General features: G+C 42.2%; 1 protein-coding gene across 2 annotated transcripts; it reads right to left on the minus strand.

Annotated features, from left to right (window-relative positions):
* Window positions 1-1,009: 1,009 nt before the first annotated feature.
* On the minus strand, window positions 1,010-50,036 carry CCAR1 (cell division cycle and apoptosis regulator 1). Of its 2 annotated transcripts, none has more exons than XM_073685624.1 (25): window positions 49,885-50,036; window positions 43,664-43,778; window positions 28,020-28,198; window positions 27,208-27,249; window positions 26,374-26,406; window positions 26,095-26,288; window positions 25,659-25,773; window positions 25,368-25,566; window positions 23,413-23,542; window positions 22,475-22,636; window positions 20,240-20,465; window positions 19,943-20,056; window positions 19,210-19,376; window positions 18,417-18,627; window positions 17,661-17,744; window positions 15,427-15,612; window positions 15,147-15,338; window positions 14,418-14,642; window positions 13,753-13,849; window positions 12,883-12,974; window positions 11,770-11,916; window positions 8,889-9,009; window positions 8,525-8,710; window positions 7,084-7,289; window positions 1,010-1,402 (listed from the first exon to the last, which is right to left on the minus strand). In XM_073685624.1, the coding sequence occupies exons 2-25, from the start codon at window positions 43,737-43,739 to the stop codon at window positions 1,349-1,351; spliced, it is 3,438 nt and encodes a 1,145-aa protein (XP_073541725.1). In that variant the 5' UTR covers window positions 43,740-43,778; window positions 49,885-50,036; the 3' UTR covers window positions 1,010-1,348. The 2 variants fall into 2 exon arrangements, with proteins under 2 accessions (XP_073541725.1, XP_073541724.1); XM_073685623.1 differs by having other exon boundaries at window positions 13,741-13,849.
* Window positions 50,037-72,089: the final 22,053 nt, after the last annotated feature.

Consider the following 72,089-nt stretch of genomic DNA (forward strand, 5'->3'; position numbering starts at 1 on the left):
TGTCATCAAATTCTGTGTCGTACCTCTGGGTTCAAAATGTTCACTATACCCCTTGATAAAATCCTTGAGGGGTGTAGTTTCCAAAATGGGGTCACTTGTTGGGGGTTTACACTGTTTAGGCACACAGGGGCTCTCCAAAAGCAACATGGCGTCCGTTAATTATTCAAACAAATTTTACATTCAACAAGTCAAATGGCGCTTCTTCCCGTCCGAACCCTGCTGTGCGCCCAAACAGTGGTTTTCCCCCACATATGGGGTATCAGTGTGCTCAGGAGGAATTGCACAACAAATCTTGGGGTTAATTTTTAATGATACCCTTGCAAAAAATTGGGGTCTAAAGTAACATTTTTGTGAAAAAAAGTTAAATGTTTCTTTTTTTCTTCCACATTCAAAACATTCATGTGAAGCACCTGAAGTGTTAATAAACTTCTTGAATGTGATTTTGAGCACCTTGAGGGGTGCAGTTTTTAGATTGGTGTCACTTTTGGGTATTTTCTGTCATAAAGGCCCCTCAAAGTCACTTGAAATGTGAAGTGGTCCCTAAAAAATGGTTTTGTAAATTTTGTTGTAAAAATGAGAAATCGCTGGTCAACTTTTAACCCTTATAGCTCCCTAACAAAAAAAATTTTGGTTCCAAAATTGTGCTGATGTAAAGTAGACATGTGGGAAATTTTATTTATTAACTATTTTGTGTGACATATCTCTCTGATTTAAGGGGATGGAAATTCAAAGTTTGCAAATTGTGAAATTGTAAAAATGTTCGCCAAATTTCCATTTTTTTTTCACAAATAAATGCAAGTGATGTCGAAGAAATTTTACCACAATCATGAAGTACAATATGTCATGAAAAAAACAATCTCAGAATCAGGGGGATAGGTTGAAGCGTTCCAGAGTAATTATCTCATAAAGAGACAGTGGTCAGAATTGTAAAAATTGGCCTGGTCATTAAAGTGCAAACCACCCTCGGGGGTAAAGGGGTTAAAAGACCAGATAAAAATAAATTGAAATCTTTCCCAATTAGATTCTTTTTAATATGTACATAAAAAGCAGAAGGGATAACAAAAAGGAAAATATATATAGAGGATCCATTTTATTACAATCTAATTTGTTGTTATTTTGCTATTATTTAACTTATCCTAAACATTTCCAAAATATGTATATTCTGCTTGATCGGGTCAATGATGTAAATAGAGGCGGCACATCACACATTCATAAAACTATATACAACTTTCTTCCATTAAATATTAAGTAAAACTACATCCCCCGCCTCTCTCCACCTCAACAACATAATTTGTATTACATTATTTAACATTATTCTTCTTCCTCCAAAACAGGAGTGAAAGATGCATCAAAAGGTGGCTCCATTCTCCTTCGCCTTGTGATCTGCAGATGTTGCTGGATTCTGGGAACACAAGAAATAATCAGTAAGAGGAGAACAATATGGTCATCCACAAAAGAAAGTAGTCTATTTCAACCGCAAACGATAACATCCTGAAGATGGGCACATATGTGACAGTGGTCGGGCTGATCCTGGCAGCGCTGGTCACCTTTTGTATAAAGCCCTAGTTGGTAGCCTGTGATGGCTCATATAGTAACCATATACTGATCAGCCATAAGAGCCACTCAACAGGGTTGAATGACTAGTGACAATGGCACAGGTCAAGTGATCAAAACAAGTTGAAGAGTTGAAAGCAAGACTTTGAGCAAGTGTAAGGATCTGAGCAAGTTTAACCCTTCCCGAACTGGCCATTTTTCATTTTTAAGATTACGTTTTTTTTCTTTTCTTCCAAAAGCTGTAATTTATTTCCCCCATTGACATAGGTGAAAGATGGCTTGTTTTGTTGTAGGATGAGTTGTAATTTTTAATGACAACGTACATACGTTTTTATTTACAGTAATTTTTTTTTTGTGAGGGGTCAGTTATGGAGGTTTGATTTTTTTTCTTTACGTGGTTTACAGTTTGTGATAATTTTATAGTTTTATGGTATGAACTCTGGTATGACCGCATCCGTTAAATATATTTATTTTTTTACATTTCTTTATGTTTGTATTAGGAAAAGGACAAGATTTAAACATATATAAATAAAAAAAACACTTAATTTTGACTTTGTTTTTAAAGGGAACCTGTCATGTCATTTGTCCTATCTAAACTGGCCCCATTGCGTTAGTGATGCAATGTGCATCACTAATACGCTTTTTTCAATACACATTGCGCAAGCGTGGGATTTAAACAACAAAAATAGCGATGTCGGCGCAAACCCAGTGAAAAAAATTCAAATGGTGTGGGTGGCGACAAGCCTAACTGAACGCCATGAAGCACACCCCATATGACTAAACAAACAGGTAAGATATAACTATATAAAATGCTTTTTACAAAAGGATAGAAGTGCAGATTTTAATGAAAAAAGCGTGTTAGTGATGCACATTGCATCACTAACAACGCAATGGGGCCAGTTTAGATAGGACAAATGACGTGACAGGTTCCCTTTACGTTCCCCTATGGGAACCTGTGATCCCTTGAATTACAGTGGGTACGGAAAGTATTCAGACCCCTTTAAATTTTTCACTCTTTGTTTCATTGCAGCCATTTCGTAAATTCTAAAAAGTTCATTTTTTTCTCATTAACCCCTTTACAGCCTGTGGCGTATTAGTACGCACCAGGCTGTCACTCCCTGTTCAGTGAGGGCTCCAGCGCTGAGCCCACACTGAACCGGGCACATGTCAGCTGATTCTTACAGCTGACATGTGCCTGCAACAGCCGCGGGTGGAATCGCGATCCACCTGAGGCTGTTAACATGTTAAATGCCGTTGTCAATCTCTGACAGCAGCATTTAACAGCGCCACGCCGGAAGCGCGCCACTTACCCCGCCCATCGGTGACCCCGTCACGTGATCTCAGGTCACCGATGCATGGGCATGACAACCCTGGGTCTGCAGCAGACCCCAGTAGTTGTCATGTGCTGATCGCTATGAGCGCCACCTAGTGGTTGGCGCTCATAGCGCAGGAGCATTTCTGCTACATAGGAGGTGATCTGCTCATCACCTTTATGTAGCAGAGGCGATCAGACAAGTTCTGCTTCTAGTCTCCTATGGAGACTATAGAAGCATGCAAAAAGTGAAAAAAAAAGTTTTTAAAAAAATATAATTAAACCGATTGGTAAACGGCGTAACGAGAAAAAAATTCTAAACGCCAGAATTACGTTTTTTGGTCGCCGCAACATTGCAATAAAATGCAACAACAGGCGATCAAAAATTCGGATCTACCCCAAAATGGTATCAATAAAAACTTCAGCTCGGCGTGCAAAAAATAAGCCCTCACCCAGCCCCAGATCCTGAAAAATGGAGACGCTATGGGTCTTGGAAAATGGCGCCATTTTTTTTTTTTTTTTTTTAGCAAACTTTGGAATTTTTTTTCACCACTTAAATAAAAAAGAACCTATACATGATGTTTGGTGTCTACGGACTCGTAATGACCTGGAGAATAATAATGGCAGGTCAGTTTTAGCATTCCATGAATGTGGTTAAAAAAAAACAAAAAAACACACATCTGTGGCATTGCACTTTTTTTTGCAATTTCACCGCACTTGGAATTTCCGCCCCGTTTTCCCGTAGACGATATGGTAAAACCAGTAATGTCGTTCAAAAGTACAATTCATCCCGCAAAAAATAAGCCCTCACACAGCCATATTGACCAAAAAATAAAAACGCTTTGGCTCTGGGAACAAGGGAGCAAAAAAAAAAAAAAAAAAAAGCAAAAACGAAGGGTTGCGAAGGGGTTAAAGTACACTCTGCACCCCATCTTGACTGAAAAAAACCCCCCAGAAATGTAGAAATTTTTGCAAATTTATTAAAAAAGAAAAACAGAAATATCACATAGTCATAAGTATTCAGACCCTTTGCTCAGACACTCATATTTAAGTCACATGCTGTCCATTTCCTTGTGATCCTCCTTGAGATGGTTCTACTCCTTCATTGGAGTCCAGCTGTATTTAATTAAACTGATAGGACTTGATTTGGAAAGACACACACCTGTCTATATAAGACCTCACAGCTCACAGTGCATGTCAGACCAAATGAGAATCATGAGCTCAAAGGAACTGCCCAAGGAGCTCAGAGACAGAATTGTGCATTACAAACACCTTCTTCGAGGCTGTCTCTCTAGGACCCAGTGGCTACCTTGCTCTGGCTAATTAACACCCTGGCCTGGGTGTATAAATACCTGCTGTCTGCTAGAGGGAGGTGCCGGCGATACTCACATTATCCTTTGTGAAGGCTTGGAGCAAGTGCATTACTTCATCCTCGCTGGCGCTTTGAGGATGGGTGTTCATCTCTCTGAAGTCGAATAAAAGCTAAGCTATCTTCCCTTGTTTGTTCCCCCTTGTTGTCTTTAGTGGTCAGTGGGGATCGACTAGCACTCATCTCCCTCCCTTCCCTAGCCAGGGCTTAATGCCAGGGAATGACAGGGCGAGGTTCGCGTCCGGCGATTGGTGAAGAGCCAATATAGGGACGTTAGTAGAGACAGGGTGATACTAGATCAGGTTAGGAGGTCTCCACTCCCCTCTTTCCCTCGAGTCTGGGCTCCCTTTCCCTCTTCCCTTTGTGTTGCACTAAGTCTTTCCCACACCTTGCGTGACAATGCCATAGCTGGGTAGAAATGTAAAATGAGATCTTTCTGCAAGAGCAATGCCACACATGTGGACTGCTCTTAAAGGGAACCGGTCACCAGAAAAAACGCTATTAACCTGCAGATATGGGGATAATCTGCAGGTTAATAGTGTTAGTAACCTGCCTGGCGCCTGCACTTAGCCGAAAACTGCAGGGAGAAAATTAACTTTACTTTCCCCAGCAGTGTTCTGATTTCAGTCATGGGGGTGGTGCAGACGCTGGTTCAGTCAAAACTCTGAGTATAGAGAATGACGGCTGTAACCACTCCCCCAGCTCTGACTGACAGCTGAGCCCCAATGCAGACCCAGTGTCAGTCAGTGCCGGGGGCGCAGTTACAGTCACTGCTCTATACACAGACTGTGTAATCTTACAACATTTTTTTTTTTTTTTTCATTAAAAAAGAGATGCTACATTGATTGTTAAAATGGACACACAGACCAAAAATGGCTGAAAATTGGAGAAATAATAATCAAAACTGATCAGTTTGGCTACAAGAAATAATGGATGAGTGTGTGAGGCCTAAGGGCTCGCTCGCATAAGACATGCCATGGACAGCTTGTGGCTCCATTATAGTCAATGCACATGGCTGATATTCAATGCACGATCTGCGTGGAAATGCCACTTTGGTCCGTTTTGACGGCCAGAATAATGCATGCAATGAAAGGCAGCTCCAGAACCCATCGATCACACGGAGGAGCACATGGAGCCATTCATGGCCACAATTTGAGGTTGCTACTGCCCTGATTTTCAATATGGCCGTCTGAATCTGGTCTCACACCAATGAACTGTAGTGACTGGATATTGGTTACCAAGTATTTATTCAGGCTGCGCATTAAGATTTCATTGTTCTATATCATAAGTCAAGGATAAGGGTCAGGGTACAGACAGGAAAGCCGATCCATGCAGGTTAAGACACATGTAGACACTTACTCATAGTGACAGGTCAGCTAGTCACAAAATACTGCTGGGAGGTCTCATTAAATCATGAGGGGTATGCAGGATTAGAGGTTGTAATTTTTGTGACAGTAGGGTCAATTAACATGCAAGTACATGCACCATTGTGATGCGAGTGATGGGATGTATTAATCACAGCTTCAGGCAAGTAATAATAGACACTCCATAGTGGTGATGACAGTGTGCATCCGGCGAGGGTCTCAGATTAGGACATTCGCTGTACTGTGGTCACAACTTGCTGCTTTCTTTTAGAAATAAGACTTAAAATGAATAGCAGCAAGAAAGCTGTTAAAACAGCGACACCTGCAGGTTATAAATAGGAGACACCCAGTATCAGCAGAATACAGGGGGGCTTTACAGCTGTCCGAGCTCTGGATCACTTGTACACACCATCGTGCTAATAATTCTAGATTTGGATCCTGCCATTAACGCAATTCCTTAATACATTCTGTAAAGTAATTCTTTTAAAATGCACAAAATAAGAATTCATGTATCCAAAGGAAACATTTGTTTTTTTTATTCACCTCAATAGTTCTCCACTTTACGAGAATCTTGACATTTTTGTTATTATTAAAGGGGATGTCCATGTTAAATTAAAAAATACCCCAACACGCAGATAATGGTCTAAAAAAAGAAAGAAAGCTACAACCACGCTAAACCCCCGTGGTCCCGCGGATGCCTGTGTCTGCCTGCAGCGAGCGGTCTGGTGTTTGGAACGCAACATCATCAGGAGCACAGCTGATTATTAAGGCCTGTGATTGGCTGCACCAGTCAGGTGACTGGAACGTGATACAGTCAGGTGACCAAAGAGTGACACATCATCACTGATGATTCTGGCCCAGAGCTCCAGAGTTCCTGTGTATTAATCAATAGATCTTGGAATAATAATAATTTCCACAACTGGATGAGTTTAAATACAATGTTCCTGTGCTGAGATAATCTTATAAATGTGCCCCTGCTGTGTACTGTGTAATGGTTGTGTCTGACCGTGCAGGGACATGGTCTGATCATACCACATCTCCTGGGCAGGAGGGGAAGCAAAAGAGTATACAGACATTACAGCAGGGAATCACAGCTGATTCTTTGAAGTAAAACATTGTTTAAAAAAAGGCAGTGACATTTTTTACCTCACAAAAAGAATCAACTGCGATCCCATACTGTAATGTCTGTATACTCTTTTGCATCCTCCCCTGCCCAGGAAATGTGGTATGATCAGACCATGTCCCTGCACGGTCAGACACAGCCATTACACAGTACACAGCAGGGGCACATTTATAAGATTATCTCAGCACAGGAACATTTTATTTTAAATACATCCAATTGTGGAACTTATTATTATTCCAAAATCTATTGATTAAAATCAACTTTTGTTTGTGGTAAAGCCCTTTAATCCAATAATGTCTGCCACCGTGATACATTATATTGAAGCAAAATGTAAATGCTATACAGCAGTACATTTCCATACCTTGTTGAGAACACTCTGGATCCCCTCCATGCTCACAGACAGTTCTCTCATGGTCTTGTTTAGTTGGTCCTCATATTGGCAGTTTGTATCTTCCAAGGCTTTCAGGCTCTCACGCAAGTGGCTCAGATCACATTTTGTATCTTTCAACTCTCCAGACAAGCTTTTATTAGAGGATTCTAATTGGGACATTGACTTCTCATCTTCCTCTGTAACAAATGAAGTATAGATTTTTTTTTTCTGTTAACATTGTTTTTATTAGTTTTAAAATGAATCTGTCAGCAGGTTGTTATATAGTCTGAGAGCAACACACTGAAGGGGCAGAGACCCCGATTCCAGCGATGTGTCACTTATGGAAACTGCAACAAGCAGCCCAGCAAAATCACTGTTTTATCAATAAATTATGACTAGAGGACTAGCTGCCTGGTGCCATGTAGTCCACCTGCTGGGTAACCCTGCACCTGCCACTGATTGGCAGCTTTCTGCCTATGCACAGTGTACACATAAAGCTGCCAATCAGTGGTGGGGACAGGGGGTTATACAGAGCTCAGCATTCAGAGAACTAGTAGATCTGCAGCAGATAATACTGATTTCATTAAAATAACCACAAGAAGCCCAAAAAGTGATACATCGCTGCAATCAGTATCTCTGCCCCTACATCATGCTGCTCTCAGATTACACAGCAAAAATCCTGGAGACAGATTCCCTTTAAATGCTGCAAAGTGAATCCTGCTTATTATGTTCAACATTTCAATATCACAAATAAGAAACACGATATTTCCAGACTTACAAATGAGTCTTCTGCACACAACATTTTTATGCTCTTGAAAGGGTTGTCCTATTTTAGGCTATGTGCACACAGAGCTTTGGAGCAGAAATGGAGCGTAAACTCTCAAAAATTCTCCTAAAAGTTTTTTCAGTTCCCTCTCCAAAGACTTGGCAAAAAGAGTCTGTGTACACATACCCTAAGAAAATATGCGACTCCGGGTGCGCAGCTACGGCTCTCCGGCGCGGCCCCAGCCTCTGTTTGGCTGCGGCGGTGGCATCACGTTGACTGTGCTGCAACCAAACACTGAGCTAAGAAACTCTGCCTGTGTAGACATCACAAGCCACTGAGTTCAGCGACTGTCTACAGCACGGTCGACTGGACATCACCGCTGCATCCAAACAACAGAGACCAGGACAGCGTTGAAGAGCCGATGATAGACACAGAAATGGCAAGTAGTGCTCGGCGGGAGGGGGGTTATAACTGTCACAGCTAATGGCAAATGTTTTCTGAAAGAGGTCAACAGGTATAAAACCAAAAGCTTATTGCTATACAGAGCAGAGTCTGCAAGGTTCTGGCCAGGCTAGATCTCATTGCTCAGTACTATTCCTAATTTAGGGGCCAATGGTTCTTATACAGTATATAGTAACATGGGTAGATAGAAACTCTCACTAGTACCTGTTTTAGACTGAAGAGTCTGTAGCCTCTGTTCTAGCTCGGCCCGGGCCTTTTCACTCTTTTCTAATTTCTGTAGGAGACTTCCAATATCGACCATTGCACCATTATAGACTATAAGGCCACTTTTTTCTTCTACTGCCGATACGCCAGATCTTGCAATTTTTGATGGCAAAAGCAATCGATTTCCTAGATAGAAAGTAATGTAGTCTTAGACTGAGCTTGTAAGGATTACATGAAAATATAAAACAGAAAAACAAAAAAAACCGCAGCAGACATTGACATTGCATGAAAATATAAAATGAAAAAAACAAAAAAAAAAAAACGCAGCAGACATTGACATTGCAGTGCATTGCATTACAGGTACCTAGAATGTCTTCCTGGTTGGAATCCAGCTCCTCGTGGCTTCCGTCATCAGTACAAGTGTCCGTTAATTTGCGGTAGTAACAGGATTCCTTCAGCATTACTTTACTGAAGAGCTTTTTTACCTGTAGGAAAAAAATATTTGAGATTCACTTCTGTTTCTTCTCTTCGGTTTCTTGTGTGCAGTTTCCCTCTGCTCTGGAAACACACCATATGGTAGCGGTATCTATATGTACTTCAATTCAGTATGGCATCTGTGTATTACACAGACAAATGACTCAAAGAGATTTTATAAATGTGGCGTCAGACAATATACAAGCTGATCCGAATACCGTATATACTCGAGTATAAGCCGAGGTACCTAATTTTACCACAAAAAACTGGGAAAACGCATTGACTCGAGTATAAGCCTAGGGTGGAAAATGCAGCAGCTACTGGTAAATTTCCCCATCCCCAATCCTGGTATGTATGGCCTCCTCATTCCCCAATCCTGGTATGCATGGCCTCCTCATCCCCCAATCCTGGTATGTATGGCCTCCTCATTCCCCAATCCTGGTATGCATGGCCTCCTCATCCCCCAATCCTGGTATGCATGGCCCCCTCTCCCCCAATCCTGGTATGCATGGCCCCCTCATCCACCAATCCTGGTATGCATGGCCTAGCTATTCCCTAATCCTGGTATGTATGGCCTCCTCATCCCCCAATCCTGGTATGCATGGCCTCTTCATCCCCCAATCCTCGTATGCATGGCCTCCTCATCCCCCAATCCTGGTATGCATGGCCCCCTCTCCCCCAATCCTGGTATGCATGGCCCCCTCTCCCCTAATCCTGGTATGCATGGCCCCCTCTCCCCTAATCCTGGTATGTATGGCCCCTTCATCCCCTAATCCTAGTATGTATGGCCCCTTCATCCCCCAATCCTAGTATGCATGGCCCACTCATCCCTCAATCCTGGTATGGATGGCCTAGTCATCCCCTAATCCTGGTATGTATGGCCCCTTCATCCACCAATCCTGGTATGCATGGCCCCCTCATCTCCTAATCCTGGTATGCGGGGCCTCTTCATCCCCTAATCCTGGTATGCATGGCACCCTCATCCCCTAATCCTGGTATGTGTGGCCCCCTCATCCCCTAATCCTGGTATGCATGGCCCCCTCATCTCCTAATCCTGGTATGCGGGGCCTCTTCATCCCCTAATCCTGGTATGCATGGCACCCTCATCCCCTAATCCTGGTATGTGTGGCCCCCTCATCCCCTAATCCTGGTATGCATGGCCCCCTCATCCCCTAATCCTGGTATGCATGGCCCCCTCATCCCCTAATCCTGGTATGCATGGCCCCCCCTCATCCCCTAATCCTGGTATGCGTGGCCCCATCACAGCACAGTTAAAAAAAATAAACACTTATACTCACCTTCCTTCCTCACCTCTGCTCCAGCGCTGAGTCCTGTCTGCAGCAGCTCATGTCAGCATCTGAGGCGCAGCGCGCGCTCTCAAACACCCCTGTGAGCTGCTGCCGGCACAATCGCTCCTCTCCATGCCGGGACTATGTGTGTGGAGAGGAGCAAATATGCAGTTTTTTTATGGAAGAGGAGAAGAGATAATATTAATTTCCCTTTAGCAGCTCCTACGCCGCCGCAAACACATCCTCCGCCGTCGCAACCCTCCCCCAGCTATCCACCAACAGAATCTATATATACTCGGGTATATACCCGAGTATAAGCCGAGGGGGGGCTTTTTCAGCACAAAAAATGTGCTGAAAAACTCAGCTTATACTCGAGGATTCGAGTGGTGTTCGCTGATGTTTTCTTCCGCCAAATTCATAAAAATGGCGCACGTGGTCCATTTTTTTTTTCTTCTCTGTTTTTAACAAAAAAAAGGGGCATTTTTTTTTGCAAAATTTTCAGCATACATAAGAACACTCTAAAAGGGAGGACTTGAGGACTTAAAGGGGTTTTCCCACGAACTAAAGTTCATTTTAAAAATTGTCTGTGTCTGACCGTGTACGGAGCATACCGCAGCTCCTGGGCAGGGGAGGAAGCAAAAGAGTATACAGACATTACAGCAGGGGATCGCAGAGGATTCATTTTGTGAGGTAAAAAATTTCACTGCCTGTTTTTAAACAATATTTTACCTCACAAAATGAATCCTCTGTGATCCCCTGCTGTAATGTCTGTATTGTCTTTTGCTTCCCCCCCCTGCCCAGAAGCTGTGGTATGATCTGTACACGGTCAGACACAGACAATTATTAGAATGAACTTTCGTTCGTGGGAAAACCCCTTTAAGTACATTTGCAACACAATTTGTGACTTTTTGAAAAGTCGCCAATGATGGCTTCGGGTAAAACATCTGGAAACCCATAACCTTGCCCACAGTGGCAAAATAAGAAAATAAAAAACACACACAACCCCAAAAAACTAGAACTCAAAAACGTTGCAAATGGAAAGTTGAATTGTGTGAAAACAAAAAATAGGTGCAAATGCAATGAATGAATGTGCCCAAAATTCCAAAAAGACACACAAGACTTGGTAATTTGTAACAAGTTCATGAGTTAATGAATATGGATTCTGAGTACAGATTATATACTGGAAAATACTATTAAAAGTGGACGCTCTCTCTATCCCATGTGCTCTTTTAGCTCGTTGGGACAGTACACTGATGTTTCCAGATAAAGTCCCCGAACTGCTGCAAACAGCATATTTAACTCCCAAAATTATTTTGCACATCTGAGCAATGCTACAATGCTGCAGGAAAAATCATGGACTCCGTGTCCTAGTCAATAACTCACTAATGGCAGGATCTCCCACAGTCAGCTGAACCTCGGTGCCAACCACATGAACACCACCTATGTGCTTAATGTAGACAGAGTATAGCAGAGATCAGGTACCTGAGCCCTAGAGAGGTGCAGCCCAAGCGTATATATTATTTCTTCCAAATCCTTCTCCAACAAGTAGCCACAATGACTTTGATCAAAATATACAAAAGCCATTAGCAGATCTTTATTCATTGTAACCATCAGTTTCTTCTCCTTCTCCTGAGAAAAAAATGACAAGTCAGGTGAAAGTTATAAAAGTTCCCGAGGACAGAGAACATTTGTACGTCCTGGTGAAAAGACTTGAGAGATCGAAAAAATAAATAGTGTGATCCTCTACATAGATATACAGATGGATCTAGGTCTAGCTAGCTGTCAGAAAATGGCGTCCCTCTATATATATATATATATATATATATATATATATATATATATATATATATATATATATATATATATATATATATATATATATATATATATATATATATATATATTAACATGCTTTGTATGAATATTATACACCCGCTCTGACAACCAGTGCCTCTACAGTGCTCATATGAAGAAAACAGGCAGCAGGGAAATAAGGGAAGGTTCACACATTGCGTTCACTGTGTTATTTTTGCAGCAGACTCCCAAAAACGACATGTCACTGGAATCAGGGTATCTGTCTCTACATTATGCTGCTTACATATTAGGTGGAAAAACCCAGATGACAAATGCCCTTTAATCAGCTGCTGCTGGTGAACACAGATCTGCATACTGTGTACACAAAATGGTAGAGTGCCTTTTCATTACTATTCATTATTTTCGGTTATTAAGATCAAATTGGGACACAAAACCTAAACAGGTCATAAATGACCTAAAACTGGGTGTCACTGTTTTAGGCAATGCCAATGTAGAGCTGCTGTAAGGCGCCACACCCGATCCTTTAATGGATGGCTTTCACTTAAAAAAAAAAAAGAGGTCATTCAGAACAACCCCTGTAGAGAGAATGTCACCCAAGTAGTACAATTGCCATATATTGGTAAATCAGAAATTGCACTAAAATGTCCCATTACAATACAGCATTTCAGAGCTCGCTGCTGGGACAGGTGAGGGTCCCTATGGTGATGACCCCCAGCAATCAGCAAGTTATCACCCTTTCAAAAGGCCATTAGAAAAATGTCCCTTGTCTGTGAGAAGTACCTTATCCTTCGCCCATTCTTTGCTGCATTTGCTGTCTTTTTTGTCGTCACGTTTATCTTTGGTGCTAGAATCATCGTCGTCATCATCTCGGTCTAGGGGAAAAATAAAAACCATCTTCGACTTTTGTCGTTAATCGCATGTAAACATTATATGTGCAAGCCCTTAATTACAGTAGCACCAGACATGTATTTTAGGAGGTCCTGTTCTGCTATACAGACATACCCATATTCATAAATTCAGTAAAACCTGCATGAGACAACCATCTAAAACAGCACTGGTCTGGTGTGAAATAATAATGCTAGAGCATGGATTATTAGAATGGTGCCTCTTTTTCCTCCTGGAAATACATTGCCCATGGTACATGTCCATTATATTGTCAATAAGGTGTATCTGCACAATCTGATATGGTCATAAAGGATTAGATATCAGTAGTATGTGGGGAAACATCCACAACTAGTAACACCCAGCTGCCAACTTAGTCATACATTTCCAGGGGGAATAATGGAGGAACAACCACTAAGAAAAGATCCTACATTTTTTTGTAATGGAGATTGCAAACCTTTAAATAAAAGAGACACGACACGAGCTGGCTGATGGAAGGGAATACTAGAATATATTTTACATTATGTTTAAGAAGGATAATTATGGAGAAGATGATCACTTCTGCTGCTCATGTATGATAAATTAGTGCTAAAAATCCTAGAGGTATTGTCCATAGTAACTAGCCAGATCATGGGAGCAGCTGGACAATAGAAGTGACACATGGAAACTGCAATGATCAACACCTCAGTCTCACCCGGCACTAGTCCCAATAACCCAGCAGTAAAATGACCTTAGCCATCATCATTTCAATCTGACCCTCATAGTCACCATCATCCTCTTCTGCTCCGATGGGTTCATAATCTTCTTGGTTATCATCATCTATTTCTTCATCATCACGGTAATCTTCTCTTTTTCGGTCCTCCTTCTGTAAAATAACCATTGTTACTATATGCGGTGAGCAAGCAAAATGACACAGCTAAGCCTGAATATTAAATATACAAAAGCGAAGATGCACCTCAATAATTAAGAGGGCACTGGTATGGAGGATGGGTTCTAATACAGTGCACATATCTTTTTAGGCTGCAAGGTTTTTAGCAGAATTAAACTGTTCTGATTAGCACAGGCTCGGTTGCAGTTTAGGGTAACAAGGTGCCCACTTAAAGGGTTATTCACATCTTCTCAGACGGACTTTGTCAGATAGTGATTGGAATAAAGAGCACGTTTGCAATTTACTGCTTATTAAAATTTGAAGCCATTCTTGAGGTATTAACATTTCTCTTATTTCCAGATTGTCGTCTAGGAGACCGACCTCCTCTGCTGTCTAGCTTGTAAGCGAAGTGCTGAAGCTGGCCAGGATGAAGAAGTAACAGCTAAGTCCAGCAATTGCAATGAGCTTCAAAGCAGTACGTACAAGCTAAATAGTAAAGAGCTTGTAAGCACTGCACATGTCCTGCTGTCTAGTTTCCATTTAAACAAACAATGTAGGTTTATACCTTTCTTTCGTCTCTTTCCTCTGATCTAACTTTCTCATCGGAAGATTTTCGTCGTTTGGTTTTTGGTTCATCGTCTTCATCATCTTTCTTTTCTTTTTTCTCTTCCTTCTTAATCTTCTTCTCCTTTTTCTCATCCCGTTCAGGCAGAGCTAAAAGCTCCTTGTATATGCGGACTCCAAAGTCTCTCTGAAGCATTTCGTTGAACAGTTCAGCAAACAGCGACACCTACAAGATGTAGGAAATATGAAAGTGAAAATCCGTTATACAGAGACGACATATTGCCAGAATATCCCATTACTTTGACTGCTGAGGATCCAAACTGTAAGACCCCCATCAATCCAAAGCCAGTTAAGTGCTGCAGCTCCTTCACTGATTTTCTATGTAACGCAGCACCCTGGCCTCTCAGACTCACACAAGCGTATTTTCCATCCAAGGGCTGTCCGTGAAAACTGGACAGCCCTCAAATCAATGTTATTCAATGGGACAGTGCAGGTGTTGGATGAGACTTTCCCATTCAATTCTATCGTTGTACAAAAAAAAAATTGGATCCATACAGCATCCGGTTTTTACAATGCATTTAAAATCTTTTACCTAGGAAACTATTTAGTCTTATAAATTAATAATAATTGCTGCTGTAAAGAAAAAAAAATCGTAAGATTTCAGGATGTAACGCGGATGATTTTTTATATGCTCGTGTGAATCTGGCCTAAGTCAGAGTAAAAGCTGTACCTCAAATGAGTGCTCTTTATTGTCCTCTATCCGGTAATCCAGGAGGACGCTCAGAGACATGATACTGCAGTCAAACTTCCCATTCTTAGCGGACCAGTTTGGATGCACAATAATCGCTGGCTCATCAGGCAATAAATATCTTTTTTCTCGCCGCTGACGCTCCATTTCTTCTTGACGTTTCCTTTCTTCTTCCTAGTAAGAGGAAGATCGAGCAGGCTATGGTCAACGTACACCATCAATTCAGAAACCAAAATGCCGCTGAAGATGATGGGATATGAACCTCCTTGTCATCCTCGGATTTATGCTCTTCCTCCTCCTCATCTTCTTTTTCACATTTTTCTTGCTCCTTTTGCTCTTCTTTCTGTTCCTCAATGCGGAGCTGCTTCGTTAATCGTGCGATCAGCTGAGATTTTAACCCTTTCGAGCTAAGATTGCGACTTTCAAGCTCGTTACGCAGATCATTTACCTGAAAGATTGTAAAAAGTCACTTGCAGGGAAACGCAATCTAAAGTACTTAAGAGTACTTTATGAAGCAGTCCTTTGCCTTGTTCAAGACAAAGGGGTAAATCTTCACCAGTGGGGACAGAAGTAGACAACACAGGGAAACAAATATATGCCAGAGCTACTCTACCGTAAGAATTTCTTTGAAGTAACAATATTTTTGTAAAGCCTTCTCTAATTAAAGTTTATGGAAGTAGAATGGATTGTCTCATGACAGCGTGCCATACATGTCTAATTGATGAGAGCTTCACCACTGGGATCCACACCTATCTCCACTGGTGTGCAACAGCAGTACTAGACAAGCAGTCGTTTCTCTTGCTTTCTGGCTGACACATTTCCATGTCTTCCCTAGCATGTCAGCCAGTAAGCTGGAGAAGTATTTAGGGTTTCCTCAACTTGTCTTCAGGAGCACACAGCTCCCCGGCCTCCCAGCCTCCAGCTTGCCTGAGGGGGAGGGATGTGCTCCTGATTGACAGTCCAGGCCAGCAGCATAGTTGCAGCATCAGAGGGGAGGACTGGTATTGAACCCTTGTTCACACCTAAAAAAAGTGCAAAATCTGAGTTTATTAAAATTTTATCTAGTATAGAGAATAGCAAATCTTTCTTGTTCTGTTAATTTGATACAATGTATAAAGGTAAATTATTACAGTCTGGGTTCTAGACTATTTACCCCAAAAGGATTGTTTAGACTGGATAGAATTGTAGGAAATGCTCTGTTATGAGACTTATATCTCCACTGTGAGATACATTAATCCTTCAGCCTAGGGAAAAAATCCAAAATTTACCAAATATGGGGAAAGAAAATGTATATCAGAAAGTCGAAGCTGGTTAACATGGGTGCTAGAGAGGATGACAAATTCACTGTATGACTTAACATGTCTAACGATATGGTTACTTGAATTTTTATCACCAGACATGTAATCTGGATATAGGAGACGGAGCTGAGGGCAGCACTATCACTAAACAGTCAACGAATCTGAAATAAAGTGAAGAAACCGATGGGAATAAAAGAAGGTTACACATGTCTTGTAGACTCTAAATCAGGCTTTTATTAGGTTTCATAGTAAAGGAGTTGTCCAATAAACATATCACTTATCCACTTGATAGAGGATAAATGTGTAATACCTGGGAGGTCCAACTGCTGGGACCCTCCCTGTTCATGAAAACAGGAGTCTCAAAGTTCTTTGTACAACTGGAGTGGGAGTGAGCATGTCGGACCACTGCTCCACTGTCCAGTGTGGTAGTCACACATGCTCACTTTGCCTCCATTCACACAGGGTACTTTGGGGCTTTCGTTCTCAAAATCTGCGAATGTTTTAGCAGCAATCATATATTAAAGGGGAAATCCGGCCTTGGGCTACAAGTCTGCAGTCACTCTACGTGACTGCAGACTTGTGGATCCTCAGTGTGCACACTGCGTGCTGTGAGGATTTTCCAATGCCACCGGTTGCCTGACTGCATGTTTGTGATTTGCATACGAGAAAGTCATGTGCAGACTATACATGCACGTTTTCGTTCAATGCAAGTATTTTGAGCGAGGTCGGACACAGTCTAGTTGGAATGTTGCCGGAAGTATGAGAATCGCGTATACGCCTACTAGAGGCGGACACTCAGTTGTAGTAGACTGCGTATATGCCGAAAAGGATGCAGGTCAGAGCACGTTTGGTCTGCCGACACCATTATAGTCTATGGCATATGTCTGAATCCCGAACCATGAACGTGAAGATAAGCGCAATGTGTATACCCTTACTGATCTGTGCTCATCTGACCTATGGGACCAGCAAAATGGGGAATTTTTATCCCCAAAAGGGGCACCAGCGGTTGATCTCCACCCCACCAAGTTACCAAGTTATCAACTATTCTGTAAATACGTGATAAATGTTGCTCATCGGACAACCTTGCTTTATGAGGAGCACAGTGATACACTAAGATTTGGAGTCATGAGTTTCTCACTAGGTATGTTACCTTACAAAACTGTGGTAATGGAGTGTGTTTTGTGGACATAGGACTTACCTTCATCACTTTTGGATCAAGTTTTGACCAGTGAGTAGGAGTACAGATTTCTTTCGCATCCCCGGCATCTTTATCCTCTTCTTCCTAGTACAAACATAAAAATGTGGTTAGAAAAAGGCCTTTGGAAAATGTATGACTGATGCAGGTCCGTGCAAGTAGCAAGGTCACAATTTTTCATTGTCTTCTCCTAAAGCTTTGTTGAGGCACATACACACATTCTAGCACGCTCACAGACCACTAAGTCAATCAATGCCAGATCTGTGAAACAAAGGGATGATAAATAGAAGAAGGAATAACAATATACAGACATTGCTCGTCTACAAAGACACAAGTCTGTAATTAAAGCCACCCCGGGTTATTTCCAAATGACTACAAATAAAATGGTTTATAATTTTGGGGTATGTTTTTTTTAACATTTTAAATATGAAAATGATAAATGTGAACCTTTTGATGGGGAGATGGTTATTAGGGCCAGAAATCAATAAATCCAACTGACCCAGCATGCTAATTCTAATATAAAAAATAAAACAAAAAGCAAATAAGGAATAATAAAAAAAATAATAATAAAATATACAAAACATTCCAAATTTTCCATGTTAGGAAGCTGGAATATGTGAGATTCACTACACTGCAGACGTCGCAAGAAGTGTTCTTTACGAGGGGGGAGGGGTGGTGTTTAGTGTGTGCAGTGCATTTGTGCCTGTGTTCCTGTGCCTGCGAGAAGCGGAAATAGAAAAAGGGATTAGCGTTCAGTGCCTGTTCTCCATCAGCTTCCTTGCGTTCACCCTGAAGCTTGTCGACCAGCTGCTGCTTGTATCCTCGGCACAGGTTTTCCCACTCTGAGCGGGTGGGAAGGCAATGCCAAACATCCGGGAAAAATAAAACCACTGTCTCCACATGAGCAGGAACCGAACGCCCCTTGTGGGTCTCCTCGGGGCGATGGTAGCGAATCTCTGCAAAACGGTACCTGTCGCAAGGGAAGAAGCATGTTGGAAAACCAAAATCTAAAATGCATAGAATATAAGAGCCTAGTTCTCTGGTAGCACATCATGAACAGCTAGCTCAGGTTGGTCTATAAAATAAAATAAAAATAAATAAACACATTGATATAAAGGCCAATGATTTTCTTCAGGTAAGTCGAAGCATTGTTTTGAGTAGAAGAAAAAAATGAAACAAAATAAAAAAATAAAAATTACAAGAGTGGATACTGAATCTAATGAAAATTCTTACAAAACTATATGATATAAACTAATTGCAGTGAAATAAACATTGATTTTTCTTATCATTTTCAACAAAGCTCGAAATACCATTAGAAAACACGGCAAGACAACTTGAATTTAGGACAGTTTAAGATGCGTTTCTCCAGGACGATCTGTAGCTGAACGTGAAGAAAAAAAAGACAAGTCTTCAAAATGTACAGAAACCGTAAGAATTCAGAGAAACAACAAACCTCCTGCTCTTCGTTGCTAACAGAAAGAGACACACAATTTAGTTCTAGAAAAGTGAAGATAAAATAGGACTCATGTCCCGATGGAAGAACTGGACTTACCACTGTGTACACAAGCTCAGGTCAATGCCAGTCAGAGCCTTACAACATCGAACTGCAGTTCTGATGAGCACAGAAGGGTCTTTGTCCGGATCTGGACCATCGAGGGAAGGAGACCAGTGTCCTCCAATTGCCATCGCCTCATCTTTTCCCTTCATTCCCACTAAAAACTTTAAAAAATTATTACAAAAATTATTCCAGAAAAGCCACTAACCCACGGACAAGTGGCATATGTAATATGTAATGACTAGAAATGATTGACGTGACTAGAAAAGAGACAGAGCCTCCATCTCAGTATCATATTTTTAAGTTCTTCCCCTTTTGTGCTTAAAGGGACTGTCAGCCCAGAATGACTGTTCAAACCAAGTACTGGCGTTCGGTGCACCCTAGGTGTGGCCAAACATTTAAGTGCACCTTCCCACCTACTTCTGCCTCTATGAAGCCAGAGCTGTCAATCAAAGAAGAACGGAGTGGAGATAGAAGGGAAAATAAGTAGGTGCACTTAAATGTTTGGCCACACAAAGGGTGCACCGAGCGCCTGTACTTGATTTGAACAGTCATTAATCTATCCATTTGCTAACTCCTTAATGCGTTAAGAGACCCCCATACACATCAGATGGTGGGCCTGTGTCACCAAAATTGTCACATTCGTCTGAAGTTCATCTAATATGTAAGGACACATTAAAATCAGACAATTTGAAGTTCCTCACCAATATCACATCAGTAATGGGTTTACCTTGATTAGTCTTGCCGGGTGCTGGAAACCTTCTCTAACGTCCACTGGGTCCTCTGCAAGGGCACAGGATTTGTGATATAAATCTTCCAAAGCTGGACTTGCCAATAACATGACCTGTTTAAATGAGGTCCAAGGCAAGAAAATAATTAATTTCTGGTTAAAGATAAATAAAAAAAGAACTCTATACGCAAAGGAAAAAGGGAGAGTAGTGTCACATTTTGTTCAAAGATTATTCCCATACTCTCCAGTAAGTTTACTGTGCTGCGGAGGACATTGGCGATAGAATATACAGCGTACCTTTGCACTGTATGTATGGTCTACATCAGGAGGATCCAGAACCGTGGTATTTTTCTCAAGTGGATCCACTTCCTTGTGCATGACATAAAAATTACTGTAACTTCCAAGCTGGAATGGTCGAGATATAGGGAAAGCATCCACCCATGTAAACTGGGCATCAAAGAAGTCACTGGGAATGTACAGGTTCTGATAACGCCGCCGTAGTTCCATCATGTCACATCCAGGGCTGTATCACAAGAAGAGAACTTTAAAGGCTATGGACACTTTTCACATAGACAATTGATTTTTGTTTACAGGTGTTAATTACTTTAGATAAGTTGCAATAACTTTCAGTCTGGAGTATTCGCTTTCATTCATTTTCAGACCCCCTTAATATGCAGCAGTTTGTCTTCCCTTCTTCCAAAAAACATAATAAATTTTTTTCTGTCCACATAGCCATATGAGGGCTTACTTTTTGTGGGACAAGTTGTAGTTATGAATGACACCATTTAACATACTAGAAAATGAGAAAAAAAATCTCCAAATGTGGTAAAATTGCGTTTGTTTTTTCTGTTTTATATACAAGTGCTTCTCAATAAATTAGAATATCATCAAAAAGTTCATTTATTTCAGTTCTTCAATACAGAAAGTGAAACTCATTATATAGAGTCATTACAAACAGAGTAATCTATTTCAAGTGTTTATTTCTGTTAATGTTGATGATTATGGCTTACAGCCAATGAAAACACAATAGTCATTATCTCAGTAAATTAGAATACTTTATAACAACAGCTTGAAAAATGTTTTTAAAATCCGAAATGTTGGTCTACTGAAATGTATGTTCAGTAAATGCACTCAATACTTGGTCGGGGCTCCTTTTGCATCAATTACTGCATCAATGCAGCGTGGCATGGAGGCGATCAGCCTGTGGCACTGCTGAGGTGTTATGGAAGCCCAAGCTGCTCTGATAGCAGCCTTCAGCTCGTCTGCATTGTTGGGTCTGGTGTCTCTCATCTTCCTCTTGACAATACCCCATAGATTCTCTATGGGGTTAAGGTCAGGCGAGTTTGCGGGCCAATCAAGCACAGTGATACTGTTGTGTGTAAACCAGATATTGGTACTTTTGGCAGTGTGGACAGGTGCCAAGTCCTGCTGGAGAATGACATTTCCATCTCCAAAAAGCTTGTCAGCAGAGGGAAGCATGAAGTGCTCTAAAAATGTCCTGGTAGACCGTTGTGCTGACTTTGGTCTTGATAAAACACAGTGGACCTACACCAGCAGATGACATGGCTCCCCAAACCATCACTGATTGTGGAAACTTCACACTAGGCCTCAAGCAGCTTGGATTGTGGCCTCTCCACTCTTCCTCCAGACTCTGGGACCTTGATTTCCAAATGAAATGCAAAATTTACTTTCATCTGAAAACAACACCTTGGACCACTGAGCAACAATCCAGGTGTTTTTCTCCTTGGCCCAGGTAAGACGCTTCTGGCGCTGTCTATTGGTCATGAGTGGCTTGACACAAGGAATGTGACACTTGTAGCCCATGTCCTGGATAAGTCTGTGTGTGGTGGCTCTTGAAGCAATGACTCCAGCAGCAGTCCACTCCTTGTGAGTCTCCCCAAAATTTTTGAACGGCCTTTTCTTAACAATCCTTTCAAGGCTGCGGTTATCCCAGTTGCTTGTGCACCTTTTTCTACCACACTTTTTCGTTCCACTCAACTTTCCATTAATATGCTTGGATTCAGCACTCTGAACAGCCAGCTTCTTTAGCAATGACCTTTTGTGGCTTACCCTCCTTGTGGAGTGTGTCAATGACTGCCTTGATTGTGGAGCCTACTAAAAACACACTAAGGGACCTCTTTAAATACAACGAAAGCCTTTGCAAGTGTTTTTTGTTAATTAGTCTAATTTACTGAGATAATGACTTTTGTGTTTTCATTGGCTGTAAGCCATAGTCATGAACATTAATTGAAATACACTTGAAATAGATCACTCTGTTTAGAATGACTCTATATAATATATGAGTTTCACTTTTTGTATTGAAGAACTGAAATAAATACATTTTTTGATAATATTCTAATTTAGTGAAAAGCACTTGCATGTATACACACATACATAAACTAAGTGATACATCGTTGGAATCGGGGTCTCTTTCCCTATGTTATGTTGCTGTCAGAGGAGGTAGCAAAAATCTGGTCACAGATTCCCATTGAAGCACAAACATATAAAGGAATAAGTGATGATCGAACTCACCAGTCCAGGGAGAACTTGGAAAACTGTACAGTGTAGCGGGGCACCACCCGCCTAGGTCTGCGAGGTGACCGCTCTCTCTCACGCCGTGGAGATCTCTCTCTTGAGCGCTTCCTCTGAGGTGATCGTTCACGTGACCTGCGCCTGTCCCGGTCTCTCTCTCGACTGTAAAGTTTTCAGAAGTTACAGGAACTTCAATTTCAAGCGAAATGGTAAAAGCGTAACTAAACATTTAGAACATTTTTGCCTTCATGTTTCAGAGCCCTTGTAATTACAAGTAGGTTTGATGGGAGAGTACGGGTCCAGAGAGTCGACCCCCCACCGATAGGTCAAAACAGCCCATGAGAGGGGTGCAGATGAGCAGAATGGTTATCCCACTTTTTTCAATGTTTTTTTGCCGGCATAGTTCCAGCGACAGCAGCAAAGGGTCGACCGTGACGTTGTTTTATCACGTGAGCCCCCGCAGCTGATCAGCAGCCGCCAATGTGGCGCTTCATTCTCATTTCCTTTGGACAAAACTGACATCTGCGGGAAGCGAGAGCTTCTCCTGCTCTCAGCATTGGCTATGCTCCACTGCTATTTTTCAGTGGTCAAAGGTGTCAGGCTTTCAGTCCAAAAAAAGATCAAACACAAATAGTGATTAAGTTTTGTTAAAGTGAGCTCAATAAATGTTCACATGTAACAAGTGTAGTAATTTGGTCATCGAATTGTTTCACATATTACAACATTACATTACTTATGCATAGTGGTATAAACATTAGAATTCTGATTACACTTAAAAGAATGAAGGTCACACAGTACTATTACACGTTATCCCACAAGACACACTTCAGTAATTTTCAGAATACATAATGCTTTGTTTCATTGTCTTCAGCTGCATATAACTGGCGTTACATGTAGTTTGAGCCACCTCTTTTTTACAGATATCCCCAATGACTTACTTTCTATCATCCTTTCTGATGGATACAGACTCTCCTCTATCACTTCTCGCAGAGAATCTCGATGGTGGCTCAACTCTGCGAACTGGCTGGGGCTGGGATACAAGGCGAACTGGGGTCTGCAATAAGGCAGCTGAAACAGATACATGAAATTGTTGTAGGCGCGGAAGAGTATCTTTAAAATTATCAATCTGTTAATATGTTTTCTTGCAGATCATTTTGGAGAACAATCAGTGAGCCATTGCAGATATTCCCTATAATAAGGTGTAAAACCCTTCAGAAATGTTTCCTAAAACTCAGTCACATATCAAAAAAACATGAGATACAGATGAGAAAACAGCACTTACAACAGTGTAGGAGGTCCTATAACCTTACAGTCAGGAAACCAAAAAGACAGTGCTCCAACCTCCCATAATTCATTTTCAGGAGAGTGATTACAGGACAAAAATTAAAGGAGCTGTCCACTACTTTAACATTGATGCATGATCGCATGGCACCCCCGCCGATCAGCTGTTATCGGTGCCGCCGGACAGAAGTCCTTATCTGCGGTGCTTGGCCGTCCATTTGTAGTGGTCGGCGCTTGTAAATGCACGTCCGCCTCCCATTCAGTTTAATGGGAAGAGGATGTGCTGGACCCCGCGGAGGCCACTACAACTTGACGGCCAAGCACTGCAGGTAAGGACTTCTGTCTGGCAGCACCGATAACAGCTGATTGGCGGGGGTGCCGCATATAGATAGGGCATCAATGTTAAAGTAGTGGACAACTTCTTTAAGTCAATTATTTTGCTAAATGTAATTTAGGTTAACAACTTTTTTTAAACTTTATCTTCACAAACACGTTAAAATAAAAGATGGTTGAACTTGCTGATATTAGTGGGCTCAGCCAATAAGGCAATAGTGTCTGGCTTAAGTCCCTTATCCTCAGTTACCCCACCTTAAATAAAATCTGTCAGCAGGATTTCACACACAAACTATTTATATATGCATGTAGTTCTTTCAAAGACAAGTCCAGCAATATCTTTACATGGCCAGTCTGTTCCTCCATTACGGAATAATCAGTGTTTGAATTGATAAGCAAATGGGGCTGAATAATTATCTATTGATTTGAAGCCTCGGTTACTCCAGCTCTATTCCCCGCTCAGTGCCGCCTCTTCCTGCTTGACTGACAGCCTCTACGCTATGTAACTTGAAGAAAGGAACCATCAGTCAAGCAATAGGAGGAGGCAGCACTGGGATAGGAATAGAGCTGGAGTGACAGAGGCTTCAGATCTTCAAAATAGTCCTTCAGCCTCATTTACATATCAATTCAAATGCTGATTTCTCAGTAATGGAAGAACAGACTGGCCATGTAAAGGTATTACTGGACTTGTCTTTGAAAGAGCTATATACGCTCATAAACACAATAGATTGGGGGTGAAATCCTGCTGACAGATTTCCTTCAAGGACATATGACTATTGGGTTACAGAGTGAATCCCCCTTCCATTGCTAAACACCTAAAAAGCTGCAGTTGTGAATGACTGTGGCAACTAAGAGGGGTAAATGCCCAATACCGCTGGATGCTAGAAGTTACAGTCTTGTGCCCACACTATAGTCATGAATTATTGTATTGGGATTTGCAGGAACCAAAAACACTTTCCGTGATAAACTAGTCCATCATTGGATGTGAAGAGGTTAAACAAACATACTACAAGCCAATGGCTAGCTATTAAACATGATAAACTGAGGTTTATCAAGGGTGTACAAGGCCAGAACAAACGGTCCATTCAAGTCCACGGAATGCAACATGGATGGTTGTAATTCAGTCTGTAAACATAGTAATGTAAAACGTACTAATGCACTGTCAACCTAATATATACTGAAAAGTCACGTAGCTTTGCAGAAAGGCTGCGTTACACTTTGAGGATGGTGACTGTAATGGGTAAGCAAAATGTTGTAGTCCAGTGAAGGTGACAAGTACCTTTAGGAGGCTGCGGTTGTAGTAGAGGAGAGGGTTGTGCTTGGAGCAATGGATTTAACGATGCAGCAGATATCTGTGCCTGCAATAGAGTTTGTGCTTGTGGCGGGGGCTGAGTCTGCACCCCAAAAGCAGGCTGCTGAGGGACAGGCGGCATCACTGCTGGGGGGTTCTTTATTAAAGGTTGTGCTGGAGCGGGGTTCTGCAATGTAGACAAAGGTTAATACACTGAAAAATTAAAGAAACAGGAAGATTAATGGAACATTAAAAAGGCAGAATATTCAGGGCATTCACCTGGTTAGGGAGGGTCTGAATCCTCTGTGCATTCCATTTAAATGGCATGTTAGGATTGTAAGTGGCTTCCACCAAAACACGATCTCCGACCTGTGGGGACTTACCCTTAACAGCGCTAAAGAGACAAAAGAAAATGAAGATATACTGTATAGGTGCAACAGAATCTGTACTCACAGACCATACACCAGGTCACAAGCAATTCATGGAAAGGCATGCCATCGCTACAACTTGCAGGCAACTCTCTCTTCCATACAGATATATTGGATTTGCCAGCGATTAATGGTAATTGCTGGGATTTTACTACAATTTCACTGGTGATGACCATTATACATCATAGAAACAAGCACGGTTCTCAAATATAAAAACAATGGTATTGACATACTGCAGCGTACTTTAACTTTTCTAGACTCTTCTTTCAATATGACTTAATACATACGTTAGCTGGAAAAACACATCTTCATCCACAAAGCCAAACGTTTCATGAAGCTTGGTTACAACCCCAGTGAAAACACGCTGTTTTTGGGGCTGTGTCTGCTGTTGACTGGACCTTGGAGTTGGGTAAGAGACTGTTATCTGAGCGGCTTGCTGGGGTGTAGTTAGGGCAAGACTTGTAGGCAGGGCTACAGCAGGCTGGAATAAAAAAATAAAGTGATGATCAGTGCGAAAATACCCAGAGAACAGTCCATGTCATTTGTTCTTTACTCCATGCACTCACCTGAGTTATCAATGTCTGTTGTGGCTGCTGCAACTGCAAAGATGGAATGCAAAAAGTTAGCAAATCGCTAAATATACAAAGTGCATAATGTGAAGACCGACACTAAATGCTTGCAGAGGGCAAGAGGTAAAAAAAACAACTGGAATTGGAAACGCAGGTGCTATTGTTGGACAGTAAGCGTTGCATAACAGAAATTTTAAAGGGAATCTGTCACCCCCTGGCACTTCTCTGACCTCTAATAAGTGATAGAAATGTAAATCTATTCCTACCTGTATGCCTCATATTAGAGGTCTTGTTGCTGTCTTTTTATTCAATCTTCTGATGCTTGCAAGACCGAGGCCCTGAAGAAATCCCCGCCTACTGAGTTAATTACAATGTTTCCCCCCTCCCCTGCATGTGACAGTGCCCTGTGATGTGACAGTGCCCTGTGAAGTGCAGATGCAGCAGCCAAATCCAGGCACTATAACATGCAGTGGAGGGGGGAAACATTGTAATTAACTCAGTAGGCGGGGATTTCTTCAGGGCCCCAGGCTTGCAAGCATCAGAAACTCGATTGAATAAAAAGACCGCAACAAGACCTCTAATATGAAGCATAGAGGTAGGTATAGATTTAGATTTCTATCACCTGTATACCCATATTATAGGTCAGTTAAGTGCCAGGGTTGACAGATTCCCTTTTAGGACAAGAGTTTCTATGGATTTTTTGTATTTGTATATCATTGAGTGTTACAGCTCTATAGTTGGCAGTGTTCTACCTATACCCCTGTTGAAAATAATTGTAGCTGGTGGTAAAACTAGTGTTTGAATTGAAAGAAATAAAAAATAGTCACAAACCTGCTGCTGCACACTGTAAATCTGCTGTGGCTGGGAATATTGCTGTAAGAAAAAAAAATAGATATATATTTCAAAGCAATATTCACAACAATCCAAGTCTTTAGAAACAGTGTCCCACAAATATCAATAATTGTTTTTTTCTTTTTATGTCAAATAGTTAAATTGAACCAGTCATCAGGAAGAACATCATCTACCTGCAGCCACAGTGATTATCTGCAGGGAAATATACATGTAAACATATTCGGCTGTGTAATGTGATATTTGGCTCCAGGGAGAAAATGAAATCATTCTCCCTGCAGCTGCTCTCCACATAAAGAGTGCACTGTAATCACACTTGCTGATCCTGGAGTGACATCTTGCTCTGCAGTGTGTGAGCCGAGCTGGATACCACCACTCAAGAAGTGTGGGGAGAGATTACAGCGTTCTCACTGTGGGGTGGGTGGTGAATGTTCACGGATCTGGCACCCCCTCCCCCTCTCTTATGGGGACAGCCATGTTGCGTGACATGTTAGCAGAATTCAGAGATGCATTTAAGCAGCCACATTGAACATAGACAAGCTTTGTGATCTCTACTGAGGGGGGAGGTGAGCTGTGACAGTCTATTTCAAATGGTTAATCTTGTGGCATCTATATAGTAGTAGTGGAATAAACCTTTCCCCCTAAAAAAAAAATGTGCCGTACATTCAGGTTTCACCTCCGAGGTCAGTGATTGGCTGCAGTGGCCAAATTCACTTGGTCGGCACATAACCACCATAGAACAAGTCAACAATACTGGAAGGATTTGTTTTAATATAGACCGACTATACTTTTACCTGCTGAAGAGCCGCTGCAGCAGCCGCAGCTGCCGCTTGCTGCTGTAGTGCAGCAGTCTGAGTAAGCTGGTAGTTTGCTGGAGAAGGGGTGCTAAGGCCGGCAGCAGCGAGGGCCGACTGCTGAGTGTAGATTGTGGGGGACGTCCCAAGTAATGACGGCTGCTGGACCCCTAATGGAGCTGATAAAGCATCATGTTAGTGCACTGCATAAAATGTGTCCAAACTCATAAAACATCACCAACTATAGTCAAGGAGGTAAAGTGTCAGGTGTGGCTTTACTACCACTAGTAGTACAGGTCAGGACAGCAATAACGCAGGCACGTACTCGATCACACAGCATTTATACAAGGAACACCGAATGTAGTAAATGTAGAGGTGTGGACATCCTCAAAATGATTTCATCCCCCGAGCATTAAACAGCACACGTCAGGCTCATTGCAAGGGTTAAATGCAAATGGGGGATTCACCAAGGGCCTGGGGACGCCTGTACTGAGAATGTTTTCAGGAAATGTGCATGTTTTCCATTATTAACAGAATTTATTGACCATAACCATATTGATGAGTGGAGATGGTGAAGGCCTTCTCAGCCCGAGGACACATCATTGCTGGCGAGTCGTAGTCACTATCCCAAGACCCAGTTCCAATTTTGCACACATGGCTGCCTTCATTAGCGAGCCCTGGCAGCCATCTGCTCCCCTGTCAGGGGCTTTAGTGCTGACTCCTATCGTTTGTTTAGCTGACTAAACGGTCATTGGGTAATTGGGGCGTCAGCAGTGTCAGGCATCCCCTGATATGGCGGCACAGCATTCAGTGCGCTCCATACAAGAGAGCACATCACAGCTAAGCATTACTATACATTAACCCATTCACTAGCAGGCCCACGCACACAAAACCAGAACTATACAAAGTAAGGCATTCCCCCATACCCATATATTTCCTGACAGACTCCTGACACATTATAAAGATGCTAGCCAACACCTGTCATTAATAAGCACCTTCATGAAATTTTGCAAAGGGCAAGTTAAAAAAATATGCATAAAAATTGATGTTTGTAGCTGAAAGTATGACCCAAGCAGAACATGAGAGGCACAATACTTTTTAAAAATAAAAGTACAAGATGTGAAGAGTTCATACATGTCATCACATTCCCCAGAACTAAAGTGGACACCATGACCTGCCTGCTGGTAACCATCCAAGTCACAGTCAACAAATGCTCCGATAAGAGGTAGAGGATGATTAGATATGTAACTTCTCATATTCTTAAAGGGCATTTACACTGCAAAATAATTGTGAAATGTTGTTAAAAACGCTCATTTCACGATCATCATGTAAACAGGCTGGTGTTCAGTCAATGAACAAGCAAAACCCTGGTTCACTGGGTGAAATGATCTTTTGTGCAGTATAAGGGCTGATGCAGACGTCCGTGCTGTCCGATCACGGGCCACAGGGACTGGTCGTGGGTCAAGTTGACGCGCCCCTGGGCCTGAGTCGTGCGGCATCGCGCGCACGGGGGCTTACCCGGAGCCGGATCAGATAGGGGTAGTAGTCTCGTGGCGGTGACCCGGCCCGTGCCCAGGGAGTCAAACTGAGTGGCAGTATTTAGCAGTAGATGTTAGAATGTTCGACTACGCCACCCGTGGATTGCGGTCATGAGACCGCCGCTGCAGGGCAGACCGCCGAGGCTGGTGTTGTTGGTGCAGCTGAGAATGGAACGACTCCCCACGGGAGGAGTATTGCCTCAGGGCAGCTATTGTAGAGTTGATGATGGGGGTGATGGTGCGGATGTCCCAGTACTGGTGGTGCAGGTACGACGATGAAACACGGAGTCTGGTAGTGCAGTTTCAAAAGCTTTACTCACGGTTCTTTATCAGGTCGCTTGTGCACAGTAGGACCACCCGAGTCATGCTGCGTTCACCAGGTCAGGGACTCGGCCAACTCCCAGGCAATTCCAGAGCGTGGTCCAGAGCTCCCCTCTCTTCCTTCCTACTGGCCGTCCCCACCAGGGACCCACCTTTGTCCGGCTTCCTCGGGCCTTATGGGGGTAAAACCTCTCTCCGGTTTCCCTGACCCTATGTGGCGTGCCTTCCTGGTGGATGTGGTGAGGGGTCGTGCCAAAACTTGACCACGACCTCCGGTTCCTGGCTAAGGATAATTGGCCTCCACCAGTTTGGGATCCGGCACCCTTCTCTGCCAACCCTTCACCCGTTTTCGTTCTCTTGTGGGATCTCAGGGTTCCCTCTATGCTTGCGTCTCTGGGCCTTTCTTTGTGTTTCTCCTCTTCCTTCTCTCTCCTCTCTGCTTCAGGCCTAGCTCTGGAGCTGGGCCCAGACGGAGCCACAGCTCCCTGTCAGCCCTCTCTGGCTGAACTCTCTCTCAGCTTCTCCTCAGACTGAACTCCCTTGTTCCTAGATGGTGCCCACCTTTATACTCCCTCTGACACCCGAGCCCTGGTGACAATGCAACCAATGGGCTCCTACCTATGCCCAGAGTCCCTCCCCTGTCTGCTCCTACACCACTGGGATGTTCCTCCCCCCCCCACTCCAGCCAGGGACAGACGCGGTCGTACCTGCACATCTATCTGGTGGGAGTACCGTTGTTCTGTCCCCCGGAAATGGTGTGAGTGTAGTGCATGCAGCTAACTGAGCTCTGTTCCACTCTCCATCCTTACCCGGGAGTGGAATACCACACCTCTGGTTCGAGGTGCAATACCCCTGTAGCAGCCGAGTCCTCGGGGTGCTACATACTGACCGGTGCATCCAAGCTTCATGTATTTCTATGGACGTCTGCATGAGCCCTAAGAGATCATCGTTCTCGGCGGTGCATCATCCTGTGTAAACAGAGCCCCAATGTCCGGTAACAATTTCAGCCTGTGTGGCCTGAGCGATCCATTACCGTTCGCGCAGTGCGCATCATCTACTTCTGTCTGCCTGTGTAAACAGGCATTTATACGTCAGTCGATCAATAAAATATTACTGATTGGAGACTATATGGCGCCTCTGGTTGGTCCATGTAAACAGACCCTTACTCATCTAGCAGAAAAGACTCCTCTTAAATGTAATCTGAGAGCACATAGTCTCACTTATTGGGGGGATAAAGAAAAGTTCAAGGGGTCAAAGTCTGAAGTAGAGAAGAATTACAGTAACCAGCTTTCATCTTGAAGCTTCCGCCTCCATATTCATGCCGATTCCCAACATCAAACAAGTGTAAAACCCAAATATTGCACCTACAATATTGAGCCTTACATCATTTAGGTTAAGTTCCCATGATGAGTTTTTGATGAAGTGCAAAAAATACAGTGCCATACGGTTCCAACAAAGTGGATAAGATTGCTATAGTTCGCATGTCTACAGTGTTTTATTATTATTATTTTATTTTTTTGCACAGTGTAATCTGACCTGCGCGTTTGAAATCTGCAACATGTCAATTTCTCTTGTGGGTACACCGAGTTTTATGTGCTTATATTCCACATAGTAATGCATTAGATGCTGAACATCTGCTTGTAAAAAACAATATTTTTTTAGTGCCTTTCCGCAGCAACAAAAACACAATAAAAACGCAAGTAAAAAAATGCACTCAAACTAAATGAAAAAACATAACATAATAAGTGCAGAAATGCTGCAGAAAAACTGCATTACCAAAACTCACCACGAGAAGGTATCCTTAAAAGCCAATATTTAGACGATACCAAAATCTAAGTTTTGGCCCTTAGATGCTAGCTGGAGAAAATATTTAAAGGCAAGAAGTACTGCAGGTTGCAAACAGTGATGAATACATTGGTGGAGGACGGGGCCGCCGACTCCATCTTGTTGTTTTTTTTTTCATGTGTATGGGATATTTGTATGCATATATGGAGGCTGAGTGGGGGAGCTCACACTGTGTATATGGAGGCTATGTTGAGGGCTCAAACTGTATATATGGAGGCTGTGTGGGGGTTCATACTGTAAATAGGAGGCTCATACTGTATATAGGGGGCTCTGTGGGGCTCATACTGTATATAGGGGGGCTGTGTGGGGGCTCATACAGTATATAGGGGGGCTGTGTGGGGGCTCATACAGTATATAGGGGGATGTCAGCATACTTAATTCTGCTCAATATTAAGTGATAATTATTTTATATTAATATTAATTGTAATTAACATGTTAATATTGAGCAGAATTAATTTCAGCCTATTGGCTTTGGCCCTCCACAACAGTCATGGTCTCTGATGTGGCCCCTCGGGAAAATGAATTGCCCACCATCGATCTAGCCGATACTTACATCGAATTACCACACAAATAATCAGGGCTGTGGAGTCGGAGTTGGTGTCCATTTTGGTGGAGTCCGAAAATATTTAATAAATTGGGTTCAGTAGTACAATGCAGGATGTGCTGTAAATGTTTTCATAAGAATTTGGGAAAGTTATGAAATGTCCTATAAATGTCTGTTCTGCTCCTGATTTAAGGATCTCAACTTTTAGCTGAGATGAATCTGAGCAGCACTTTATGTACACGCTCAGTAGTGAGGCCGTGCTGTGGAGTCAGTGGTTTGCCTTACCGACTCCACAGCCCTGCAAATAATCCAACCATTAACATACCACACAAAAATGTATGATTAATCATGGAAGTATTTTTTTTCTTCTCTTTTACATTTCTGCAAAGTGCCATACGATCAGCCAATCGTGCCGTACACGTGCAAATTTTTTTTGCTAAAGACGGACCACAAATCCAACCTGTCAGATGATATTTTTGATAAACAGTAGTCAGACATTGGCCTTCACAAAATAAAAGTGTTATTCATATCCAATATTTATCTTAGGCGTATGCACCAGACTGGGGAAAAAGCTTTAAACCATCTCAGTGTTCTCAAATATGATCAACTGAAGTTGTAGGCCGAAAGCCTCAGGCTGCAATACTGAGAAATTCTCATGACGGCAACTTAGGACTTATTTCAGCTGCAGTATTATAATGGAGAATCCATGTGGATAAAAAAACAAAACCTCTGAAGTCACCATATTTTTGCCACCATTTATGGCAAATCAAATGTAGGTATAGCTGTAATTGGGGAGTTGAAGGTGTCCTGAATATCAGGAGATATCAGAATTTCTCAGACGTGCAGTCTCAGGCCTCAGCCTGTAATGTTGGTGAGGTGCAGCAGAAAATATCAGCGGCGTCAGATAAGTTCTGCTTCTGTATGTGGCCATCATGGCTTCAAATAATCAGGCCTCATGCAGATTGCAGTCAAGCTTGTGTTCACACAACATTTGAGGCTTATTTTTTTTTACATTTTATTGATAAATATTGTATGTAACTAATAAATGATAAAGATGTAAGCAGAGCCTTACTTGTATCTTAGAAGGCAGCTGGTGTTGAGTGGTGCCAAGAAGAGTAACATAAAGCTTTTGCCTGCTCATTTTATCATAGGTTTTGGAATGCATTTGGCAGTAAACGACATCTTGTCTTTTGACACAGAGATCACATTCACCTTACTGTCCGTGTATCATTTTAAAGCTTGACCATCACAGGTCAAAAGCACACAGTTTTTGCTCTTATTTTATTCCCTCTACTTCCCACAGTATTCAGTTTTTTTCTTTTTTTAAAATCTGTAATATGGTTCCAGAAATATGGGGCCTTTTTATTTCATGGATCAGATGCTGGCATGATTCTCTGGGGGCGTGTTTTTATAGGGCTCTGTGTTAGTACACTGTGAACCACGCCCCTTTAGTAAAGACCAGAAAAAGTCATATAAAAAGGCCCATATCGCTGGATCCGTATGGCGGGTGCTAAAAAGGAAAATATCAGAATACTCACGGGAGCAGTGGAAATATAATAAAGAGAAAAAACTGGCCACTTTTGACCTGGTGACACATCCTCTTTAAAATTGCTCGAGCATTTATGGAGCATGCGGCAAACCAAAATCGAAGGCCCCATTGTGCCAAAGCTGCCTGATACCAGGGACTGTACAATATACTGACATAGGGAGTGAACCGGCAAAATCTAGAGTCACTGGAAGCTGGAAACAGTTAAACAAATCCATTTATTTAATGCCAACCAATAATGTTCCGGTGTCAAGTACGGTTCTCTGACACTATACTACAGAATATTAGTGTCACAAAACCTGTTCCCCCTTACCAGTGAACACTCATAAATCTCGTCAGCGAGGCGCATCTGTGGCCATGAGATAAGTGCTGACTGATGAAGAATTCAGCAGGGAATATTCTTTAACACATTCATGTTTGTGCCGCTATAATCTTCAGGTCCTCTCTGGATATCCAGCACTGACAACTGTCACAAGAACATTTTCACGTTTACTTAACCCCATAACACCATGCTGTGCTGTTCTGTACGATCAGTCATGTTTCTTCATTTTTTGACTTTTTACATGTCAGCAGCCATAATTTTTTTTCCCCAATTAGGTGGCTGTACGATACCTTGTTTTTTTTGCAAGAGAAGTTGTATGTTTTGGTGCAGCCTGCTGTACAAATAAATTAATGGGTGATTTGTATATTAACATACTATATAAATACATGCTGGAAAAATGGTATTTTCCCCGACAACACTCGTTTCTCAGATTATTAACCATTTTGAACAGGCTGCTGATCAACCATCAAATGAGCAAAAAGGGAGATGAATTTTAAGCATGCTTATATATTATTCTCGGCAGCACATTGTAGTGTGTAAACAGGATATGTGCTGCCAATAATAATGTTTTAATGCGCACAGAATAATTGTAGTACAGATTGTTCTGTTTGCATAGAAGAGTGGTCTGCCTGAGTAAACAGACCATTAAATGACCACCGATTGACCTGCATGTAGCCGATTAGCAGTAGTTTTAAGGTCGGTGTCGGTCGATGCATACATTCCACAAGTCTACAGAAAGACTTAGGGTCCTTTCTAAATCTTCAGAGGTAAGAGCACAAAAGTAGAGATGAGCGAACCCGAACTGTAAAGTTTGGGGTTCGTGCTGGACAGGTGTCTGGTGCTGAATTCCGAACCCGGACTTCTCCGGGAAGTCTGTTTTAGTGTTCGGATGCAAAGAGAGAGCGAGAAAGAGAGAGAAATCTCATGCACACACTTTGGTTTTTGTTAGATCAATATTTTGTGCTTTGCATGTTTTTTTTTTGCACAATAGAGCATGTCACTTCTTTCAGTGTTTTTCACCCATTGGAAGTAATGGGTGGTGAAAAAACACTGAAAAAACGCTTGGAGCCGTATGTGAAACTCATTTATTTTTGCGATTTTACCATCTTGTCTTTGTCTCCTGAGATGGCAGTGTGGATAGTACAGTTTAATTAAATTAGTGATGTGTAGAGTGTAAACATTGGCTGAGCTAAGTGTAAGATTGAACAATGCCTGTGGCCCATGGACATGTGAAATTGAACAATCCCTGAGCAATTTAATGGTAGACCCCATAGTGTGAAAATAAATAATGTCCTACAAACTCAATGCCCTGCCTATGTCTTGCATTGGTGACCTGTATTGTTGAGCGACTATGTTCTTCGGCGAGTATGCTCGGGTCGAGCACCAAGTAGTTACAGCTGCTCGGTGATATGTTTGAATCGCTCCCGTGTGCATGATTTGCAACTGTTTGACAGCTTTAATACATGTGAGGAATGTATAAGAAATAGACATTCCTTACACAGAATGTATACATGTATTAAAACTGTCAAACAGTCGCAAATCATGTACACGGGAGTGATTCAACCTGATCACCGAGCAGCAGTAAATACTCGGAGCTCGGCCCGAGCATACTCGGCGAACGGGTTAACAGTACATACTCGCTCAACACTAGTGACCTGTGTTCATGCTACTGTGGTGAAAACAAAGCTGAACTTTGGGATCCTGAAAAACGCAGCAAAAAAACAAGCAAAATCCTGAACAAACCTTCCTGGCAAGAGATCAGGTTTTGCTGCAGAAAAAAAAATGCTGAAAAAAACAATGTGTGAACAGAGACACTGTTTCGTTTGGCAGCCCCCTGTGATCATGATAGAGTCACTCTTTGGGTGATCAGAGGATGAAAGGCCCCCATAGATATTAGATAAAAGTAGACGTTCAGCCGGTTCTATGGAGATCGGCGGGTTCAACATTAATTGGAGCCTACTTAATTTCCCCCAACAGATGATATTGAGGAGAGAAGGACCGCTGGAATTTCAGCAGCCCATCCTTTTGTTTTCAGGGAGGAAGCTGTGGCTAGAGGTGTCTGAGATCCCTTGATATGAGGCTCATAGTAATGCAATGAAAAAGTGACTGTCTGTGCACACAGAAGACGATGCGTGAATCAGGTGTGGCAGAGACGAGGCCCAGCATTTGGCAGGTAAAGAGAATGCGGTAACTCATAAGTAGATTGGCACATAAAGGGACTAAAAGTTGGAAATGCTCATGGAAGGGCTTCTTTCTTCACATTCTACAAATACAATTTTACTAACCTAGCCGCAGCATATATATGTGCCCCACGCACTATGTAGATTTTCTGCATCCTGAGCTTTTTAGAGCTGTCTTACACGTGCACAGTGTTCCTTTAGATTAGCACTGAAGGTATTCACTTCACAGCGCTTGCCAGTAACACATATAATTACACTGATATTTTTAGCTTATAATTAAGGGATATGACTTTACGTACTGAAGCTGCCTACTTTAATTACATTTTTCATTATGGCAGATAATAATAACTGTGTCAACTGTGCAGAAAAGGGAAATCTCCCCTCTAAAAATGTAACTCAACGAGGCAAACAGAGAATTTGAGGACCGGCCTCGTCTGCATTCTTCTGTACAATACAGTCTGACAGAGGGAGCATTTTTCTTTTTAGCAGTATTTTACGACTGGTTTCACATATATTCATTTTTATTCTGTTAAAGAAGTGCAGCCAGTTATTGTTAACCCCCTAGTGACCAGGCCTGCATGGGATTTATTGACCAGCCAATTTTTCCTATCCCCTTTCAGCAGCCATATTTTTTTTTATTGACATGGCGGCATGACGCTTTGTTTTATGTGGGATAAATTATAATATTTTTAGCACACAAAGCTTATTGCATAGTTTATAGAATTTTTCTTCAAAGCACAAATAGAAAAAGGATTTTTATTTTCACATTTTGTCATGGGGACTTAATTCTTTTGTTTTCTTTTTTTTACATAATTTGTTCACCAAGAGATTATAAAAGATCTCTGGGGAACGTTTTTTCCCCCCATTGTAATTTGGGTATCTATAGGAAAAAGCTGGCGGAGACCCAACAGTCATGTTATTCCCAAGGTCCTCCAGAAGCGTCAGAAGCTGTTTTCTGCATAGCACTTTATGAGTGCCATATATATGGCAAAAGACCAAGCAGTGGTAATAAACCGCTTCTGTCTTCTCGCTGTGTCTGGCAGGCACGGACTGAACTGCTCAAAATGCAGGAGCTTTAACCCTTCACCGTAAATTTGCAATGGTACATGGTAAAAGCCCAGGACCAAGCAACATAAATCTATGGAGCTTGGTCATTAGCTGATTAATGGGGTTTTCCGGGAATATATATTTATTTTATTTTTTTTCACACCATCTGTCAGTGCTTGGTTAAGCGTGATGATCGAGCGTGCTCAGGTAAGGGGTTATTCGAGCACGCTCAGGTGCTAACCTAATATCTTCGGCGTGCTTGAAAAATAGGTTTGAGATGCAAGTCGCGTGTCTGTTCGACAGCTGCAACACATGCAGGGATTGCCTAACAAACAGGCAATCCCTGCATGTGGTGCAGCTGTCGAACAGACACACAACTTGCATCTCAAACCTATTTTTCGAGCACGCCGAAGATACTCGTTTAGCACCTGAGCGTGCTCGAATAACCCCTTACCTGAGCATGCTCGATCATCACTAATTAAGTTATTAAAAATAATAAAATAACTAAAGTAATAAAGTCAGTTACTGAATTTCCCTTCCTGGTCCAGTGCTGCCTCTCCGCCACTGCTCAAGCAAGTGTTTACAGGCTGCAGTGATGTCAAATACATACTCACCAGCTCGTGACATCAGCACAGCCGCAGATCCCAGTGATTGGCTGCAACGGTGATATTTGCTGTAGATTTAATGTTACTATTGCAGCCTGTAAACAATCACAAAAGCAGTGGTGGAGAAACATCATGAGACTAAAGGAAGGTGGTTAACAGCTTTTTTTTATTATTTTAACTAAATGCTGGTTGATGGGGAAAAAATGCTATTCCCATAAAATCCTTTTAAACTTTATAGAAAATTATTGTACACTCTACATAGAGTGGTTTTATTTTTCGTTTGGGGCGTTTGCAGTGAGCACCAAGTCAGGCTTATCTGTATGAGAAATTATTGAAACTCCGCTTGACAGTTCTCTCCTTGTCTGAGTGCAGGAAAAGAAATACCAACCAAGCAAGGCTGGACAGTGAGAAGCCAGAGCGGAGCGGCCCAGCAGACACTTCTCCCTGAGCAAGCACATAATAATACGGAATTCTGTCAACATCCTATACAATAAAACATTTAAAAGTGTATCTGTCATTTCAGGCAACTTTTCAGAATAGGCTTTCATGTGTGTGTACACGAAGAATAGCTCTATTTCTAGAGATTACATCACATGTATCCTGCATTTTCACCACTGTAACCCACACCACACTCCATCCCTAAATTCCAAATCTTTCTGAACTGGTTGATGGAGACTAGCTCCTGTGATGTATCCAATACAGAGTACAAAGAGATGGATTCCTGCTCCTCTTCCTCTGTAGCACACTGCAAAGTAGCAGGAAGAAATTGTTTGGCAGTACTGAGCAGTGTAGCTATGAATCCAGAACTTAAGTGAAATAAATTTGATAAAAGTAGCAGCTTGATCTGCCTGATCTCTTACTGTGCCGCGTGCTCCTCACTTCTCCTCTCTCTCTAAATAGAGTTTAATATGACCTGTAACCTGACACCTCACTGTGCTGGCAGTAGGTCTTGCTTGTTTTGAACAAAATGGATTTGAGCTGTTTTTCAAAGTGGATCATAAGTTCAGGAAACAGATTGGAGGGAAAAAAGTGAAAGTGGAGAAAGAAGCATACTTCTCCGAAAAGATAAAATTACAAAGGTTTTTCTTTTATTCACTTATACTACTGATTGATGCAAAATTTGTTGAAATAACAGTGACCATTTAATGTAATCAGAGATCCTGTCACTATATCATGCTGCTTGGGACAAGTGCTTCTCACTAAATTAGAATATCATCAAAAAGTTAATTTATTTCAGTTCTTCAATACAAAAAGGGAAACTCATTATATAGAGTCATCACAAACAGTGATCTATTTCAAGTGTTTATTTCTGTTAATGTTGATGATTATGACTTACAGCCAATGAAAAAACAAAAGTCATTATCTCAGTAAATTAGAATACTTTATAACAACAGCTTGAAAAATGTTTTTAAAAATCCGAAATGTATGAAATGTATGTTCAGTAAATGCCCTCAATACTTGGTCGGACTCCTTTTGCATCAATTACTGCATCAATGTGGCGTGGCATGGAGGCGATCAGCCTGTGGCACTGCTGAGGTGTTATGGAAGCCCAGGTTGCTTTGATAGCAGCCTTCAGCTTGTCTGCATTGTTGGGTCTGGTGTCTCTCATCTTCCTCTTGACGATACCATAGATTGTCTATGAGGTTAAGGTCAGGCGAGTTTGCTGGCCAATCAAGCACAGTGATACTGTTGCTTGTAAACCAGGTATTGGTACTTTTGGCAGTGTGGACAGGTGCCAAGTCCTGCTGGAGAATGAAATTTCCATCTCCAAAAAGCTTGTCGGCAGAGGAAGCATGAAGTGCTCTAAAATTTCCTGGTAGACGGCTGCGCTGACCTTGGTCTTGATAAAATAGAGTGGACCTACACCAGCAGATGACATAGCTCCCCAAACCATCACTGATTGTGGAAACTTCACACAAGACCTCAAGCAGCTTGGATTGTGGCCTCTCCACTCTTCCTCCAGACTCCGGGACCTTGATTTCCAAATGAAATGCAAAATTTACTTTCATCTGAAAACAACACCTTGGACCACTGAGCAACAGTTTAGGTCTTTTTCTCCTTGGCCCAGGTAAGACACTTCCGGCGTTGTGTATTGGTCATGAGTGGCTTGACACAAGGAATGCGACACTTGTAGCCCATGTCCTGGATACGTCTGTGTGTGATGGTTCTTGAAGCACTGACTCCAGCAGCAGTCCACTCCTTGTGAATCTCCCCAAAATTTTTGAATGGCCTTTTCTTGACAATCCTTTCAAGGCTGCGGTTATCCCGGTTGCTTGTGCACCTTTTTGAATGGTCAGCTTCTTTAGCAATGACCTTTTGTGGCTTACCCTCCTTGTGGAGTGTGTCAATGACTGCCTTCTTGACATCTGTCAAGTCAGCAATCTTCCCCATGATTGTGGAGCCTACTGAAACTGACCTTTTTAAACGATTAGGAAGCCTTTGCAGGTGTTTTTAGATAATTACCGTATTTTTCGGACTATAAGACGCACTTTTTTCCTACAAAATTTTGGAGGAAAATGAGGGGTCCGAATGTTGGGGGGGGTGTATATATATATGTGGGGTGTGGGGGGAGCGGTAGCGGTGGAGGAGCGGGGCACAGGAGGCAGCAGCCGCCTGCTGTAGCCTACACTGTCCCCGCTGCTAAAGAAAATGAATATTCACTGCTCCTTAAGGGGAACACTGAATATTCATGCTCCTTAATAGCAGCACACAGTGTAGCTGCAGAGCGGCTCCTGCTGCTGCCGGAATCGCCTGTGATAGCTGTTAAAGGGCATGAATATTCAACCTCTCTCCACGCCCATGGGCGTGGGGAGGGGGTGAATATTCATGCCCTTTAATGAGCGGGCATACGTGATAGCCCGGCAGCAGCAGGAGCCGCAGCGCGGCTACGCTGTGTGCCGGCTATGAAGGAGAGTGAAGTCACTGCTCCCGGCGTGGGGAGCAGTGACTTCCGGCAGCTGATCTCTCCTTGTGAGCCGCGCATGGCAGTGACCTCATGCGAGGCTCACATGGAGAGATCAGTGCGGGCAGACAGGACGCAGCGCTGGAGGACAGAAGAAAGGTGAGTAGGAGTGTTTATTTTTTTTTTATGTGCAGCATGATGGGGATTAGGGGGACCATGCATACTAGGATAAGGATGAGAGGTGCCATGCATACCAGGACAGGCATGAGGGGTGCCATGCATACCAGGACAGGCATGAGGGGTGCCATGCATACCAGGACAGGCATGAGGGGTGCCATGCATACCAGGACAGGCATGAGGGGTGCCATGCATACCAGGACAGGCATGAGGGGTGCCATGCATACCAGGACAGGGATGAGGGGTGCCATGCATACCAGGACAGGGATGAGGGGTGCCATGCATACCAGGACAGGGATTGCTGTGCCATGCATACCAGGATGGGGATTGCTGTGCCATGCATACCAGGATGGGGATTAGGGGTGCCATGCATACCAGGATGGGGATTAGGGGTGCCATGCATACTAGGATAGGGATTAGGGGTGCTATGCATACCAGGATAAGGATGAGGGGTGCCATGCATACCAGGACAGGGATGAGGGGTGCCATGCATATCAGGACAGGGATGAGGGGTGCCATGCATATCAGGACAGGGATGAGGGGTGCCATGCATATCAGGACAGGGATGAGGGGTGCCATGCATATCAGGACAGGGATGAGGGGTGCCATGCATACCAGGATGGGGATGGGGACCACGTATAAAAGGAAGGGAGGGGCATATATACCAGGATGGGGGATATTGTCAGAATTGGGGGACATTACCCCTATACCAGTGTAAGCAGAAGACTCCCTCCCCCTTAAAAGTGCATCATGAACACATTTTTGGCTTAAATTTTTATTTTTTTTATTTTCCTTCTCTAAAACCTAGGTGCGTCTTATGGTCCGGTGCGTCTTATAGTCCGAAAAATACGGTACTCTAATTTAATGACATAATGACTTTTGTGTTTTCATTGGCTGTGAGCCATAATCATCAACATTAACAGAAATAAACACTTGAAATAGATCACTCTGTTTGTAAGGACTCTATATAATATATGAGATTCACTTTTTGTATTGAAGAACTGAAATAAATTAACTTTTCGATGATATTCTAATTTAGTGAGAAGCACTTGTACTTCTGTTATTCAATTTGCTCCCTCTACAAGATGCAATATCCTGCTCTGTGGCCTCACAGCCAACACTCTCGCACCTCTCCAATCCATCTTAACTGCTGCCCGATGAATCCATCTGTCTACTCGCTATTCCTCTGCTTCTCCGCTCTGCAAATCCCTTCATTGGCATCCACTTCCCCAATGTATCCATTTCAAACTACTAACATTGACCTACAAGGCTGTCCATAGTCTGTCCTCTACGTACCTATCTCCCGATATCTTCCCACACGTACTCCCAAGACCTCCTTCTCTCCTCCACAATCACACGTTCCTCACCCAATCACATGCAAGACTTCTTCCGAGCATCCCACATCCTCTGTAATTCTGTGCCCCAACACGTTCGTTTATCCTCCAAATTCGGAAGCTTCAGAAGGAACTTCTGAAAACCCGTCTCTTCAAGAAAGCTTACAGCCTGCACAGACCCCCACCACCGCCTCGCTACAGCCTGCACAGACCCCCGCCGCCTCGCTACAGCCTGCACAGACCCCCGCCGCCGGAGCAGCCACAACCGCCTAACCTGCTGTCTCCTTCCCCATTACCCTTTAGATTGTAAGCCCTCCCACCTCTGTACCAATCTGTCACTATTAGTTTATTCAGTGTAATTTAGATTTTATATGTAAACCCACTTTCATATGTACAGCGGGATGGAATCAATGGTGCTCTAAAAATGACTAATAATAATAAATCACAAAATTGAAGCAAAAGCCTTAGTTAAGGGGATGTCCACCTTTGTAGACATTTTTACTTAAATGCATATATTTGGGGCTTAAATTATTTTTGCATTTGGATTTCAGTTCAAATTTCGCAAAGTTTGCCTTTCATGGCTTGTATGTTACACTGTATATTGCTTGCTGCAGAATTAAAGGGGTTGTTGCCTTTCAGAAAATCTTTTTTTGCTATAAAAAAAAACAAAGATCCTAAACTCACCCTCCCCCGGTCCAAACCAGTCTCTGCCGCTGCACCGACTCTCTGGTATTGGCTGCTGCGCTGCATCACGTCGACAGTGCAGCATACAGTGATGTCGACTGTGCCTATAATATTCTGACAGGGAGCTTGAAACGTATCTATTTTTTCTGAGCTCCTCTCAGCTGATTTATGACCACATCAATGTTGTACGTGCAAGGAAACAAAAGAGCCCTTAAAAGCCAAATGGTGCAAATTTTGTAATGAAACCAAAATTGCAAAAATGTTTTTATTTACTCTCATATACATGCATTTAAGTATTTGAAAAGAAAAAGAATGTCCCTAAAGAAAGGTGGACAATCCCTTTAATATAAAACAGACATAAATCAGGAAAGGTCTTGGTGATAGCACTTTACATTTACTTATAGTCTGCATTTAGAATCGTATTAGTCAGCCTACGAATGTAACTAACGGCTGCAGCCAAGGGAGACATATTCCTATACTTCAATGTATTGCAGATTGGATATGATCCCGGTATGTGTGCTTGGCAACTTAATTTAAATGCCAAATATAAATAGGGCGACACGATCAGTCCGTCCACGAGGAGCGGCCAGAAGCCTTACCTGGCTGTGATACTGCAGTTGCTGTAAATTGAGTGGCCCATGGAGGAGGGGTCTTCTGTCCTCCAAACTGAGCCATGGTGAATGGACAGCGTCAGACGGGGATTATGCCTGCAACCTGAAAGGAAGCAAAACATTTACATTTATCACACTGGAAGCTTAAAGAAAACCTGGCACATTGCAAACCATGCAAAAAAAGGAAATTAGAGTAACAGAAAACTGGAGAATATTCATCAAAGATTAACACTTAACTAGAACACACTCTTAAGATACCAGACAAATTTTCTTTAACTGACCTTTGATGAAGAATCATCATTTGTGAAAGTCAGAAAATGTGTCTAAAGCCACATTCACACGTTTAGTATTTGGTCAATATTTTACATCAGTATTTGTAAGCCAAAACCAGGAGTGGGTGATAAATACAGAAGTGGTGACGTGTTTCTATTATACTTTTCCTCTGATTGTTCCACTCCTGGTTTTGGCTTACAAATACTAAGATAAAATACTGACCATATACTGAACGTGTGCATGTGCACTAAAAAGAGTAATCACCGTATTTATTTATTTATTCAGAAAATCAATAGTACACATGGAAAGAATAAACTGCTTCCTTCTCATGATCTGACCATTTAGTCTCAATATTTTCAATTCAGGGGAAAAAATCTGTCTTTCCTATTACGGAGATAGGAGATGGCAGTTGGTGCTCATAAGGTTCCATGGATAACGGTAATTTCAATGGAACTCCAGCACCTCCATCCTCCGCCCCATAGAATATTAAACCCTTCACCACCTTGGGTTTTTCTGTTTTTTTGCTCCTCTTCTTCCCGGAGCCATAACTTTATTTTTCTGTCAATATGGCCATGTGAGAGCTTGTTTTTGCGGGACAAGTTGTACTTTTGCACGACACCATTGATTTTACCATATAGTGCACTGGAAAATGAGGAAAAAAATTCCAAGTGCAGTGAAATTGCAAAAAAATGTTCAATTCCAGACTTCAGTGGGGGTAGATATGATGTTTTGATCGCCCATTATTTCATTTTATTGCAATGTTGCGAAGACCAAAACACCATAATTCTGGTGTTTTGATTTTTTTTCTCGTTACGCCGTTTACCGATCGGATTAATTATTTTTATATATTGATAGATTGGCCAATTCTGAATATTTTGTATTTAATGATTATTTTTTGATTGCTTTATTTTGAATAGGGCGAAAGGGGGGTGATTTGAATATTTTTTAACATTTCACCGGCTTCATTAGTCTCCATGGGAGACTAGAAGCTGCGCTCATCTGATCGCCTGTGCTACACATAGCAGGGCTTCAGCGTGCATGAGATTTCTGAAATCTCAAAACTTTTGCTGATACTGTAAAAACGCAGCTTTTAATTTGCATAAATAAAACAACAGAAACGCAACGTGTGAGCATAGCCTTACTATGCAATGGTCCAGGGTCAGTGCAGAAAGCCAGAGAAACCTGCTGTGACCTCAAGAAAGAATTCACAATAGAAAGCTCCATGTAGCAGAATTTCCCACCAGATCAGGAAAGTAAAACCAGTGTAGTATTTCTGCATCAAGTTTGTTTTGTTTTACAAACATGATGAAAATTACAAAAATACAGATTCTCTATTTAAAGGGAATCTGTCAGTAGGATGAACCCTCCTAAGAAGTGCATATGGGCATGTAAGTCATAGAAAGCTGAATACAACGATACCTTGATATCTGTGATCCGATGTCTTATTACAGCGAAATCCACATTTTTCATAATACATTATTAGAGTTTTCAACTGATGCAAATCCATAGTATTCAATCAGTGACAAAGTAAATAGCACCTATGGATACTGTAGTATTAAGGTTTAATCGCAAATATTACATATTCAAACGAAACGACCACGATCCAAAGCCCAAATCTCATAAAAATATCTTTATTAAATCCATGTATAAAAATTCAAATACATATACTTGGTGCACAGGTGGTGCAGACAACATACAATGTATAAAATTGCATCACGATATGGGACATGCAAGATCCGTTCTGTGAAACCCATATAAGGCTATGTAGCCATATGTACCAAACACTAAGTATATAGCAGGTATACCATGTGATCACTGTCAAAGAAGTTACCGTTAATGTGTCAAGGGTATGGCTAATAATACTGATACCACGTGTATCCTACTGATCCTCGACTAACAATGTATACATTTGCATGTTTGTGGATAGATAAATAAGTAGCTCCATACCAAGGCACAAGAACACAGGATACCCGGGCTCACAGACCGACCATACGTCCACCCCAACGCGCGTTTCGGCGCTGCCTTCTTCAGGGGGCGTGGGAGTGATCACATGGTATACCTGCTATATACTTAGTGTTTGGTACATATGGCTACATAGCCTTATATGGGTTTCACAGAACGGATCTTGCATGTCCCATATCGTGATGTAATTTTATACATTGTATGTTGTCTGCACCACCTGTGCACCAAGTATCTGTATTTGAATTTTTATACATGGATTTAATAAAGATATTTTTATGAGATTTGGGCTTTGGATCGTGGTCGTTTTCGTTAGAATATTTTTCATAATATGTATATAAACTGTTAAGATCTATGGGCTGGACATAGATCTGCATGAGAATCTACATTCAGAGCTTATTTTAAATAAAAGAGGGAGTTACCAGTGTGAGACATGTAATGACTGACAGTCTACTCTTATGACCTACATGTCTCACACTGGTAACTCCCCCTTTCATTTCATTCATTTAAAAATCTCTGGAGGGAGCTTCTTGGGGAGATCTATGTTTGCCCCTTTGCCAAGAACAGCTTATTTACATATTATGAAAAATATGGATTTCTCCAGAATAAGACAGCAGATCACAGATTTCATGGTATCATTTTATTCAACTTTCTATGACCTGCATCTTAGGAGGGTTAATCCCACTGACAGATATATACATATGGGACATTTCTGCCGTCACTTAAGCCACATTTTGTCCTTTGCATTACAAATAATAACGTCTGCAGTTACATACAGAGCAAAAATTGACACGCTGCAGATTTCAAATCCACAGCACCGATTAATTTCTGGAGCAACTATTCTCCATAGCTGGTGCAAGAGGTTACACTGTACTGCTACTGGAATACACAGGAGATTTTCAATCCAGAAAATACGCTAAGTATGTGCGCCTCGTACACGTATCCTAAAACATAGGTGACTTACACTGTACACAGCCACGTGTTTGAGTGTACAACAGCTGCAGGCTTATGCCGGGAGACCAGCTTTCGCAGGCAGATAGTGCTGCGTATCTGATGTTCATATGCATGGAATTCCTCCCTTGACTAGATTGTATGACCCCTCTGTTTTTTTGGTGTCAACTCAGTCCTGAGTGTGATGATGCAGATAATGGTTACTGTATGTCCAAGAAAGAAATCTTCTTCCTCCCACAATGTTCGAGTGCTGATAATTCTGCAGAAATCTGCAGCATAACTCAGTGTCTTCTACATGGTATGAATGCTTTACAAGTTACATGGAACTATTTCCTAACTGAACCCAGCAGCGGCTGGCAGATGACTTTGAACAATGCCCTTCATCGAGCCCGACTCATTAACCAAGGCGTGTATGGTTAGGTGTGGACATTGGGATTTCAGGTATGAACCAGCTCTAAAGAGAGTTATTAAGGAGGCTGCAGCTGTACAGTAATGGGGACGGTTCATAAAGCAAACACCGGAGGAGACCCTAGTGGATGGGTACAGAGTCATTTAGCAGAACGGAATAGCATGTGGTTATGGTCAGCTATAGGCCCTGTTCACACTGCATTTCTGCAGTGCAATCAAGGAATCCACCTAAATTCCACTTAAAAATGGGATTCACAGGAAACCCAGACTGGGAAATAAACTCTTTTCTGGTCATTGCAGTCTATGTGAACTCTGTGTTTTTTTCTTTCCTGAAAGAGTTCATCATTTCAGCACAGAAGAGCAGACCACCACGTTTCTGTGCCCATCTGTATAGGAATAAGTGTCTGTTAGGCCGAGATCACACAACCGTACAAACTAGCCAAGTGCTATGCGATAAAACACTCGGCCCAATGTGACTCTATGGGGCAGCTAAGATCTGCAATTATTTTCTCATGCTGATTTGCATTGAGAGAACAATTGCAGTATGCTGCTTTTGGCAGCGAGACTCGGCTCACTCGCACCCATACAAGTCAGATGTCATCCAAGTGCAATGCGATTACTGCAGACGCCAGAAATAGAGGAATTACTTTCACCTGTGAGAGGATCGGAGCACAGAGCACTGACACTCGGCTCACGCTCACAGCAGATCTGGAGCCGAGGGTCATTAGCATATCACATCCGATGCTATACGCTTGTCTGATTCCAGCCTTACGTCTAAAGAGGCACCTTAGCTTCGAAACGCGATGTATCCATTGAGAACTTGTCAATGAGGGATCTTCACCAAATTCTTGCATCCTCAGCTGGTCATCTGTTCCTGTTGAGGGGTATCCTATACCCTTCTACTTCTTCAAAGCTTCATTCATCCCAGAAGATTTGCCGCGCCCAACTCTGAAGCTTGGACACTGGTAGCGACCACATCCAGCAATATGTTTCTCTCATACCCTCATTGGGGTTGTGCCAGCTTCAGCACAACTGTCTAAGGGCAGCCTTGTACCAGACCTTCATAACTCATCTATCTCGACATACTAACCCTGCGGGCATTTTTTTCATTGTCTGTTTCCAATGCTTTATAGTTATGTCAGAACAGACTGACACTTTTAAGGCTCATTCACACATCAGTTTTTCAAGTATGAGTGCCATCTGTCTATTTCACAACTATGACGGTCTATGGGGCTGTTCACATGTCAGATTTTTATCCTCGGACCAAGTGGTCGGTGTAAGATTCCGGAGACCTGTCCGATAAGGATCAGAGTGTCAGCTCAAAATCGGCAAAGCAAGTCTATGAGTCAGTGAAAAAACAATCTGGCAGAATTTGGCCCATTTTTCACTGACTCATAGGCGAAGATGGAGAATGTTTTTTTTTTTTTTCACTAATGAGAAAAACACCTAACTGATGAAACTCTGACCAATCTCTGATGAAGCTCGGTCTTTTTTTCTCTTATGATAAAATTACTTGTGTGTGAATAAGGCCTTAAAAAAAAGTACACAGGCTGCGAAGACACGAACAGAGTGAACTCTATCTCCTCATCTGGGGTTTGTCAGAAACCCCAAACCACACAAGAAATTCCACACAGTTATGATCCTCAGGGAATAACAAGTCCATTCCCCATTCATAACAATGTGTATAAAGTAAACTGAAGAACAATGTAACCAGCATACAGAAGATGTCTGTTACTGTTGTGACCTACAATAATCCATCCATATACAGTGAGCCGACCATACAGAGCTGTATGCAGAGCATCGCGTCCTACAGACCGGAGGCCATCATTATGGCAGTAATGCAACAAAACAAAAGGGGACAGCAAGAATGACAGCTCCCCCAGTGACCGAAAAAAATCAGGATGACTGACGCACCATTGTATCTGATAGAAATTCATACAATCAGGCAGTTAATAGTTTTTAAAAAGTAAAAGTTTTATATTGAAACTAAGATAAAAATGGTTGGATATGAATAAGTCCAATAATTGTATATAAGAGTTGCACTGATTATTGGGTGGAATCTGCAGCACTGGGATCCAGGGTTCAAATCCCACCAAGGACAACATCTGCAAGGAGTTTGTATGTTCTCCCTGTGTTTGCATGGGTTTCCTCTGGGTTCTCCAGTTTCCTCGCACACTCCAAAGACAGGGAATATAGACTGTGAGCCCCGATGGGGACAGTGATGACAGTGTGTACAGCACTGCAGTATATGTTGGCGCTATATACGTAAGATAATAGTGTGATGTGTATTAGCGATCTGTCTCTCCTGGATGATGTAACACTAAGATGTGGATTTCAAGGCAAGATAACTAAGCAAATTTGCAAAATATCTGCGCATTAGTTAATTTAAAGGGAACAGAACGGGTTAATTGCTCCCAATAAAACTGCTGATCAGTGGGAGAGTTCGTGCAACATTGTCTTATATTCACACAAACTACACACAGCACAAATATCCACATGGAAAAGGGGAAAGGAGCTTGCAATGTCACACGAGCACTAGAGTCTATGTGTGAGCGAATGCTAGAGCTCATTAATGCAGCTGTAAAACCGCATACAAACCGCCGCTAACACACACTCACCCTGAGCTGCTGCACACTGACACCGACTCCATGGTATTTGTGCCCGGTCTGCCGTGAAAGCCCGAATACGCATGCGCGCAGCCTTCCAGCTACAGCACGCAGCGACGTCACGCCGTGGATACCGTCCGTACAGTGTTCTTTCCGTACACAACAGCGCACGTGGTATGTGACGTAGAAGCGTGCGTCATTGCGTCACCTCGCACAGACAAAGTTTATAAAATGGCTGCGGTTATTACGCAGTTGCCATTACAGCGGTGGTTCTGAGGGGAGGTGGTTGTGTGATGCTGAATGGCAGTCCTGTCAGCGTGCCGTGTATCTTCCCTCACTCACTGCTCTGTCCAATAAGAACCGTTGAAGATTAGTGCTGAAGTAGTAGAATTAGTGGCGAAGTTCCTGTCAGCCATTTTGTTGATAAACTTACTCTTGAGGGCACAATGTAGGGACTTCAAATTTATCAGCCGTCAGCACAGAGTAGGGAAAGGTCACAGAAGAAAGTGGCATCAGTGTAGAGAACCAATGCCTCTAACTACAGAGGAAAGCAAACGTTTATGTCAGTCACCGGCAGATAGGGCCCTGCATGATAATGGGCCAACGGACTGTCACATGACTGTGTTCACTCACAGCCTACGAAATATATACAGGAAAATAATGAATCAGATATGTAAAGAAAGAAAATACAGAAACAGCAGACGTGATTGTAAATAACACGATCTGATGGTACAAAGTCTATGACTATAACACGCTCAGTGCATGTGAAATTCATCATAGGTATCTGGAGGCCGCATACAACAAAAGGGGCTCTCTGAGAAATGTACTAAAAATACATGTTTAAGTATTGAACATTTTCCTAATTAACTTTATATGGCAGAAAGAACTGCTTCATCTACTGCGCTGGCAGGTTATAGGAAGCGATTGCTTCATCTACTGCACTGTCAGGTTATAGGAAGCGATTGCTTCATCTACTGCACTGTCAGGTTATAGGAAGCGATTGCTTCGTCTACTGCGCTCTGTCAGGTTATAGGAATATATACAGGTGCATCTCACTAAATTAGAATTTCATCAAAATGTTAATTTGTTTCAGTTCTTCAACACAAAAAGTTAAGCTCATATATAGAGTCATTACAAACAGTGATCTATTTCAAGCGTTTATTTCTGTTAATGTTGATGATTATGGCTTACAGCCAATGAAAACACAAAAGTCATTATCTCAGTAAATTAAAATAATTAACAAAAAACACCTGCAAAGGCTTCCTAAGCGCTTAAAAAAGTCCCTTAGAGTATTTCAGTAGGCTCCACAATCATGGGGAAGACAGCTGACTTGACAGATGTCCAGAAGGGAGTCATTGACACACTCCACAAGTTCCCAGAATTCCAATTTTCATTTGGAAATCAAGGTCCCAGAGTCTGGAGGAAGAGTGCAGAGGCCACAATCCAAGCTGCTTGAAGCCTAGTGTGAAGTTTCCACAATCAGTGATGGTTTGGGGAGCCATGTCATCTGCTGGTGTAGGTCCACTGTGTTTTATCAAGACCAAAGTCAGCGCAGCCGTCTACCAGGAAATTTTAGAGCACTTCATGCTTCCCTCTGTCGACAAGCTTTTTGGAGATGGAAATTTCATTCTCCAGCAGGACTTGGCACCTGTCCACACTGCCAAAAGTACCAATACCTGGTTTACAAACAACAGTATCACTGTGCTTGATTGGCCAGCAAACTCGCCTAACCTTAACCCCATAGAACACCATAGAGAATCTATAGGATATTGTCAAGAGGAAGATGAGAGACACCAGACCCAACAATGCAGACGAGCTGAAGGCTGGTATCAAAGCAACCTGGGCTTCCATAACACCTCAGCAGTGCCACAGGCTGATCGCCTCCATGCCACACCGCATTGATGCAGTAATTGATGCAAAAGGAGCCCCGACCAAGTATTGAGTGCACTTACTGAACATACATTTTAGTAGGCCAACATTTTGGATTTTAAAAACATTTTTCAAGCTGTTGTTATAAAGTATTCTAATTTACTGAGATAATGATTTTTGTGTTTTCATTGGCTGTAAGTCATAATCACCAACATTAACAGAAATAAACACTTGAAATAGATCACTCTGTTTGTAATGACTCTATATAATATGAGTTTCACTTTTTGTATTGAAGAACTGAAATAAATGAACTTTTTGATGATATTCTAATTTAGTGAGATGCACCTGCATGCACATAAAGATGAAATACCAGAGGACTACAAAGAATGTGTCTTCACAGAATTTGTTCACGGAGCCCAGTGATGCAGTAATCATCCATTTGTATTTTATTGATTTTGATAAAAATGCATTTAGTCACAATCCAAATGCATAAAAATGAAATGCTAGTGTAAACTCTGCAGTCTCCTCTTCACAGAGTAATAGAGCAGGGACTAGTGTGCCCCCTATTGAAGGTAGCAATCCTAAAAGATAAATCTCCCTGTGCAAACTTGGCTCTATCCTCAAGGAAAAACTTTAGCTCTTAATTAAACAGGGCCATGCACCACATTTTTTTCATCATTCAGGATTTTTATTGATTTTATCAAATACAGAAAAAAAGGGACGCATCATAAAGCAACAATCGGAGTAGACAATCTATAAGCAGAAGTTAGAAACCAATGTTATATAAACATTTATATTAATTGCCAAAACCATAAGAAACAGATATTGAACATTGTATGAACTGTCAACAATAAATACACACCAAAGAGGAAAGGAGAGAAAGGAGGGGACATTTGTGAGGACCACGAGGATTACCTTACATAACAGGCAGCTTATTTAAATCTTATATGAGACACATTCTTATCAAGGAGATGAAAAATTCCCAGAGATCGGTGGTAGAATATGAATAAATAGGCAGAATTGAATAAAGTGAAGGGGTCTGAAAGGAATTATCTAAGTTCATGCACCACATTTTATGTGCTAAACTGGCCACATCGTGATGAAGTGGCTGAAGATCTTCTCTCCGCATGCAAAGATATTAACTTGTAAATTTTATGTGCTAATTTTTATTATAAACTAGTAGTCGTTAGCAGAGATTCTTTTTTTAGGGGTGGGGTTACTTTCCCCCCTATATGACATGCAGGGGAAAAAGTAAACCACCAAAAACTAGCTTTCTTTGTGTGATCTGGAAAGTCTCGTGTCTGACCATGTCACAGATCTGAATGCCAGCAATTTACTGTGCAGGGGAGGAGAACAGAGCTGTGTGTCATTATGTACACCACTCTGCATTGGGGATACTGTGCTGGTACATGGGATAGATGCAGAGAGCTCTATGTGACGAGCTGCTCACACAGTACAGCTCCTGTCTCAACATGACTGCACCAGCAAATGAGAGGTGAGCAGCGCTTGAAAAATTATACAGTTGAAACCAGAAGTTTACATACACTATGTAAAAAGACACATATGCTTGTTTTTCTCAATATCTGACATGAAATCAGAATAAACCTTTCCCGTTTTAGGTCAATTAGGATTACCATAATATTTCATATTTGCTAAATGTTAGAATAATGAGAGAGAGAGAATGTTTTAATGCATTTTTTATTATTAATGCAAAGTCTAAAGTTTGCATACACTAAGATTACTATGCCTTTAAACAATTCCGAACTGTCTATAAGATGATGTCACGGGTGTGGAAGCTTCTGATAGTTTTTTTGGCAACATATGAGTTAATTAGAGACACACCTGTGGATGTATTTTAATGCACCGCTGAAACTGCTTCTTTGTGTAGCATCATTAGAAAGTTTGAAGAAATCAGCCAAGATAACAGGAAGAGAATTGTGGACTTGCACAAGTCTGGTTCATCCTTGGGTATAATTTTAAGATACCTGAAGGTGCCTTGTTCATCTGTACAAACAATTATACGCAAGTACAAACAAGATGAGAATGTCCAGCCGTCATACCACTCAGGAAGGAGATGGGTTCTGTGTCCCAGAGATGAATGTGCTTTGGTCCGACATGTGCATATCAACCTAAGGACAAAAGCAAAAGACCTTGTGAAGATGATGGCGGAATCTGGTAAGATTGTGTCAATATCCACAATGAAACGAGTACTGTATCAACATGGGCTGAAAGTCCACTCTGCCAGGAAGAAGCTATTACTCCAAAAGAAACATAAAAAAGCCAGATTAATGTTTGCAAATGCACACAGGAACAAAGACCTTAATTTTTGGAGACATGTCCTGTGGTCTGATGAAACAAAAATTTAACTTTTTGGGCATAATGACCATCGTTACTTTTGGCGGAAAAAGGGAGAAGCTTGGAAGCCTAAAAACACCATCCCAACTGTGAAACATGGTGGTGGCAGCATCACGTTGTGGGGTTGTTTTGGTGCAGGAGGGATTTGTGCACTTCACAAAATAGATGGCATCATGCGAAAAGATTATGTGGCAATATTGAAGCAACATCTAAAGACATCAGCCAGGAAGTTAAAGCTTGGGCGGAAATGGGTCTTCCAAATGGACAATAACCCGAAGCATACTGCCAAAATGGTAACAAAGGGGCTTAAAGATAACAAAGTCAATGTTTTGGAGTGGCCATCACAAAGCCCTCATCTCAATCCTATTGGAAATTTATGGGCAAAGCTGAAAAGGAAGGTGCGAGCTAGGCGACCTACAAACCTGGATTACTTACACCAGTTTTGTCAGGAGGAATGGGCCCAAATTCCAACCAACTATTGTGAGAAGCTTGTGGAAGGATATCCCAAACGTTTGACCCAAGTCATTCAGTTTAAGGGCAATGGTACCAAATACTAATGAAATGTATGTAAACTTTTCACTTCGCAGTAAGTAATAAAAATGCCTTAAAGGGAACCTGTCACATCCTAGTTGCTATGTACACTGCCCCTATTGCTTTGTTAGTGATGCAATGTGCATCACTAACAAGCTTTTTTTCATTAAAATTGGTGGTAGTATAATGATTTTATAACTTTATATACACTTTGTCCTCCCTGCTTGTATTCAGTCATAGGGGTGTGATTCTCTCATTCAGTCATAGGCAGCACCGCTGGAGTTGCTGGAGTGAGGGTCTCCAAAAATCCCCTCCAATGTTCAGCACTGACACCACTAGCTCGTAGTTGATTCCAAGATCCTCATACTCACTGGTGTGTAGTCGCCTCTACTGGCTTTGTAATGTTCTTCTTATGCTTTTTTATGCAATTGCTCATGTTTTTAATGGAGCAAACATCACAAGTCAAAAATGATTTTTTTACACTGTTATATAATTTATGTATTTTTACACTGTTATATATTTTATGGATTTGGGCAAAATCCTTTTTTTCCTGATTAATGAAACATATTACATAAAGCCCCTTATCGCTGATTGTTCAGTTTTGCCAGAATGTGACTCTTCTCATTTGTCCACAGTCCTGTACGCAGCACCGACATTGTGAAGAGTGGGCGGAGCTCTGCGGGGAGAGGCGTAAAAGAGCGCCCCCAACAGTCATCATAATGTACAACACAGAAGTGACAAATTATTACAGGAATGTCTAAGGTCACTGGAGAACACTGCTGTTATAATTTACGCCACTTTTGTGCTGTACATTCTGATGATTCTGTCGGCTGCTCCGTCACTGGCTGAGACTTGTGGACATACAGGAAAATTAGAATTCTATCAAAACTGAAGAATCAGAGCTATGTGTAATTTTTTATATTGCAGAAAGTGATAATAAAAAAAACTCACTTTATTAATTAAAAAAAAAATTCACAAAGTGGCCGAGCTTTCTCCCTCTCACCCTTCATTAAAGGGGATATCTGGGACTGTATGAAAAACAAAAAATGTATCTAAGCACTAACAGGCAGGTAATTGCTACTTACCTGCCTGTTGTGCCCTGCGCCGTTCTTCCCCAGCACAGAGCAGTCACAGACCGTTCCTGTCGGGGATTCAGCTGCCTCTGCTGATGGGGCAGAGGGTGATGTCCGACTCATTCTGATTGACAGTCTTCTCCCCCAGTTAGACAGTGGGAATCCAGCTGTCAATCAGAATGACGTTGTCAGTCTCGCCCTGTCAACACAGTGGAGCGGAAAAGAAGCCTCCGCTCTGTCTACGTGACGTCAGCAGAGGCAGCTGAACGACAGGAGCGGATATCCCCTTTAATGAAGGGTGAGAGGGAGAAAGCTCGGCCACTTTGAATTTTTTTTTTAACAAATAAAGTGAGCTTTTTCTTTCAAAAATTACACACAGCTCTGATTGTTCAGTTTTGGTAGAATTACAATTTTCCTGTGTGTCCACAAGTCTCAGCCAGTGATGGAGCAGCCGACAGAATCATCAGAGTTGACATCACAAAAGTGGCGTAAATTATAACAGCAGTGTTCTCCAGTGATCTTAGACATTCCTGTACTAATTTGTCCCTTCTGTGTTTTACATTATGGTGACTGTCGGGGGCGCTCTTTTACTCCTCTCCCCGCGGAGCTCCGCCCACCCTTCACAATGTTGGTGCTGCGGACAGAAGTGTGGACAAATGGCAAGAATCACATTCTGGCAAAAATGAACAATCAGCGATAAGGGGAATTTTTTATATTACATAAAGCGACAACAAAAATGTAAGTTTCATTACTCAGGAAAAAAAAGAATTTTGCCCAAATCCATAAAATATATAACAGTGTAAAAATACATAAATTATATAACAGTGTAAAAAAATCATTTTTGACTTGTGATGTTTGCTCCATTAAAAACATGAGCAATTGCATAAAAAAGCGAAAGAAAAACATTAGAAATCCAGTAGAGGCGACTAGACAGCAGTGAGTATGAGGATCCTGGAATCAACTCCGATCTAGTGGTGTTAGTGCTGAACTGTCTACATCGGAGGGGATTTTTTGAGGCCCTCACTCCAGCAACTCCGATCTAGTGTCCTCAGCAGTGAAGCGTCTAGATCGGAGTGGCTAAAGTGAGGAGCACAAAAAAATCACTTCCGATCTAGACGCAACCTTGCCGGGAACAGTATTAAAATACATTGGCGGCACCAGCAGTGACTGAATCCAGTGCTGCCGATAGCTGAATGAAAGAATCACATCCCTATGACTGAATACGAGCAGAGAGGACAAAGTGTATATAAAGTTATAAAATCATTATACTTCCACCGATTTTAATGAAAAAAGCTTGTTAGTGATGCACATTGCATCACTAACAAAGCAATGGGGGCAGTGTACATAGCAACTAGGACGTGACAGGTTCACTTTAAAACATTCCCTCTCTCTTATTATTCTGGCATTTAGCAAATATTAAAAATGATGGTAATCCTAATTGACCTAAAATGGGAAAGGTTTATTCTGATTTCATGTCATATATTGAGAAAAACATGCATATGTGTCTTTTTATATAGTGTATGTAAACTTCTGGTTTCAACTGTACATTATATTCAGATTTTCAGCCATTTTATCACGATGTGTCCAGTTTAGCACGTAAAATGTGGTGTAAGGACCTCTGTCAACTCTAAAATCTGTAATACATGGAATTTGTTCTCCTACGAATGATAGTATTGTACACAGTACCACCTACAGGCCAGTGTAAATTATGCAAAATATTTTGCCTGATAAGTAAAAATGCATGTTTTCAATCTTGTGTGCAAACATGTTGGTTATATATAATATCTGTACATTGTTCTGTAGAATCAGGTTCTGTTTGTATGCATACTTTTTAGTCTACGGGTGAATTCAGATGACCACAAACCAGAGTCTGTGTACAGACCACGACGCACTGGCCAAGGATCTACAACCCTAATTCAACAGCCTAAAACGTTTCACATATGACTGAGTTCAGCTTAAGGCCTCATTCAGACGTCCATTTCTCATGTTCATGTTAATCTGTGTTTTTCATGGATAGAACATGTTCCCATTCCTTGCTTTGGGGCTGTACACATGTTCGTATTTTTTTTTTACAGACTTTGTGATCACAGAGACAGGCCGGTTTTTGATCCCCATCACTGATCACAATTATCCATTCATGGGAGAAACCAATCAATCAGTGCAGTGGTGCTGGGAAAAGCCGTAAGGAGGCTGTGCCAGGCCAGTCAAGTCTCTGGCGTTTCTGAGAATAATCATGCAGCCAGACTGCGATTAATGCTGCCCGCAGTTTGGACAGAATCGCTGTGGTGTGGGCACTAATATGGAATCCTAGACTCCACACCCAAAATGGACAACATGGAAAATATTGTAACTGCTGCACCTTTATGTTGGTGCATTAAATGTATATATTGTTTATGGGATACTGGATTATCAAAAAGGAAGGGTCAGAGCTTGGATATAGTGTGGATCGTATAGTTCAGCTTCACGAAAATACATCAGAGACTAAATATCTGTGCCCTCTCATCGTTGCTATCTGAAACTGGACTCCAGCGGATGAACATCCTCAACACTGCATTATACTTGAAGAAACTCACATAGCAAAACCGCTGGTTCACTGTTCCTGCATTTATAAACTATATACTGTATTTGTATAAAACAGAATGCACACTATAAGCAACAATTCAAAGGGACAGGTGCATGTCAAATACTACAAAGTTCCAACACATAAGGATCTTTGCTGCTTATATCTCACAAGTGGAACCAAAAGTTTATCCTTAAGGTGAATCTGTCAGCAGGTTTTTTTCTATATAATCTGATGAGGTAGGGGTTAAAACATTGAATTCAAAGATGCGTCACGTGTGTTTGCTTAACCTGAAGGTATTATCACCTGGCGATTATCATTGCTGTGACTAGCCGGCTTGCGGGCTCTCTTCCAACTCGCTCCTTCCTGTGATTAGCAGCTGTCTAGAGATCCTGGTGGGGGCGGGGGCATCTTTCTCAGCTCTGCTGCTTTGCTAAGTCTAAAAGCTCTCATTATGTTAGAACTGCTGCACCCAGTAAACTAAGTGATATATCCTTGGATTCAGGGTCTCTTTCTCTACATCATGCTGCTCTGAGATGGGGTAGCAAAAACCTGCTGACATTCCCTTTAAGGAGACTGCATAGCTGGTAGTATCCCAGGAGCCAGTTTTCAACATGACAGCGCCAGACCGAATATTACTCGTCCTACTGTGAGCAGCCTGTGTAGCATAAACATGCTACCATGGCATGCAGCGTCTCTGGACTTGTCTCCCATCGAGCATATCTGGGAAGTCATTGGTCAGCAATTGCAAAAGGAGCTGTCAGTAGCGGATATTGATGACTTGTCCAAGTGCATTCAGCGCGGCAGAACATTTCTGAGACAACCATTAATAATCTCACTGATAGCAGCCAAGATGTGTAAGTGTGGAGATTTGTGCACATGGCGTTCATACTCACTGCTGAATAATTTGAGGTCTTTTGAACATTTTTTTTTCATGTTTTCATCATTTGCATATGATTAACATGTCAATTGATCCAGTCATTTCTATACCTCGATGACTTTTCTTTCTTGGTACTGCAAATTCAATGATGAGGAGTGCATAAATCAATGTTAACTCTTTAAAGAGCCTTGTCACATAACTTAGGATATAAAGCCAAACCAAAAGGAAAAAAAATCCATTTGCATACCTCTTGCAAAGTAGTTTGGCTGGGTGAGAAATGTTTGACTGGGGATCTAAGGGATAAAGTTACTCCTTCCAATAGGTGACACTAGAGACCCTGTTCTCTTCCTCTTTGAAGAAACTTGTTGTATATTTCAACTAGCTTTTTCTGTGTAGCTATTAAATGCATCATTGATATGATCCTCATGGTTTTATGACAAAATGATAGTATACGAACACCACTTACAAGCCATCTGTGCTTTCTATTATAGATGACTTTGGAGATGCATCTGGCAGGTTGCCTGTACAAAGTCATATACGTGTGAGAGGCTTTTTAAGGTGGAGATTAAAATATCTCTCCATTTCTGTTTCCAGTTTAGTCCTAAGTAATGTTGAGCATTCCGATACTGAAATATCGGGTATCGAACGATATTCGCGGTATCGGACTTCCGATACTTTTAGAATATCGAATACCGGAATCGGAAGTTCCCATAATGCCTGCGCTCTGCAGGGTCTCTGAAGGACGACAAGCTGGATGGCAGCGCTCAGCTTACTGTACTTGTCATTTAGTGTTAAAGGATTTATTAAAAAAAATAATAGTGTTTTCATGCACCGTCTCTTTGAAAAAGCCGGCAGGCAGTTCAGCATCGGTACCCGACAATTTAGAATAGAAAGAATAGAGCATCACACATAGATTAGATAGATAGAAACATGTCAGTTACATATATAATAAGTACAGTGCTAGTGTTGATTACTGTACTTGTCATTTAGTGTTAAAATAAAGGATTTATTAAAAAAAAAATTGGCGTGGGGTTCCCCGTAATTTTAGTCTCTAGCGGAGGTTAAGCAGACGGCTGGGGCAGATGTTTGAAGCCTGGGAAGGGGGTAATACCCACGGAGCTTCACAGGCTACTGATATCAGCCCCCAGCTGAAAACCTAGCCTTTACTAGCTATTAAAATGGGGGACTCCCAAAAAAATGACGTGGGGTCCCCCCTATTTTAATAGCTAGCAAAGGCTAGGCAGCCAGCTGGGGGCTGATATTAATAGCCCAGGAAGGGTGCCATGAATATTGGCCCCCTCCCAGGCTAGAAAAACCAGCCGTCAGCCGCCCCAGAAATGGCGCATCCATAGGATGCGCCAATTCTGGCACTTAGCCTCGCTCTTCCCACTGCCCTGTAGCGGTGGCAGTGGGGTAATAGGGCTGGGGTTGATGTCAACTTATAATGCCAGCTGACATCAAGCCCAGGTTAGTAATGGAGAGGCGTCTATAAGACACCCCCATTACTAACCCCATAGTCAAATCAAACACCCAGAATAAAGTCCTTTAATTGAAATAAACACACAATTCTTTATTGTTCTAAATTAAACCATACTACCATCACGCCCATTCCAGCTGAAGCCAACGATCTCCTGCAATAAAAGTAAAATAATAAAGCAACCTCATTCTTACCTTTCCATGGTTCCCAGGATAGCTTCAGCTCTGCTACATTCACATGACAGGCTGGATCGCAGCGGAAAGCTGCCATCCAGCTTGCCATGCCGCAGACATTGAGAAGCGCAGGCATGCTTGCGCTCCTCAGTGTCTGGCTGTGACGGCATAAAGATGAGCCGAGGTCAGGTCCAATGAACTCAGCTCACCTCATGCACGTCACTGACAGCGTGGGAAAATTCTCTTGCGCTCAGCGCTTCAGCAGGAGAGTTCTCCCACGCTGGGATGGCATTGAGATGACAGGCTGGATCGCAGCTGAGCGCTGCCATCCAGCTTTTCATCCTTCAGAGACACTGCAGAGCGCAAGCATGCCTGCGCTCTGCAGTGTCTATGAAGGACGGCATGCTGGATGGCAGCGCTCAGCTGCGATCCAGCCTGTCATCTCAATGCCATCCCAGCGTGGGAGAATTCTCCTGCTCAAGCGCTGAGCGCAAGAGAATAATTCTCCCACGCTGTCAATGACGTGCATGAGGTGAGCTGAGTTCATTGGACATGAGCTCACCTCATGCACGTCACTGACAGCGTGGGAGATTTCTCCTGCGCTCACCGCATGCGCAGGAGAATTCTCTCACTCACTGCATGCGCAGTAGAATTCTCCCACACTGTCAGTGACGTGCATGAGGTGAGCTGAGTTCATTGGACATGAACTCGGCTCATCTGGATGCCGTCACAGCCAGACACTGAGGAGCGCAAGCATGCCTGCGCTTCTCAGTGTCTGCGGCATGGCAAGCTGGATGGCAGCTTTCTGCTGCGATCCAGCCTGTCATGTGAATGTAGCAGAGCTGAAGCTGTCGGAACCATGGAAAGGTAAGGATGATGTTGCTTTATTATTTTACTTTTATTGCAGGAGATCGTTGGCTTCAGCTGGAATGGGCGTGATGGTAAGTATGGTTTAATTTAGAACAATAAAGAATTGTGTGTTTATTTCAATTAAAGGACTTTATTCTGGGTGTTGTGTTTTTTTTAAATACTTTACTAGAAATTCATGGCGGTCATGTCTAATATTGGCGTGACCCCATGAATTTCGGGCTTAGGGCCAGCTGATAATACCAAGCTGGCCCTAACCCCTTTATTACCCAGTGAGCCACCGCACCAGGGCCCTGGATGAGTTGGGTACAGCGCCAAAAGATGGCGCTTCTATGAACGCACCATTTTCTGGGGTGGCTGCGGACTGCAATTTGCAACGGGAGGGGCCCAGAAGCTTGGGCCTCCCTGCGCTGCTTATTCCAGCCCCCAGCTGCCTAGTTGCCTGCTGTACCTGGCTGGACACAAAAATAGCGCGAAGCTCCACATATTTTTTTTTTAATTATTTCCTGAAATTCATAAAATAATTAAAAAAGGGCTTCCCTGTATTTTTGTTTCCAGCCAGGTACAAATAGGCAGCTGGGGTTGGGGGCTGCCCTTTCCTGGCTGCGGTACCTGGGTGGACACAAAAATATGGCGAAGGCCACGTCAAATTTTTGGTGAAAAATTCGATAAAAATTAAAAAAAAAAAACACATTTAGGGACTGCATCTTTATTAACCCCTCCACGTGAGGGGTTAATAAAGATGCAGTCCCTAAATTATTATTATTTTTTATTATTTTTTAATTAATTTTTCCCAAAAATTTTGACGTGGGCTTCGCCATATTTTTGTATGCCAGCCAGGTACAGCATCCAGGAACTGGCTGCCCCCAACCACCAGATGCCTATTCGTATCTGGCCGGACACAACAATATAGGGAAGCCCTTTTTTTTTTTTTATTATTTCATGAATTTCATGAAATAATTTAGAAAAAAAATACTTGGGGCTTCGCCCTATTTTTGTGTCCAGCCAGGTACAACTAGGCTGCTGGGGGCTGGAATCTGCAGCGCAGGGAGGTCCAAGCTTTCTGCCCCCGCTGCAAATTGCAGTCCGCAGCCACCCCAGAAAATGGCGCGTTTATAGAAGTACCATCTTCTGGCGCTGTAACCAACTCATCCAGGGTCCTGGTGCGGTGGCTCACTTGGTAATAAAGGGGCTAGGGCCAGCTTGGTATTATCAGCTGGCCCTAAGCCCGAAATTCATGAGGTCACGCCAATATTAGACATGACCGCCATGAATTTCTAGTAAAGTATTTTAAAAAAACACAACACCCAGAATAAAGTTCTTTAATTGAAATAAACACACAATTTTTTAATGTTCTGAATTAAACCATACTTACCATCACGCCCATTCCAGCTGAAGCCAATGTCTTCTGCAATAAAAGTAAAATAATAAAGCAACCTCATCCTTACCTTTCCATGGTTCCCAGGGCAGCTTCAGCTCTGCTACATTCACATGACAGGCTGGATCGCAGCCGAAAGCTGCCATCCAGCTTGCTATGCCGCAGACACTGAGAAGCGCATGTCTGCTTGCGCTCCTCAGTGTCTGGCTGTGACGGCATCCAGATGAGCCGAAGTCATGTCCAATGAACTCAGCTCACCTCATGCACGTCACTGACAGCGTGGGAAAATTCTCCTGTGCTTGCAGTGAGCGTGAGAGAATTCTCCTGTGCTCACTGCAAGCGCAGGAGAATTTTCCCACGCTGTCAGTGATGTGCATGAGGTGAGCTGAGTTCATTGAGTTATTCTGGGTGTTTGTGTTTTTTTTTAACTTTGACTACACTGTGTTCCAAATTATTATGCAAATAATATTTTCTCAGATTTTCCCAAATTACCTATATGAATTGCAGTCATTGTAATTTTCCAGTCAAATAACTATTAGAGTACAATTGAAAGTTTTTTGTACAAACTGCCTATGATAGCAGTATATTTAAAAAAAAAATAAAACACTCAAACTGCACTCAAAATGCATGTTCCAAATTATTATGCACAGCTGAGTTTTCAACCTTTTCATTTTAATATTGAACAAAAAAAATGGTCATTTTTGAAATTATAAGCGTTAGCAGGTTATTACAAACTGAAATCAAACAGTTTTCAACTCAAAACTTTATTCTAGGTGATGTTACATTTGCACATAGGACCGCTTGTTCGAAAGGAGCTTCTGAACTTTCTCATCCATTGAATTTGTGAGGTTTTGGATGGTTTCTGCTTCCAAATGTTTTGCATGAGGACAGAATACCCTCCCAGAGCTGTTGCTTAGATGTAAACTGCCTCCCGCCATCATAGACACTCTTTTTGATGATGCTCCAGAGGTTCTCAATGGGGTTGAGGTCAGGGGAGCATGGGTGCCACACCATAAGTTTGTCCCCTTTTATGCCCATAGCAGCCAGAGATGCAGATGTGTTATGTGCAGCATGAGAAGGAGCATTATCATGCATGAAATGATCTCGATGGTCCAGATGGATGAAGTGGAGGATGGCTGGTTGATGGACACCCCATGCAAACACGGCTACGGCGCCAACAAGGAGGAGGTGGAGTAATGTTTTGGGCTGGAATCATGGGGAGAGAGATTGTCGGCCCTTTTAGGATCTCTGAAGGGGTAAAGATGAACTCCATAATGTATATGGAGTTTCTCAAACAGCACTTCCTGCCATGGTTCAAGAAGAAGAACCGTGTATTCCGCAGCAAGATCATTTTCATGCATGATAATGCCCTGTCTCATGCTGCACATAACACATCTGCATCTCTGGCCGCTATGGGCATAAACGGGGACAAACTTATGGTGTGGCACCCATGCTCCCCTGACCTCAACCCCATTGAGAACCTCTGGAGCATCATCAAAAGGAGTGTCTATGATGGCGGGAGGCAGTTCACATCTAAGCAACAGCTCTGGGAGGGTATTCTGTCCTCATGCAAAACAATTGAAGCAGAAACCATCCAAAACCTGACAAATTCAATGGACGAGAGAGTTCAGAAGCTCCTTTCGAACAAGGGGTCCTATGTGCAAATGTAACATCACCTAGAATAAAGTTTTGAGTTGAAAACTGTTTGATTTCAGTTTGTAATAACCTGCTAATGCTTATAATTTCAAAAATGACCATTTTTTTGTTCTTTATTAAAATGAAAAGGTTGAAAACTCAGCTGTGCATAATAATTTGGAACATGCATTTTGAGTGCAGTTTGAGTTTTTTATTTTTTTAAAAATATACTGTTATCATAAGCAGTTTAAACCTGAAGGTCTGAACTGAAACGTAAGTTGATGTGCATGCAAAATGTAAATGCATGTTCACACAAGGCCATTAAACAGAGAGAAACCAAAGACAAGAAAAATACCCAAATAACTGAAAGTAAATGTATAAATCGCACAGTGCAAAAATAATAATAAATAATAAAGGGTATTTAGTTAACATAATTTTGATCAAAATAATGTGAAAGCCATCCCGCACTTCACGGCAACCCTTATGGGACAGTCCTAACTCTAATATTAAAAACCTTACCATTTGTCAAGTGACATACATATGGACAAGGGCAGAGAGACTGGATCCCTGGTGTAAGCATAAAGCCGAAGCAGAATGAGCGTCTCAGCCCAGACAAAGGGCGGCCACACCCTTTTATATGCACTAAAGCATACTGACTGCAAAGAAAAAACCTGAAGGTCTGAACTGAAGCGTAAGTTGATGTGCATGCAAAATGTAAATGCATGTTCACACAAAGCCATTAAACAGAGAGAAACCAAAGACAAGAAAAATACCCAAATAACTGAAAGTATTTGGCACCCTTCCTGGGATATTAATATCAGACCCCAGCTGTCTGCCTAGCCTTTGCTAGCTATTAAAATAGGGGGACCCCACGTCATTTTTTTTGGGTCATTTTAATAGCTAGTAAAGACTAGGTGTTCAGCTGGGGGCTGATATTAGTAGCCTGGGAAGCTCCGTGGGTATTATTCTCTTCCCAGGCTTCAAACATCTGCCCCAGCCGTCTGCTTAACCTCCGCTAGAGACTAAAATTACGGGGAACCCCACGCCAATTTTGTTTTTAAATAAATCCTTTATTTTAACACTAAATGACAAGTACAGTAATCAACACTATCACTGTACTTATTATATATGTGACTGACATGTTTCTATGTATCTAATCTATGTGTGATGCTCTATTCTTTCTATTCTAAATTGTCGGGTACTGATGCTGAATTGCCGGCCGGCTTTTTTAAAGAGACAGTGCATGAAAACACTATTATTTTTTTAAATAAATCTTTTAACACTAAATGACAAGTACAGTAAGCAACACTGTCACTGTACTTCTTATATACAGTACAGACCAAAAGTTTGGACACACCTCATTTAAAGATTTTCTCTATTTTCATGACTATGAAAATTGTACATTCACACTGAAGGCATCAAAACTATGAATTAACACATGTGGAATTATATACTTAACAAAAAAGTGTGAAACAACTGAAAATATGCCTTATATTCTAGGTTCTTCAAAGTAGCCACCTTTTGCTTCGATGACTGCTTTGCACACTCTTGGCATTCTCTTGATGAGCTTCAAGAGGTAGTCACCTGAAATGTTTTTCACTTCACAGGTGTGCCCTTTCAGGTTTAATAAGTGGGATTTCTTGCCTTATAAATGTTAAGTATATAATTCCACATGTGTTAATTCATAGTTTTGATGACTTCATTGTGAATGTACAATTTTCATAGTCATGAAAATACAGAAAAATCTTTAAATGAGAAGGTGTGTCCAAACTTTTGGTCTGTACTGTATATATATACACATATATATGTATATGTAGCTACGTGTACAGTATTTGTAGCCTTGTCACCATAAAAGGAGGGGGGCCCAGACACATTTCTTGCACAGGGGCCCCAAGCTGTCAATTTCTGCCCCTGCCGAGAGGCTTGAGGGTGAATCTGCACCCTACACTTTTCTCAGATGACAACACTTTCTGTGATGAATTTGAAAAAATGATGAATAAATGCTCGTTAGAGTGATCTTATTGACTATTGAACGACTGCAAAAATCTATTTCTGAGCCAAAGACTCATATTGATGCTATTGCATCACAACTGAACACCTTTATAAAGCTGGAGGAGTTCTCCGCAATTGAAGAGTCATTGGACAATATTCTTATGAACCATTGGAAAGAATTGCAGGAGAGAAAACGACAAAAATTTGCCAGAGACACTGAAGATCACTTGTTAAATAAAGTTGTACAGATGGTGTGATCCGTCCAGCAGGAAATCGAATCCCAGAAAGCGTTTTGGGAATGGATATCGATCGTCAGACTCTAGCAGCGACCACTCTGGCTCCTGGAGGAATCAACGCCATACTTTTTATCAGAAACGCAACCAAGTAAAAAAAAGAGACAAGCAGGACCGCCATTGCAGACTCAGGTACAAATTAATCCCTTGTAATCCATATTTCTTCAAAGACATTGAAGGCGATACAAATGCATGTGTTGCAGAAAGGACTCTCTTTTAGTTTTATGTCTAATCTTAATACATTCCAACTTGAGTTGGACATGCAGAGATTTTTCCGCAATATTAGGCTAAAAGCGCATTTTTCTGTGGTGTCTGCCCCTCATGATGGTTTAGCTGTACAACAATCTGAATGTGTTCACCTATCTGACTTAGGTCTAAGATTAAAAACCAACTTTTCTCCACCTAAAATTTATCAGCCGGTGGAAGCATACATTAATTTTGTTATGAGGGATGTGGAAAAATTGATTCAGGGTACAGGATCTGCTGGCTTTTCTCTGAGGGGTAATATACATATGTCAGAGAAAAAAGCTTTGACTTCATTGATGATAGATAAATCTATCGAAATAAAGCCTGAGGAAAAGGTGGAACGATTGTTATAATGGACCGATCACAGTATTAAAAAGAGATTTTAAGACAATTGTCAGATATGGATACATATGCCCTCCAAATCATAATCCACTTGCAGATATACAAAAGAAAATTTCTATAATAGAGAAACATAAAAATTTGAGAACCATTGATGACAAACTGGCTCAATCTATATATATAATCGTCTTATCCCGTCTGTCTGTCTGTCCAGGAAATCCCGCGTCGCTGATTGGTCCGGCCGTGGCCAATCAGCGACGCGGGATTTCAGAAAAAGATGGCGGCCGTTAGCAGCTCATTTGCTGGACGGAGGTCAGCGGCGATGCAGCAGGCAGATGACCGGCACTAGCAACAGAACTACCCCGACCGGCGGCGCCGCTGACCTCCATGCGGCTAACGTCGGCAGATCAGCCGCTTGGCCCGCTGATCTCCCGACAGCAAGTGTGAACGGAGGACCGCGGAGCGGCGCCGCTGGTCAGGATACTTCTGCTGCGAGCAGCCGCTCATCTCCCGACTTCTCGCAGCAGAAGTAGCCACACAAGCAGCGCCGCTCCCCGGTCCTCACTAATACGACGCTGATTGGTCGCGGCCTCCTGCCGCGACCAATCAGCGAGATTGGCGCCAAATTTAAACAACACTCTGCTGATTGGTCACGGCCGCCGGCTAGTCGCGACCAATCAGCGAGATTGGCGCCAAATTTAAACATCTCTCTGCTGATTGGTTGCGGCCGCCAGCCGCAACCAATCAGAGAGATTGGCAGCAAATCTAAACAAAGCTCTGCTGATTGGTCGCGGCCGCGACTAATCAGCATTATTGGCGCCAAATTTAAACACCGCTTAGCTGATTGGTCGCGGTCACCGGCCGCGACCAATCAGCATTATGGGCGCCAAATTTAAACACTGCTTTGCTGATTGGTTGCGGTCGCCGGCCGCGACCAAACAGCGATATTGGCGCCAAATTTAAACACCCCTCTGCTGATTGGTCGCGGTTGCTGGCCGCGACCAATCAGCGATATTGGCGCCAAATTTAAACACCCCTCTGCTGATTGGTCGCGGTTGCTGGCCGCGACCAATCAGCGATATTGGCGCCAAATTTAAACACCCCTCTGCTCATTGGTTGCGACCGCCGGCCGCCACCAATCAGCGACATTGGCGCCAAATTTAAACACCGCTCTGCTGATTGGTCGCGGTCGCCGGCCACAACCAATCAGCATTATTGGCGCTAAATTTAAACCCCGCTCTGCTGATTGGTCGCGACCGCCGGCCGCGACCAATCAGCGATATTGGCGGCAAATTTAAACACCGTTTTGCTGATTGGTCGCTTTCGCGACTAATCAGCGATTTTAGGGCCAAATTTAAACAAGCTCTCCGGTCCTCACTAACACAGTTCGCTGATTGGTCGCGGTCGCCACGCGCGACCAATCACCGATATTGACGCCAAATTTAAACACCGTTTTGCTGACTGGTCGCGGTTGCCGGCCGCGATCAATCAGCGATTTTGGCGCCAAATTTAAACAACGCTCTGCTGATTGCCCCCGGTCTGCCACATACATATTCTAGAATACCCGATGCGTTAGAATTGGGCCACCATCTAGTATTCAATAAAAGACGATCCTCTCACACCTTTGTGTTATATAGTACCAAAGGTATATAAAACCTTCATAGATCCACTGGGGAGACCGATAATTCAGACACCTTTGATCAAAAAAACTATAGCTTTTTTTGTTAGATACCAACAATTTCTTGAATAAAAGGTATCAACCACTGAGGACTCTCAAATCTAAATATTTTTGAATAAAATGAAATGTATTGATAACATCACTCCGAACACCATCTTGGTTACTATAGATGTAGTGAGTCTTTACACCTCAATAGAACATTCAAAAGGACTTGAAGCAGTGAACTGGATACTAAAACAAAACAGCTTCCCACAATCGCAAACTTGATCTGGTTATGGATCTTCTCACTTTGGTTTTAGGCCTCTTTCACACGTCGGTGTCTCCGGTACAAGTGGTGACAGTTTCCACACATATCGGAGACACTGACACACACAAACCCATTCAAATGAATGGGTCTGTGCACATCTCAGTGTGTTTTCACGGACCATATGTCCGTGTGCTCCACACGGAGACAAGTCAATTTTTTTGCGGATACACGGTCTGCAAAATGTACCACACGGATGACATCCGTGTGGCATCAGTGTGGCATGTACCAGCGCCTGGGAATGGGGCTGTTCCCAAGCGCCAATGCTGAATACTGCCCTCATCATGGTTCCCTGTTGGCGCTGCGATCAGCACCAGCAGGGACCATGATTAGGGCAGTGGTAGTCTGCTTCCAATGTCCCCACCTGTTAAAATAAGAATAAAATAATAAAATCCATATACTCACCACTCCTAGGTGTCCCCCGCTGTAATCCATGAGACCGCTGCTGTTGAGGAGCCGGGGAGATTGAGTGGCTCCGGAGCTGCACTCAGTGAGTGACAGGACATGAGTGAGCGGCTCATCCTCCCCGGCTCCTCGGCAGCAGCGGTAGCATGGATTTAATGGATTTTTTTATTTTATTCTTATTTTAACAGGTGGGGACATCAGGAGTAGACTACCACTACCTTCATCATAGTCCCTGCTGGAGCTGATCGTAGTGCCGGCAAGGAACCATGATGAGTGCAGTGTTCAGCACCGGCACTTAGGAACAGCCCTACCTGTAGCGCAGATTACCAGGCACCATCCATGTGATCCTGATGCGGATGCAACTCGTAAAACACACGGGACACGGATATCTCCGGTAGCGGTTTTTCCAGTACTAGAGATATACGGATGTGTGAAACCAGCCTTAAATGAAAACTATTTTCTTTTCCAGGACAGACACTATAGTCAGAAGATGAGTTCGGCAATGGAAGCGAATGTGGCCCCCCCATATGCAAATATATACATGGCTTACTTTGAAAATTAATTTTTATTTGATCATATGTTATTTCACAACCATATTAGAACATGGTACAGATTTATTGAGGATATCATTTGCGTATGGGAGGAGCCACTCGAGTCGCTCCTAACCTTTTTTGATGTCATGAACAGTATTTAGCCTGAACTTAAATTTACAATGTCACATAGTTTCCGGGAAACTAATTTTCTGGATACTATGTTAATTAAAACTACAAGACATTGGTCTTTTTAGGAAGGATACAGACAAAAATAGTATCTTACATTTTGAAAGTGCACATGCCTATACGCTAAAAAGAGCGATTCCTAAATCATCTTTCAAGAGAATTAGGAGAATTGTATCAGAACCATCTGTGTGTGAGGATAGATTGAGAGAAATGAGGACCAGTTTTTTGAAGAGGGGTTATCCCTTACATTTGTTAAATAAAGTTGTGAGAAACTCATTAGAGATAATTAAACCTTTGGGAGAAAACCAAATGAGAATCCCCTTTGTCAGAGAATATCACCCACCAACCTGAAAGTTGATAAATTGATATGCAAACACTGGCATATCTTACATCAAGCCTACCCAGATATACTTGAGTTTAAAGACTTTTCATTGATTTGTAAAAAGAGGTTACCCAACATTAAAAACAAATTAGTCCGTGCAGATATGGGTAGTGAAATCAAGATATCAAAACAGATTTTTATATTGGCTAAAAGGAATGGAACATATCCCTGTCTGAACTGCGCACAATGTGACAATGTGACTAGAGGAGAAACCTTTACCCACCCACGGACGGGACAGTACTATAAAATTAATGGATACTGTACATGTATGTCCAGTAATGTAATCTATTTAATTAACTGTTCTTGCGGATACATTTAAGTTGGGGAGACAATGCACCAGGGGACACTAGTATCAATAGACATAAATCGACAATTCGATGTGTGGATATGTTACTGCCTCTTCCAAAACACTTCAAGGATAATAATCACACAATTGCACAGCTAAAATATCAGATGATTGAAGAAGTAACTTCCTCTAGGAGAGGGGGTTATATTAAAAAAGCTCTTTTTAAGAGAGAAGCATTAAAATATCCTATCCCCCAACGGATTGAATAAAGGAGTATGACATAAGTCGGATTACACAACATTAGTTAACATGTTTTTCCTCATCCTTTTTTCAGTTAATTAAATGTAATGCTTTTCCTTTTTTTCCGACATCGGTCACACGTTGATCTGCGAACTTTTTATACAAAAGTTTATGGGAATACTATTTCTGGATACAGAGCTGAAATATATGTATGTCTATAGATAATTGAAACCACATCTTCTATACCGTTGATACAGGGGCGGACACAGACTGTAGTGGGCCCCTGTGCAAGAAATTTTTGGGGGCCCCCCCCTCCCTTCATAAGGCAACAAAGTTATGTAAACATAACCCCCCCATGTGCATCTCTCACCCCCCCATGTGCAGCTCTCATCCCCCCCGTGCATCTCTCATGCCCCCCCGTGCATCTCTCATGCCCCCCCGTGCATCTCCCATGCCCCCATGTGCATCTCTCATCCCCCCATGTGCATCTCTCATCCCCCCATGTGCATCTCTCATCCCCCCATGTGCATCTCTC

The sequence above is a fragment of the Phyllobates terribilis genome, unplaced genomic scaffold (assembly GCF_046119375.1).
Source record: "Phyllobates terribilis strain yellow unplaced genomic scaffold, ASM4611937v1 Scaffold_5__5_contigs__length_657084704, whole genome shotgun sequence".
In the NCBI taxonomy this organism is placed as follows: domain Eukaryota; kingdom Metazoa; phylum Chordata; class Amphibia; order Anura; family Dendrobatidae; genus Phyllobates; species Phyllobates terribilis.

Excerpts from the sequence above, each read along its gene's own strand:
- CCAR1 (XM_073685623.1), bottom strand. The coding sequence starts at position 43,739 with ATGGCTCAGTTTGGAGGACAGAAGACCCCTCCTCCATGGGCCACTCAA. Across the intron at positions 25,567-25,658 it reads TTCAGACCCTCCCTAACCAG|AACCCCGCTCCAGCACAACC; the intron begins GTGAATGCCCTG and ends TCTACATTGCAG. Across the intron at positions 15,613-17,660 it reads TTGATCCAAAAGTGATGAAG|GTAAATGATCTGCGTAACGA; the intron begins GTAAGTCCTATG and ends ACAATCTTTCAG.